The sequence below is a fragment of the Elaeis guineensis genome, chromosome 7, assembly GCF_000442705.2.
Source record: "Elaeis guineensis isolate ETL-2024a chromosome 7, EG11, whole genome shotgun sequence".
NCBI lineage: Eukaryota > Viridiplantae > Streptophyta > Magnoliopsida > Arecales > Arecaceae > Elaeis > Elaeis guineensis.
Window position 1 is genome coordinate 76,141,845 of NC_025999.2, and position 72,089 is coordinate 76,213,933.

At 37.5% G+C, this 72,089-nt stretch overlaps 2 protein-coding genes across 2 annotated transcripts; one reads left to right on the plus strand and one right to left on the minus strand.

Annotated features, from left to right (window-relative positions):
• The first annotated feature begins 9,183 nt into the window (after nucleotides 1-9,183).
• LOC105048925 (transcription and mRNA export factor ENY2) lies at nucleotides 9,184-21,455 on the plus strand. Its single transcript, XM_010928420.3, has 5 exons — nucleotides 9,184-9,339; nucleotides 9,440-9,527; nucleotides 9,752-9,846; nucleotides 17,517-17,593; nucleotides 21,026-21,455. Coding segments are annotated over exons 1-5 (336 nt in total). The 5' UTR covers nucleotides 9,184-9,337; the 3' UTR covers nucleotides 21,100-21,455.
• A 7,377-nt stretch (nucleotides 21,456-28,832) lies between these two features.
• On the minus strand, nucleotides 28,833-49,600 carry LOC105048926 (uridine/cytidine kinase UKL1, chloroplastic). The gene is made up of 14 exons (XM_010928421.4): nucleotides 49,244-49,600; nucleotides 49,060-49,151; nucleotides 44,530-44,599; nucleotides 44,247-44,365; nucleotides 42,033-42,129; nucleotides 40,886-40,965; nucleotides 37,105-37,299; nucleotides 36,887-36,970; nucleotides 36,723-36,783; nucleotides 35,638-35,698; nucleotides 30,919-31,012; nucleotides 30,731-30,803; nucleotides 29,338-29,420; nucleotides 28,833-29,247 (listed from the first exon to the last, which is right to left on the minus strand). Exons 1-14 carry the CDS (start codon nucleotides 49,422-49,424, stop codon nucleotides 29,101-29,103), a joined length of 1,437 nt encoding a protein of 478 aa, XP_010926723.1. The 5' UTR covers nucleotides 49,425-49,600; the 3' UTR covers nucleotides 28,833-29,100.
• Between the last annotated feature and the right edge of the window lie 22,489 nt (nucleotides 49,601-72,089).

Genomic DNA, 72,089 nt, shown 5'->3' on the forward strand with positions numbered 1-72,089 from the left:
GGCCCGATGGACGAATGCAGAAGTTCATTGTCGGAGAAGTTCGGACGATCGAGGAGGTTCGGAGAGGCACCGCGCACAAGGTCGGGAGCCGGAAGAGCGCAGGAAGGATCGGTCCTTTACAAGCTTCGATCGGGGGGGTATTTTATACCCAACACCAGTCCTCCTACTTTCGAGTTCGGGCTACGAATGAAGGAAGTACAGAGAAATTCTCACGATCGAAGCTGTCTCCCTCAATTTTCATGCTTGGCGGTTGCCAGATATTTGACGTTCGGCATGCTGGTACTGGAGCCTTTTCGAAAAAGATTTCTTCTTTTTGAAATTTTCGTCAGGGTGTGGCTCTAGGTACGGCATAATAATGACTTTGTTAGCTGCCTGCCGTTTCCAACAGTCTGTCAAGGTGGGTGGGACACGCGGCGAATGCAGGCCGACCAGCGGAGATCCACAATCATAATTGCATCGGATCCTGGGGTCTATTTAAACACGTTCTCCCTCTTCATGGGTTTCACTTTGCTTGAGAGAATCCCTCGGTTCCCCTCCTCTTCCCCGAGAGCTCCAGTTTCCTCTAGCGTCCTTCCCGACCTTAGGCGTTCTCCGAGTCGACCTCCGTCGTCCTCGTCGTTCTCCTATGCTCCTGGGGTTGATCTAGGTTAGTTCCGAAACTTTCTGTTATTTTTCCATCCTTTCTTCTTTGTATTCTGTTTATTTAACTTTCTCAGGGGCCTGTCTGCTATTTTTTTCTAATTTTTTGAGATTTTTGTGGCTTCCATTTGATCCAAAATATCCTCTGACATCTCCTCTTCTAGCAGTTCTAGGAGTTCATCACCCCCAGTTCCCCATAGTACTGGTACCGTAGACGAACCCATAGCTAGGACTGAACCCTGTCTGGCCTTTGCGCCGGACACCATCCCCGACTCCTTGACTCCGGATGAGCTCTCACTGATAAGGATTCAGTATGGGGTTCCTCCGGAGTACGAGCTGGAGCTTCCCGGGCCATCTGACCGGGCTAGCGCCCCTCCTCCCGACTGCTTCTGTCTGTACCAGGAGGCCTTCCGTGCCGGACTTCGGCTTCCGCTGCCGTCCTTTATCGTTGCTCTCTTTCATTTTCTGAATATTTCTCTAGTTTCCATCGTGCCGAACTCCTTTAGGTTTTTGATAGGGTTTTTTTCTCTTTGACCAAAGTTCGGCCGACTCTTTTTTTGTTTAGAAACTTCTATACCTTCAAGCGCCATCCCTCGGCAAAGGATTGATGATATTTCTCCCCCTAGTTCGGTAGAAAGAGGTTGCTGAAAGGCACCCCCTCTTCTGTCCATAACTGGAAGGAGAAGTTCTTCTATGTCCGATGCCCGACCTTGGAGCTAGGATTACCCCCTTGGGGCTCCCTGAGGAATTCCGTCCGTCGGGCTTCCGCCCTAGAAAGGGACGACCTCGAGGCCTCCAAAAAGCTCGAGGCCTATCAAGCCCCCCTCCTCCCCAAACTTCTGAGGGAACAACTTTTGTTCAACGTCGGCCTGAGCCCCCTTAACCCTGTCGGTATCTCTCCCCTTTTTATTTCTTTTTTCTCTTCTTCTTCTTCTTCTTTTTTGTACTTCCCCTTCTTCTTATTCCATCTCGAAGCCATGCTGATCTTCTTTTATCGCAGACATGGGTGCAAGCGTGGCTCGGATGTTAGCCCAGGGTCTCAAGACCCACAAGAAAAAGGATGCCTCAACTTCGGGGTCGGTGAAGAAAGCCAGGACAGAGGGGACAAGCTCGGCCGCGCCTGCTCCGATGCCCGCCGCCGTCGAAGCCCCTTCCGACGCCGAACCTGAAGTCCCCCGAACCCTTTCACAGAGCCCCCCGGTCGAGGGTCCCATTTCGAAGGTTCGTCCCGAGGGGGCACCCGGGGCCGAAGAGAGGAAGAGAAAGAAGACCCTAGCCCAGAGAAGCCGCAGTCGCAGGGCTGCCGCCGAGGGGGTTGGCGGCTCTGAGGAAGACCTGGGAGAAAATCCCTTCAACAACAGAGACTTAATAAAGAGGCTGGTCGAAGGGTGCATCCTGCCCGAGGTCGTCGAGAGGATCATCCTTGCTGATCCCGAGCTGTGGGTCTGGGACTCTCTGGGATCTTTCCTCGAAGTAGGCTAACTCACCTTTTTCCTCCCTCCTACTTCTTCAACTTATTCTCCAGCCCTCATATCGACTCCCTGACCTTTCTTGCAGATTGGACATCAGCTCGTTGCCAACGTCGAGGCGGCGAAGATCGTCAAGAGGGAGGCAGCTCGGGCAGAAGAAGGTCGCCTAGTCGGGGCCGCCCGCCTTGAGGAGAAGATCGTCGAGGTCCTGAGCCTCCAGGAGGTGCTGGAAAAGGAGGGACAAACCTCATCCGATCTGAGGACCGTCTTGGAGGAGGAGAGAGGGAAGGCTGAGGCTGAGGTCTCCACGTTGAGGGTGCAGGTTTCCGAGCTGAAGGAGCAGATTTTCAAGCTGAAGGTATGGATTCCATCTCTGGTCTCGAAGGCAAGGGCTCGAGCGGTGGAGGAGTTCAAAGCCTCCTCCGAGATGGAGGATTTAAAAGTCCAGTTCGGTCAGGATGCCTTCATCAAGGGGTTTGAGCTCTGCCAAGAGAAGGTGGCTGGGAGGTTTCCTGAATTGAATCTCGACTTCCTGAACAAGGCATCCGATGATGAAGCCGGACCATCCGGAGTCACCGCCGATCCTCTTCCAACTGGGACCTTGTCGACTGCTGTGGCCGCTGCTGACGATCTTTCGGGGACGCTGACCCCCTCTACCTCTACCCCAGAGGTCCGGAACCTCTAGTTTTGTATTTTTTCTTTGTGATGATTTTTTCCTCATTCTCTTGTACTTGAAATTTATTTGATCAATGAAGTCGGATTTGTCTTTACGGAGGGTCCCCCCCTCTCTTTTTTTTTTGTATCCTTTATTTTCTTTTTATCTTCTGGCATTAATGTGAGTCGTGGTGCTCTTGTCCTCCAACAACAGTATCCTGCCGAAGCTCTTCTCCCGCCGGAGGGTATTCCCTTGAAGTCGATGATACGAGACCTCCAAAGGAAAGTTCGTCAGTTGATAAGGAAATCCAAGAAGCTGGAAGACGAACTTCACCGGCTGAGGGAGAGCCATTTAGAGGCCACCGCGGAGGCTACTCGCTTTCGGGACCTCCACAAGAAAAGTTTCATGGAATACACCAAAAGGAAAGCCGACTTCATCACGGAGCTCGAGGAACCCCGTAAACGTGCCAGCGATCAGTCTTGGACTCAGGCCTCCAAGATCAGCTCCCTTAAAGTTGAGCTGGCGGTCGCACGGGAGAAGATCGACCGACTGGAAGGGAGCTCATCCCGACTCACAGTCCAAACTGACCGCGACCAAGACTGGTCGAAGAGGTTCTCCGACCTTCAAAAATAGCTGCAGGACGTCGAGGTGACTTACGACATCCACCGAGTCGGTTGGAGCAGACAAGTAGAGAACTACCGAAGGAGGCTCTAGACGGTGACTGACGAAGTTGCCCGCCTTCAAAGGCGGCTATCCGAGAGAGTCCAGCTTGTCCTTGCACAAGGTTCTGATGAGCTTTGCTCCTTGAGGGGGACTATGGCGGAACTGTCTGTAGCCCTTGGGTGGGAGGAAGCTGAATTACGGTGGCTGAAAGTTCAGCTGGTCCACGAGCAGCAGGCAGTCAAGGACGTCGAGGCAGAGTCCGAGGTATTGAGGAGGAGGCTTCGAGAGTCGGAGGACGAGCGCCGGCTGTTTCACCGGATGTTCTAGGATATGCTGCTAAAAAAGATGAAACTAGAAGAGAAAGTCAAAAATTTAAGACAATCCATAGCAGGGGCCAGAACCGAGAGCTCGAAGTCGGAAGAAACTGAGCTTCCTTAGAGCTTCTTTTTCTTTTCTTTATCTTTATCTTTTTATTTTTGGCCTTTAAGGCTTTGTAATGTGTACTTCACCAATGAAATGAAAATAAAATTGTCTATTACCTTATCCATTTTGGTATTAAATGGTTGTTTATCAAACTCCATTTGTCTTCTGTCTTGTTTGGCATCGATGTAGTTCGTAATCCCTCGCCGGTTCTTGCTTTGAGTCGTCGTTTGCCGAACTTCTTTTATCTTCCATCTTGTTTGATGCCGATGTAGTTTGAAGGTTTCTGGTCGTTGCCGTGTCAATTTGCCCTTAGGAACCAGAGATTTTCGACAAGAGTTTTCTCTTTCATTGAGACGAGATCCCTTGTGTCTTTGATGTAGTTCATTTTTTACCTATCGTCGGTGTAGTTCGTCGCTTTTTTTTTGCCTCCCCTTTTCTTCTATGTTTGTGAGGGTCTTCCCTCTGCTCTTGACGGGGTCGTGAGAGTGTAGAGGAGTCATTGGGAAAGCTTTCCTCCTTATCGATCAACCGAGTCTTTACTTGCGTCGGGATGAGGTGCTCCCCTTGTTTCCGACAGCCGGTTTCAGCTCGTGTTAGGACGATGTTCTCCTCCTGTTCCTAACAAGGCTGTGGGGGCACATAAGGGCCGTTGTAAGGGCCTCTCTCCCCATCCGGTCTTTAAGAAATTGAGCCTTCGACTTTGCTCATGTTAGGACGAGGTTCTCCTCCTGTTCCTAACAAGGCTATGGGGGCACATAAGGGCCGTTGTAAGGGCCTCTCCCCCCATTTGATCTTTAAGAAATCGGACCTTCGACTTTGCTCATGTTAGGACGAGGTTCTCCTCCTGTTCCTAACAAGGCTGTGGGGGCACATAAGGGCCTTTGTAAGAGCCTCTCCCCCCATCCGATCTTTAAGAAATCGGGCCTTCAACTTTGCTCATGTTAGGACGAGGTTCTCCTCCTATTCCTAACAAGGCTGTCGGGGCACATAAGGGCCGTTGTAAGGGCCTCTCCCTCCATCTGATCTTTAAGAAACTGGGCCTTCGACTTTGCTCATGTTAGAATGAGGTTCTCCTCCTGTTCCTAACAAGGCTGTGGGGGCCGTTGTAAGGACCTCTCCCCCTATCCGATCTTTAAGAAACCAGACCTTCGACTTTGCTCATGTTAGGACAAGGTTCTCCTCATGTTCCTAACGCGCTTAATTTCGTTTGTATGGGGGAGTTATTTCCTGTCGTTATGAGCTCATACCAAAAGAAAAAATGTGCAAATATGAAAAGAATTTTCATTCAGGGCAAAGTTGTTGGTAATACATTCGTAGATTTTTCGAATACTATAGCTGCGGAAGGTCTGCTCCCCACTGGGGTCCCTCCGAGACGGAGTTGATAATCCCAATTGGAGGTCGATCTCCTGGCTGCTCCTCCCTCCTTGACGGTTCTGACTGCGGCAGGGTCCTAGGCCGATCTTCTCTTCCTTCAGGCCGGCGTCGAATGAATCTATTGAGCCGACCTCGTCTGATAAGCTCCTCGATCTCATCTCGGGGATGAATACATTCCTCCGTATCGTGGCCGTGGTCACGATGATAGAGGCAGAATTTGTTCGGGTTGCACTTTTCGGGGTGCGAGCGCATCCTCTCCGGCCTTGGAAGCTGCTCCCTAACCTTCATCAGCACTTGAGTTTTTGATGCGTTGAGAGGGGTGTAGCTGTGGAATCTTCCGGGAGGAGAGCCTCGCCGAACTCGACGGTCTGGGCTTCTCTGTTTACGGGCTCGGAGTGGAGTCCGGATGTGCCTATGTCCGAGAGGAGTTCGAGAACATGGCCGAGCTTCACTCGATCCTTTTTCGACTGTGGGCTTGCTCGAGTCTCCCGCCTGCCGCTCTCTCGCGGTCTCCTCATCCTTTATCTTGAAGGCTTCTTCTGCTCGTGCATATCCTTCGGCCCGAGCTAGCAAATTGGCAAAATCTCTGGAGTACTTCTTTTTCAGGGAGAATAGAAGGTTGTTCTTTTGAAGGCCGCCTTTTAGAGCAGCCATCGCGACCGATTGGTCCAAGTTCCGGACCTCCAACGCGGTGACATTGAAACGGTTGACGTAAGCCCGGATGGACTTTCCCTCCCTCTGCTTGATGTTGATGAGGGACTCTGAACCTCTCCAGGGATGCCGGTTGCTAACAAAATGAGCCACAAACTGGTGGCTCATCTAATCAAAGGAAAAGATGGTACCCAGCTTCAATGCTGAGTACCAGCTCCTTGCTGCTCCCTTCAAGGTGGATGGAAAAGCTCTGCACAGGATGACGTCTGGCGCACCATGGAGCAGCATCATTGTCTGGAAGGCCTCCAGGTGGTCGACTGGGTCCGAGGTCCCGTCGTAGTTTTCGAATTGAGGGAGCTTGAAGTTTGGCGGGATTGATTCCTGCATGATCATTTGAGAGAAGGGAGGGTTAGTACATATGTCCTCACCATAAGCAGGGGGAGCGTGGCGGAGTTCTTCGATCCGTCGGTTCATCTCCTAGAGCCTTCGATCCAGGAAGTTCGCTCGACTGCGGGTCTCGAGGGTCTTCGGACAGAATGGAGATAGAGATCTTCCAGGAGTAGAATCGTGATCGGACTGAGGGCTTTCCACCCTCGAATTCATCTTTCCGAGAAAGATGGGGCGACTGGCCCAAGTGGCCCGCCCTACCGTCGGATTTTGAAATTCTGACGACGTTCTCTCCAACCGCACCGATGCCTGCGGCTGTTGTTGCTGTTGCATGGCCTGCACCGCTTCAGCGAGGCTTCTGACCTGCTGAACCAGCAGGTCGAATTGCTCCGCGTCGATCGCCGTCGCCGGAGGAGGAGGAGGAGCCTGGAAAACTGGAAGTGAGGTCAGAGCCTGAGATCTGGCCGTGGAGGCCGTGGATCGCCTGGTGGATGCTTTGCGGGGAGGCATCGGGTGAAGATCTAGTAGAGGAAGGAGAAGAGGATGTCGGAGAAGATGATCGGGATCAGTCCCGTTGAGCACTCCTTTAAGAACAAGGAGACTGCGAAGACACGAGTTCTCCTTCCTTTAGTGCCAATTCTGTTGGTGCAGAATTTCGTCGAGGTCGGAGAAGCTGGAGCTGGAATGACCGCGGCCGCTACCGGGACCTGCAAAGAAAGTCTAAACCGGAGTTGGGGGTGCTCCGGCAAGATCCTCCGATGCTCAAGTCAGTACTCTGCTTCAACAGAAATGGAGTGCTCGAGCAAAAATTTTGGTAGAGTTTCGAGGTAGAGTTTAGAGCTTAGAAAAGAATGTATCTGGGGGTCCTTATTTATAGACGGAGAGCGTAACTGACTGACAGTGACGTCTGTAACCGTCTGGAAGTAGGCCATTCAGAGATGTGCGGAGTTTGTTACGGAGAGTAGTGGCGTCAGAGGTCGCCCAGGGCCACGTGGAGCTTGCTGCGGAGAGTGGAGTGGTGTCCGTTGTCGTGACTTGCCAGAGAGTGGTGGAGCTGCGTGGAATCCGTTGCAGAGAGTGGAGCAGGGTGACAGCTCTTGTCATGGCTTGTCAGAGAGTTCGGATCCGTCGGTTGAAGCTCGGCTGGGACGCTTGATGGAGCAGAATGGCTCTTTACATCGTCGTTCTGGGAGAGGCTCGGATATTCCGAGGTCGCTGACGTTTTAGGCGGGAGTCACCTGCCGCAGGAGCTTGGATGGAGATTTTCTGTTGGCAGAGTCCGGGGAAGTCTGATCGCTAGGAAAGTCCGTCTGGGATTTATCTGATGTGGAGGCTCATCCGAAGATCGTCCGCTGGGGAAGCCCGATTTTACGGGGAGCCTGGTAGGAGATCGGTCGGCGATGGACTTCGGATAGCGCTGGGGAGGCTCGGCAGACATCGGGGGCGATCGGCCATCACAGGGACCCAGCTGCTGGAGCTCGTCTGTCATAGAAGCTCATCCGAAATCCATCCGCTGGAGAAGTTCGGACGGGATTCGGTTCTTGTGAGAGGTCGAAAGAGGGCCGTTTGTTGTAGGAGCTCGGGCGAGGACCAGTTGTCGTGAAAAATTGGAGTAGTGTCCCGTTGTAGAAGTTCGTCCGGAATCCCCTCGCTACGGAGTAGCTCGACTGAGGTCTACCTGTAACAGAAGTTCGAAAAAATTTTGTTCATAGTAAAGGCTCGAATGGAATTTGCTTACAGTAGACGTTTGGGGTAGACAGCCCGCTGTAGGTGTTTGGAGTAGACCGTTCGTAGTAGAAGTTCGGCTCTCGCAGGAGCCCAATTAAGATCCGGGGGGTGGCCGACCGCCATAGAAACTCGGGTGGAGTCTGGTTACCGTAGAACTCTCGTTGTCGGGGAAGCTCGGACGCTGGTGAAGTCCGAAAGAAGTACGGAGGGTAGTTGGTTGCTGTAGAAGGTCGGCTGACAGTGAGCCCCAGAGGGCCTTCGGGGCGGCCCGATGGACGAATGCAGAAGTTCATTGTCGGAGAAGTCCGGACGATCGAGGAGGTTCGGAGAGGCGCCGCGCACAAGATCGGGAGCCGGAAGAGCACAGGAAGGATCGGTCCTTTACAAGCTTCGGTCGGGGGGATATTTTATACACAACATAAATAAAAATATTAATCCTATAATAGAAATTGATATATTTATGGATTAATAATTTATAAGACTAATAAATATATTTTTATAAAATATAATAAAAATTAAGTTATTAATAAATATACTAATATTTTATTATAATATATTTTATGGATTAATAAATATATAAAATATATGAAGGATAGTTTTGATATTTTATGATCAATGAACTTGAATTTTCATAGAATGCCAAATAAATTATTCATAGATATCTAAAGATCTTTAATTACTGGATTATGGCTACCAAATATAATAATCTTCTCCCTTGGAATTTGGATTATCGGTTATCTTAGCCATTATAGTGATCCCATCATCAAATACCATAAAAGGCTTCTTCTTTATGTCATTCTCTGTTTCCATACGGCACAAAAATGTATGTGATTCTATGAGGTGAAATTTTTTTGTTAAAACTGATGCATTGTATTAAATGATGCAAGAATAAATGTATCGTCAAAAATTAAAAAATAAAATATCTAAAAAATGAATAGATAATTCAACCGTAGACTCCAATAATATTGATCCTGAATGCTCATCCACGAGCCATCCAATCAGCAACTACCAGGTAGATTTGGAGGCCAAATCATCACACATCAGACTCTCATTTGTGTTACACGAAATATCTCTTTGAGAGCCTGGAGAATATCTCTATAACCGTGATGAAATCAACGGTCAAAATTGATCAGGACTTCGAGATATTTCAATTTTCTTCCTCCTAAACTTCTCCGCGGTTCAGTATACCACAACTGAAGGGTACTTCTTTCCGAGATGGCGATTACGGTGCGAGACGGGAGTCGCGAAACTACGCGAAGTATTCCTCCTCCGAATCGGGAGAGGGATAGAGAGAGAAAGAGAGGGAGAGGGAGAGAGAGAGAGGGGGAGGATAAGGGATAGAGAAGAGATGTAAGCAGTCTCTTCTCTTCTCTCGTTTTCTTGAATTTTAGCTTAAAATTGCAATCTTTTTCTCTCTGTGTTTGATCTATTTGTCTCTCATAATAATCAGGAGGTCTTCGATCAATCGTCCCCCGACGCCGGACGCCAATGAAGAACCCGAGAAGGAACCCACCCTTCAAGAAATCATCAACATCAAGGTATTGAGAACTTCTCTTCTCTCGTTCCAATTCTCTTTAGAACTCCTCCGTATGGAATGAGAGAGGATTTTGAGATGCCAGGGGGGATGGATGATCGGAAAATTTGTTCTTATGTCGAAACTTAGGGTTTTGTACGGTAAGGGTGGGGGGACGAAGAAAGGAGCGGAATTTGGTGCACAGGGTTCTTTTTTCAGTTCTTAATGTAGTGAATTTCGGTTTTAAAGTTGATCGAGAGTGGGGAGAAGGAGAAATTGATGGAGCTTTTGAGAGAGAGGCTCATAGAGTGCGGCTGGAGGGACGAAATGAAAGCTATTTGCAGGTTTGGACCCCCTCGGTTTAATCTTTGTTGTTATATCATTTGATTTTCCTTCCCTGAAGGATTAAGTTTGTTATCTTGATAACAATTATTGGTATTTGAATTATTTAATGAATGACGGTGGCAATATTCCATATACCTGTTCATAAAATAGGGCCTGTAAACGGAACAACTGGTAATTTCGTTTGTATTAAATCAACAGAAGGATTAGTCCATTCTTAACTTCTCATAATTGAATAGGCAGTTCTTGTTTTTCCAAATTTTCTTTATCTAATTCATGTGGAAATACCTTTATATATATTTTATCCAATATGTGTAGAAACTTCTATGGTCTACAATAGTTAACTATAAGCAGCATGATCAACAGACATCCAACAATTAATTAACAAGTTCATATTATGAATTGTCTTTAGTAGATAATCAATATACAATTTTAAATTTTGCATATTTGCTGTTGTCTACATTTTCACACCATCTAATTCTATGTGAAGAGTTAACTAAAGAAACTTATAGTATTCATTCTTTTTTTTATAATTTACCTGAACTATATTTTACTTCTTGTTTCATATCTTGTTGTTCATATTGAAATAAATCAAAAATATATCATCATGATATGAATTTCACTCACTAGATTCATTTATTCTATTTGTGCAATATAGGTTTAATTTTTCATAATCTGTCACCTCTTCCATGCCCAGGCTTTCTCGGAGCATTTATGCTTCATATCCTCTTTTTCTTGTCATGAGACCTTGGGCCATTCTATTGTTATGATTATATTCGTTGCATTATTGTTTTTATTCTCCAATCACATCTTGCAAGCATTTGTCCTGTGAAAGAGAGGAGTGTAAACAAGCTAAGCTTGTGCAAACTATGGCCAGCCCGTGCTTGACTCTTAATAGCAAGAATTTTCCAATTAGATTGTCTATTAGCTTCCAAATCCCCTCAAAAGCTTGTCCCTGAACCCACATCCTTGGACTTGTGCTCTTATACCACATCTACACCTGCTTTTGGTAATTAAAGGCTTGACTTGATGCTTAACAACCTTGGCTTGTGCTAAGCTCATTTTTGTGATGATCTTAGGAAACCTAGCTTAAGCTTGACTTATGTAAGCTCAATATAACTTGTACTAGGCTTTTTTGGCTGGGCTAAGATTAAGATAAGGAGAAAGGGGATTTATGGTGATGGACTAGGGGAGCTTTGCTTCATAGTCAACTCTAAGGAGGGAGCGTGTTGACTTCTTAGGTCTCAATCACCATAGCCCAATCATAGAAGTCATTTTTCCTCTCTCTCCTTTTTCCTTGGACCAACAAGATAGGGTTTGAAGACATGTAGGAGCAGAAGTGGTAGTAGGGATCACCAAGTCTCCTTCATCATCAATGATGGAGGAGAAGGGTTGGGAGCTCTAATTGATGGAGGGAGAGAGGAATTGGGGTATTTTTTTGCTTTATCTCTTTCCCTCCATTGGACTTACAAGCTAGGGAAGATAGGAGTATTAGTGGTAGTGGAGGTGAAAGTTCAAGAGCTCCAATTGATGGAGAGAGATAGAGGAATTGAGGGCAATGCATTGGGTGATACTGGGGCTGTAGGATCTGTTATGGAATGGTTTAGGCTAAATTGGTCTTACTTCACTTCGCCATCGACGCAATGGAAGAAGGCTTCCATATTCAAGCTTAGCTTAGATGTAGCTCACTTCTTTTTGGATGTGAAGTAGTATCAAACTAAAATATCCAACAAGCATAAGCATTAGCTCTGTTTGAAAAGGAGACGATCCAACCACATCTTCACATCTACTTTGTTACAACTTTTCTCTGGTCACTAGCCTTGTCTTGGGCATCCCCCACCTTACATTTTAGGTAACGACTTGGGTGTGGCCAATTCCCATCGTGTGACACAGGTGGTGTTTACAAGGCCCATGAATGACTTCACCACCATATAGCTGATCGGCGATTGCTAGCAATTCCGGGTTGATGCAGGTTAGTGCCTAGTGAAGGCCTCTTTGTACCAAATAAAACCTTTCTAGATGCAGGATATTCAAGGGGTTGGGTTGGTCAATTCATTTTAGCTATTGGAGAGGTACTTAGCAGCCAAAGATGAGGAATATGAATAGCTTCTTCTTTTCCTTTTGAAATCTCCACTCATGAATGGCTCCCTCTCTAGACATCCTTAGTGACAATTATATGGATCTAGTTGATGAATGTTATGTTGTGAAAATAATGAAGATGGATTATTATTAGTATGCCCTTGATATCATTAGTTTGCTAAAAATATATTTGACCCTTGTTTGGGGATAATTTTATTTTGACAATAATAAGCCCACTATAGTTTTGCTATTTGGTTTGTACAAAGGACTACATGTTGCAATTCCCTAGTTCAAGTGCACATAGTTAAAAAAATTCAAAAGCTTGACTCAACTAGAAAGCTAGACAAGTCGAGTCGATTCAAATACTTAAGTACAGAAGGAGTCTTGAACACCAAGACTCGATTATATATATATATATATATATATATATATTAATTGTTATTGAATACTAATTTTTAAGAGCATAAATAGAGATGGTTTTATGCATGGATACTTAGAGCCCTTATCTATAATTTATTGTCGGAACATACAACAATATACTGATTTAATAATTAAAATAAAAAATTAAGAGACATGATGACTATTAAACATGTTATCAACCACTATTCGCATGCCAATGTCTAGTGCTAGGTGGGCATGGCTAGCAGAACCCTCTTAGTGCATGACGTGAATTAGGAACAATGGTACTAGGGGATAGGCGAGGAATTGAAGCTTTCCACAACTTGAAGGCTCATCAATCTCTATCAGCTTTCCACAACTTGAAGAGATTGGTGTAAACAATCAGATTTAAAAAATTACTTATCATAGATGGAATACTTCCATGGGCCACTTGATCTCTGACAAAAGAATGCAATATAGATCAAGAAGCATTCAAGACCTATGAAAGGCATTAAGATTGATTACAAATCTAAATAATCCTTGGTTGATGATTGATCCATCTTCACTGGTAACTTGATTATTTTATTTTATTTTATTGTTGTCTAAACCCCTTAATGTTAGGAGTTGTGGATGTTGGAGAATACATGATTTTTTAAGGGACTTTTGTGCAAATAATTTTGTTCGTAGGGGCCTTAAACAAAAATGCCACTTTCTAGTTTTTTTTTTCTTATTTACAATGGCGGTAGAATGTTGTTTTATGATGTTACATATGGGTGGAGGCTATCAAATTTCTTCAAAGGTGTTATTTTAAGTGCGAGATGAAGTTTTTTAACCCTTCTAATTACTATTTTCCTCTTCTCTTTCTCCCTTTTCTTTTCATCCCTTACAAGCTACTAATAGCATCATATGGTGCAGCAATCAATACCGATGCATACTAGGTGTACCACCATGTTATACCGGTCATTATCGGTGCATATGAGGCATACCATACGATATTGATATTGAATTGATACACAATAAGAGGGACACGCCAAGTGTTGGTACACCAAAACATACCGGGTATATGGACACTATTCCTAGATTTGTCGGTATGAGGTCCAGTATTGATATGGTGAATTTGGACTAGTAGCCTTGAAAATGTCATCTATTAAGCCAACCACTATTAGGACAATAAATAGATTCTTCCCTTGTAGCACATGTATTTCCATTATTAAAGAGGATTCATGCATTATATCAAAGAGTGGATAGTGGGTATGTAGTGCCAGGGAGTTTAATATTGGATAGCTAGCAGGTAGTGAGCGCTACATACTCAAAGTGGGCTTTTAAAATATATCATTTTTCTTTTATGTGTCAAAAACTAATTTTTTACTTCAATTTCACACAAAAATAATGAAAAAAATATCAAGGGGAAAGCTATAAAACATCAATCTTATAACATTATAATATCATTTCAACTCCATATTATATAAAGGTTCACAATCTAATGATAAAGAGAGGAGAAAGCCACAAGATGCCATTCTTCTCTCTTTTCCTCAAAAATTGTGAAGGGTATGGTGGGCTTTGTGAGGTAAACCTCATTATTCTACTACAAGATTTGGTTCATAATAAAAATTTAAAATCCTTGCGCTAATTAAAAGTCATTGAAAGGAAGATGGTCCCTATCATTATCAATTTTCAATTGTGTAGAGAATGGCAAATGTTAAGACGTGTAGATCTTATATAGATTCTCGTGAAAGAGGTTCTCTTCGGTTCATCTAGAAGAGGGACTTTCTTATACACATAACCACAATATTTAATATTTGAATAGAAATCTTGCCCATCATTAATAATCTTTTTCATAATCCATGCCATGCTCTTAAATAATTCTCCACCATCTGAGTTGTGTTGCTTAATTGAACCATCAACAAATAAAAACACTTTTTGTGAATAATGATTAGAGAAGGCAAGTTCTTATATGTTGGTATGTCGAACAAAATGCACCTTAACCATGTTTTTGTCATTTAGGAACTTAGAATCCTAGTGTTATTTAACTCTTGATGGGAACAATGGTTAAATAAAAAAAATAAAGCTTAAGAAAATCCTGACTGTTTGGTTAGAGCAATGCCTCATCTCTAGTAGATGCTGATTGTAATTTGTAAATCGAACAATGATAATTAGAAGGAGATACAAAGAGGTGCACATGTAAGCCTAAGAGCAAAGACGATAACTAGACCTTTTGATGTCACGCTCACTTATATATTGGGACAATGTAACCTTGTAAATCTGTGACATGAAAGAAAAACAGGTAGAGCTAGAAGTGGAGAATGATAAGTTAAAAGCAAGAATTGAAGAAGGTAATAGTTGAAAGAAAGGTCTAGATAATGAAAATTAGGGCATACAGTGATGCACATTTCCGTATGGGGTTATAAATCTGTGTAATTATTATAATTGCATTCGTTAAGCTTTCGGACTGATATGAAATAAAATAGTATTAAACACCCTTTAAATCATAATGTAAAGATCCATAAATTTTCAATGTCTTAAAAATTGAAAAAGCCAAAAAATAGTGAACTGTTACCAATAGGGATAGCAATGGGTTGAGTATGGGTTGGGGAGGTTATTACCCGTACCCGCCCATACTCCCTTGGGGCGGGGCAAGTAGAGTTAGATGGGTTGGGTTGGATGGATCGAATAGGGTAAAGCCAGAAAAATAATTTTTTTGCATACAAATCAAACAAATTAAAAAGAACATAAAAATAAACCATATTACTTCACATAAAATTGAACAAAATAAGAGTCGAAAGCATAGAACATAGCAAACCAAATTTTCAACAATAATAGAGATATAACAAACAAAAATATTGTTCTTTAAGAAGTTAAATGTTTCTTAAACTAAGAAAAGTAATCAACTAAAAAAATGAACAACTAAGTATTATGGTGTGTAACCTTTCACATGTTCAATCTTTCTCACAAGTGAGACGACTAGGGCAAAGAGTGGAGAGGGGATTTGTGAAGCGTTATATATATCCAGCTCTGGTTTGGGGTGGGTTTTATCATTATCCACATCTCCTCAGGTCCGTTGCAAGTCGGTTAAAACTTGCCCTATTAGGATCAGGTCTTACCGGGTATCCGATGGGGCAGAGTTAATTGCCACCACTAGGTACCAAATTAGTATGTATCTGCATACCAAATTAGTATGTATCTGCATCCTGAGTATGGGTATGGTTCAGCTCAGTATTGTACCATATCGCTATTTGACCAGTATGTCCCATTGTCTGGATTGCGGGCATTGGTCTAAAATCATAAACATAATTCACCATACAAAATATCATCAATAGTTAGACCCTACTCTAGTAAAGTCCGGTTAAAGGAGTCAAATGATAGTTTGATGACTATCTCGATAATTAATCATCTATAGCTTCCATGATGTCTGCTCCTTGAACATTAAATCTAGAGGTATCCAAACCACTATGGTATAAATCTCCCATTTTGAACCTAGAGCGTACTATAGAGGGTTTTCACCCAATATATTGTTCACTTCATACCTAAGCAGTAAGCACCATACAACACGGCTATGATACTTAGTTGTTTTGGCTGTACCGTAGCAGTTGTTATGGAAGCTATAGCAGACTATTTTTAAAACTGGTTTGTTCGTGTTGGTTGAATAGTTTAAGGCTATTGGGAGCATTGTTTAAAAATTGGCCTAGTGGCTGCTATGATGATTTTGGACCAAAACTGCTACACTATGTGTAGCAGCCTCTTATAGCATTTGGGCCTACAGCACCTGATTAGCGGGTAAAAAATTGCTATAGCAGCTGCTACACTTTTGGTTATAGTGGGCATTATGCCAAAGTGGGTTTATATGTGTAAGCCTTTGCATGATGAGAAAGAGTTCAGTTTGCTACTTTTCGGAGCTTGCAAAGTATGATGAGTAAGAGAATGGAGTTACTGATTGGGAGAATTCTAAATGGTACAACAAAGATCAAGGAAGGGAGTTCCAAGTCATAGTTTTAAGCTCCAAAATTTGGAACAATGTGGCATTTGCTATCGAATTGTGGGAGCCCTTGGTAGAAGTACTTAGGTGTGGCCAGGAGCTAAATATGGGTGATTTGATGAATGCTAAGTTGGTGATAGCCTTATATTCGAATGAGGGTGAGAAGAAGTATCTTCCAATTTGGGTAATTGTTGGTTCAAGATGAGACACAAAACCTAAAAGTCCATTGCATAGGGTGGGTGCCCTCGTGAACCCCCTACTTATTTTGTGGCAGTAAGAATAAAATTGAAAATGATGGGCAATTTATGGATGGGCTGATTGAGTGCATTTTGAAATTCTATTGTAAGAATCAAAATTTGCAAGAAGAAATTTCAAGGGAGATTCCCTTATCTACAAGAGCTACTGGATCATTTGGAAGGGAGATGTCAATTAGACAAAGGCCCAAGCTTGCTAATGTAAAAACTGTTAATGATATGTTTTTGGGTCATCTGATATGAACGGTCTATTGGGAATAATTTACGTTTTAATTATTTAATGGATACTTAGAAAAAATATTGATATGTTTAAATGACCCACTTTGGGTCCATAGTGCCTACTATCCGCTATCCATTATAAAACACCCCAGTTGCTATGTGCCTGCTATCTACTTTTTAATACATGGAGTGTTTTCTGAAATGCTTTCTTGGAGGATGAGAACCTTGTAACAATGGATGTTAAAGGATCCACCACCCAATTAGGTCAAACAGTGGTTGTTGCACATAACAGATATGATTGAGCTGTAATTTTGTTACATCATTAGCTGGTTTGAGGTTTTGGTGCCTTAATAGCATGCATTGATTTAACGACTTGGTTTCTGTGCACAAAAAATATTGCACAATAAGCAAAGGAACAAACAAATAAGCTTTTGCTAAAAAAAAAATCAGTGTACTAGCGGCATTTGTCCCCTCCTGCCTTCATTTTATGTACTGTGTCAATCATCAGGACTATTGCTTCATCAGATGGATCTCTATTATTGAGTTTGGTGAAGCCCTTTGCACCAAAGAATGGGAGCATAGCTTTCTAGTTCACATTTGTGAATGCCCTTTCAGTTGCATAAGCTAGTTTGCACTTTCTATTTTTGCTGGTTTTGTTTCTGCATTTGGATGTTCTTCTATTGGAAACAACTATATTCATCAAACTTAGTCTTTGTTCGACCACATGCCATTTACTTTTGACATAACTAAGAGTACCTTTTCCCCTTAGGGCTTATGCTAGGAAGAAGGGAAGAAATAATGTCACAGTGGATGATCTTGTCCATGTTGTCACTCCGAAAGGAAGAGGTAAGTCTTTTTAATAATAATTCTCCATGTGCATACATATCTACTTAATCTCATTATCACATCTTGTGCATGAGAAAGTTATTATCATACTAGGAATAGCAACACCATTTGTGACATGTTTGTTCTAGAATCTTTCAATTACCCATGCTAAGAGGATTTTCATTTTATACGAATCCATGGTGTTTTTTCACTAAAGAAGAAAAAACTCTTGTTGTATAGCTGGAGTGTTGTGAATTTGTAATCATCATTCTTGTTTACTTAAGTAACATGATGCTTAGTTTCTTTGCAAGGTTTATTTGCTTTGCTTATTGCATTCTAAGTTCAGTCCCCCACTTTATATCCTTGTGGAAGATGATTTTTTTTCTCAGATTGCTTTGCTAATGTAACACAGGGTGAACACATTCCTTGAAGAATAAGGACTTTCATTCTAGATATTAGGAATATTTTGAGTTGTGGTTGTCTTTTTATCTATCATATTTATACAGAAGCTAGTGGGACTAGTAATTGGGCAGCTGAGTTTGGAAGGGAGCACTAGTGCACTTGTGGACCCCTTCCTGGATATATTATATTTTGACCTTTCAGCAGCATGTATTGAAAGGAGTTTGGCAGTTTATTGTGCTGTCTAATAAAAAAGTAGGAAAAAGAAAAAAAGCTTGTGATTTCTTCACCCATGTCTAAGCTGATAATGTATATCCCTTCTTCTGACCACCACCTGCTTACCCTCTTCACCCATGTCCAAGCTGATAACATATATCCTTGTTCTCTTCTTTGCTTCGTAATTGGACTTGTTTAGTGGGCGGGCCAAGCCGGGCTCAACCAAAGGTAGATCTGAAAATAATCTGGCATGGGCCCAGCTCGGTCTGGCCTTCAAGCCTACTTTCCTGTCCCAAGCTCGGTACTTACTTGGGCTTCGAGCTTTTGGATCGGGCTGCAGACTTCCTAGACCCTTTTTTTCAGTTTAAAAAAATAAAAAATATTTGCAAAGATTAAATATTTGAAATGGATTTGTAAGGCCCATGAACTTGTGTTTATGGTTGTTCGTAAGGAATGTTGGTGGATGGAAGACTACTAATACTTTTTTTTTGGTCACCAAAACTGGATTACTAAGGCATAATTATATATTATATAATAGATTCAGGTTTGCACTCGGGCCAAGCTGAACTGAAACCGAGCCTAGCCTGTTTTAATAGGCTGTCTCATATTTCAAGCTCGGTCCAGCTCGATGGGCTTAAAATCCAAGCTTGGGCCTGTTCGAAATGCTTCGGTTGGGGTGGGCCAGGCGGGGCATCCAGCCCATGAACAATTTTATTCATATTCCACCACATTTCCTTTGAGCGCTCTCTCAATACTTCTCACAAATCCCATGTTCCCTTCTACAATGAGTTACTCTTTTCAGTCATATTAATACAATTGATATGAGGATTTGGCATTTGAAAAAAAAAGTATCCATAATGATCCGTCTTTGAGAAAGTTTTAAGGTTGCTCATATAATAAATTAACATGAATATCTTGGTGGTATTGGAGCATTTAAGCATATGGAGCTTCCAAGCGTTTAGATTAACATACCCATAACCACCATCACAAAGTTAATGCAAAAAAAGGGACCAGGACATTTTTTTTTTCTTTTTTTTTTTTTCACAACAAGGGGGATAACGAACTAGAAATGCTAATTAGTGAAAGAAGTGGAGATGTGGTTGGAAGCCGAGTAAAAAGGTAAATTTAGAAATCAAGGTTGATAGTCTGTGGAAGGGAAGTGAGAAAGGGAGTAGTTGTAAACAGTTGGAGAAAGTAGGGAGGATGGGGAATTGATGGCTGGTTGGGAGGGAATGTTCTGGGGAAACTGGACTTGGAAGAGTTGGGCTGTGGGATGTGGTTGCTGGTGGCAGGAAGGCATGCGGTGACAGCTTGGAGAAATGAAGAGGTAGGGGAGGGTGGTGGGATTTGGTGGGTGGTAGCAGGGAGGTATGTGGGTGGATGTACAAAAATGAAGAGGTGGGGAGGATGGTGTTGCAATGGGAGGTGGGGAGAAAGATGGAGAACACATGGGAGAATTTGGGGGAAGTCTTTTTTTTTTTTTTTTCTTGGTGGGGGGCAGGTGGGGGGTGTGGGTGGGCGGAGAGGGGGAGAGTGATGGTAGCCAATGTCTCATCATATTTACTCAAGCTCCATGAGACCTCATCTTCCAACTTTATTAGGGTATTCTGTCATTTTTCCTAGGCAACAACTAGGCCAGTTTTTCCGTAGGAACTAAATTGCCACTCCCTATTTATGTCTCTGTGTGTGTGTGTGTGTGTGTGTTGGGTTTAGGGTTCATAGTTCATTGAGTTGTTGGAAAATTACCCAAACTGTCCCTTACCTGCCAACATTATAAGGGTACCATGTCATTTTTCCCATACACGCATGTTTATGCATGCATGTATGTATATGCGTATGTACAGTGGAATTTATTTCCATTAGTGCATTGTCAATTTCTTGTTTCATAGGTATTGTTAATATTGTCTTTATATTTGATATAAACTACCACTGCAAACCCATGAAAGTGCCCTTTTTTTTTTACTATAGTTGGGGAAGCTGTGGTATAAATCCTCTTCAACTTCAGTTGCAACAAACTCTTGTATTTTTTTTTCCCAAATATAATTATTTCTCAGAGATATACGTTAATTAGAAAATATTTCAGTGATTGTGGAAAGTTTTCACAACCAGGTGTCAAATTGGACACTAATTCTGATGAAGCTTGTTTCTTTAATGAATTCCCAATAATTTTACTACTAACTGCTACTACTACTATCTTCACTACTGGTTGCTGTTTAATTATATTGCTGCTCTTTGCATCAGTTCAAGTGAAATCCAGTTTGTGTTACATTCTATAGTTTAGGTGGTATGTTCAAGCATTCGTGGAGATGAAAAAGTATGCCACTCTCTTATTTCAAACTGCAAACTAGTGGTAATAAATGGGAAGAACTGTGGTTAGCTCTGATCCTGAGGAACAGAACACACACACACACCCACACAAAAAAAAAAAAAAAAAAAAAAAAAAAAAGTAAAAAAATCAAACAAGGGCTTCTAAAGATAGTAAATGCATGATCACCTGGTGACTGTTATGATTTACCCTTTTTTTTCTCCCATAATAGAGAGTTGATTAGCTCTAGGCACAGAACTGTTGGGATTTGTTTCTCTTCCACATGAAAATCCTACATGCTGTAGTAATAGTGGTCTAAATTGTATTCATTGAACAAATGCTGCTGTATGTGCATATGTATTCTTTGTTATCTGTGATGCAATTTTATTTTATCGGTAAAAAGGATTACATATTTAGTGTTCTCCCAAATTAGCAGGAAGAGATGCTGCATTATTTCTTTTGGCCACTCAAGTGCATTGCCTACTGTTTTCACTGATTTGATTTTGCATCATTTTTTATCTGCTATAATGCAGCATCGGTCCCAGATTCCGTGAAAGCTGAGTTGTTGCAGCGCATTCGGTCTTTTCTCACATCAGCTGCAATTTGATACATGTTAAACAGTGAATACTGGTGGGATCAAGGTACTGCACTGTTTTTCTGAAGTTAGTCATTACGTATTTATGTAAATTCTGATCCTTAGACCAAGAGTCACAATTAGGCAAGACCAAGTACTGCCGTCCAGTGGTTGCCATATTAGGATTGCTTCCAATTGTCGTCTTTGTAGTCTCTGACTCTTTGACCTGGGGCCTATTTTAAAGTTTGAACGCTCATGTAACACTTTTCAGAAAATATTGAAAGTAGGAGAGAAACACTTATAGGTTGATGTGCTTGGATAGAATTTACAAGTGATATGTATGTGATCGTGCAATTATATGGAAATATCGTACATGCTATTAAATTCAATACGGTCTGGTGCATGTCCTCATTGATCCTTGTGTTTAAAGAAACAATGAAGTGGTGCGGCATGGTGATGTTAATTTCACCTCCAACTAAGCATTTAAGCTTTGTGCAAAGCCACGCTGCTTCAGTGAACTACCGGCCAGGTGTTGTGGTTGCTTCAGTTTCCGTTGCAATCTCTTCATATAAACTGTGATGCTGCTTTCATAAAACCTGAACCATGTTTGATGGCTGGTGATCCAATAATTTGTAGGACCCAGCTTAAGCATCCGAGCTGGATGGCGCATCCCTCGTTTTTATGATGACAGCATGCATTTAAATTTCTGACAAGAGTTTGTATGGTGAATAAGAATGTTGGAGGGGGCCATTGTATGGATTTGGGCCTTGCCCGTTGAGAATTAGAAGGTATGTACAGAACCTTCGTTTGTACTGTTTGGCAACGGGAGGGAAGAAAATGAAAACAAGGGGATATATATGATGACATCTTTCTTGCAGGTGGAAACTCTAAACTGTTTCTTAATCTACTGTAGTAACAGTATGCGGTGTTACCATTTATGATGGTCAAGCCGGGTCTGGTTGTCCAGATTGGAATTGGTTCTGGTCTTAAATTTATATCCGATCACCACTATTCAAGTCTGAGGATCTAGGATTCTCTGATTTTTCGAGCAGAATGGATCTGAACTCCACTAAGTGCCTGTTTGGATGCCAAGCAAATCCTTAGAGTAATCCAATATATGGCAGGCACTGAACCGGATACCGGTGGCAGAAGCAAGACCTTTTCATTTAAACAAAACTAACAATCATGAAGAAAGATGAATACCACAAATATGTGTTGAAAGTATTGTACAATAATCCCAATTTCGTGTGCGATCCTGTAGCTCCCACGTTTCATCTGTTAAATATCTGTTCTTCGTAGAACTTCTTATTATTTTGGAATTTGGTATTCTCGGAGCTCTCCCCTCCGGTTGCACATGCTGTTCCTAGAATTTATTCGGGGTGGCTTTGTTGCCCGTGAATGTTACCCATAAAGCCGCCTTGAACCACACAGTGAGACGCTGCAACAAAGAATGAAAATAAGGGGAGAGGGGAAAAAAAAAAAAAAACAAGCCATTGAGCATAAAAAACTTGTGCATTGGCAAGCCATCGAGCATAAAAATTCTAAGATAATAGAGATTATACAGGGGGAATGTTGCTCAGGTATGGCTATCCAAAAGAGGAGATGAGAAGTTTGTTCTTGAAAGCCACTGAAATTTATACTCAAATTATTTTATTTTTTTTTCTCTTGAATATTCAATATTTCTTATAAATTTACAGATTTTTCTTTGTAAATCCACTTCACTTTTTTTTAATTAATTTTTCATCTTTAAATACATTTGAGAATGACTGGAGAAGAGGTTCTAGCTGTTGGAGATGACAAACTAGCTGGTGGAAGATGTTTGGGGCAAAAAACTAAAGTTTCCAAAAACTAGCTGTTACAGTCTATTTAATCGATTAATTTTTCTTTTAGTCGACTAAGTTCCTCACTGGATCGACTCAAAATCCTCTTAATTGACTAAGTTATCAGTCTTAAAAAAATTCAGTCTTTTATTTTGTGTTGTTCTTTAAGACTGAGTCGACTAACTTTCTGACTTAGTCGACTAAGTTTGCGTGCCAACCGTGTCCAGGATCTTTAAAGTACTTTAGCTTGGCAACTTAAGAAGATTTTTTTCATAGATGAATTCTTCAATTTAAGCACCTGAAAACTCCTACAATCATCTTTGAAACACATGATTAGTGTCATCTATACTCAATATTTTAGAATCATCAAAATCAATCTTAGGGTCAACAATCTTCCCCTTTTTGATGATGATAAAACTTTAAATATATGCATAATAAAAATAAATAATATATTTCAACCAAATTGAATCATGAAGTGATAGAGTAAATACATATGAATTCACACTTCATATATGTTCTTAATTAATCTTTAAGTCATTGTACATTTATATATATTCATATTAAAGAATATGTTAATTCAATATAATAAGTATTAAAGTTTCAATCGACTAAGTTAATGAGCATCTTGAGCATTAATTCTTTAAGAATATACTCACCATCTCTCTCTCTCTTTTTGACATCGTCAAAAAAGTCAAGAAAAAGTTCAAAAAAAATCATCAAAATCAATTTAATCAATATTTTGAAGATTAAAATCAATATATGGTATATCAAAATCATCAAGACATATATCAAATTTAGAACTTATTATATATCTTTCTTTTTAAAGAAAACTTATTTTTTGAATTTCAAATTAAGTTTTAAATGTTTCTTCCTCTTTCAAAAATAAATCTTTCAGTTCAAAAATGAATAGCTCACTCACTTCTTGAGTGAATTTGACTCTATAACTAGATTTTCAATTATATTTTTAGATTAAAATATTTTATGCTCTAAGAACTCAAAAAGAATAAAGTTTTTCAAATGTTTGATAGCGTAATCAATCATAACATTTACTCTAATATTTATTCTTTTTTTTCTTAATAAATATCAGTCAAGTAAGTTCGAAAAAGATATGTATCGAGAATGTATCAAGCAAATCAATGATAGTATCAAAATAAATAAGTGTTGCAGTTTTAATTTCACTTTTTGAGTAAAAATTACTTTAATACAAATGATCTTACAAGAATTTTTCAAAGTATATCAAAATTCTTTATTATATTCAAATTTTTAAATAAGTTTCAAAATTGAAAGTATGTATCAAATTTATTTCTTGGACTAGGAGTATGTTTCAAATTTATTTTAACTCCAATCATTTGTAAAAAATGATTAATCAATCAAATCATGTAAATTAAATTGAATGATTAAAAACACGTGAAGATTCAAATTAAATGAAGTATAATATAATTGTTTGAGAATTTAAAATCAAAATGTATTTATCTTATCATAAATAAAATTTTCAATCAAATCAAACTAGATAAAGTACAGAAATTATTTCTCCCTGTTTCTTTTAAAATAAGTATGTTTAACATGAATTTGACCACTAAATTCAGAATCTCTAAATTTCAAATTCAAAAATATTTTCAATTAACTAAATATTTCATCTTTAGAATTTTATCCCCCTTAGTTTTACAAACAAAGCTATATTAAGCATCTTATGTGGGAAATATCAAAATATTGTTTAATTTATAAACTTTGCAATAAAAAAGATCATTATACAATCATGCTTATTTCATTTTAAGTTTTTTCAAATGATAATATGATATAAGGGATTGAACAAGCATGCTGAATTTAGGATAAGGTTAAAAACAAACAATCAAAATGATATACTAATTTTAAGCAATACATCAAAACATTAAAGTAATAGAGTATGATCAATATAAGTATATAAAAATCATCAAAATCAAGCATTTAAACTAACTAATTCCAATAAATCAAGATGGTGTGATGTGAGAATAAGTTCAGCCTTTACCAAACTTCACCAACTACCTTCTTGAGTCCAAAGCATTTATTCATAAAAATTCGCTCCTTTCTCTTCAGTGGATGCTTGGCACATTTGCAAAGCTATTTGATATATTTTGATACGTAAATCATCTTGGATCCATTGGAGTTAGTACATATAGTTCTTTTAGGAACCCAAATTTGTTTTATCTTTGACTTATTTGTATTAAAGCTCTTGTTTGCATTAATGGATTTGTATTCTATAAATTTATGTCCAATCTTATTATATCTATAGCAAATTATATTTCTATTATGATTTTGAGATTTTGTAAATGCATTCTTTAAAAATTTTTGCTTCCTTAATGGGTTATATCCTATGTCGGCTTTATCAAAAATTATTTTTTATTTTTTAATTAATATTTATAAATTTTGAGAACTTAGAGTAAATTTGTCTACTATTGATTTTAATTTATTCACTTCTTGTAAGGATTCATTCCTTTTAGTTGATTCATCTATTTTATTTTGTAATTCCTTCATGTCTTCTATTTTAGCTTTATCTTTACTTAAGAATTGATTTTCTTTCTTAAGTTCTTTATTTTTATGAGATAATTTATTAAAATTATAAAGTAAGTCATTGAAAACATCATATAATTCTTCAAATATAAAATCTGAAATTGGATCATCATCATTTACCTCATCGTTGTGAGCCATCAAGTAAGGATTGTACTTTCTTCCTCTTTTTCATTTTTTTTTCTTTACTTTGCTCTCCCTTAATTGATGCCTTCTTTTTCTTTTGCTTCTTCCTTTTTTTTCTTTTGCTTTTCATCCTCATGAGTTACGAGGCATAAGTTGGGAGAAGCTTCCATATCTTCTTTAAAGCAAGTTTCTACTTCTTGATGTGCTCCCTCATATGTTGTTTCCAATTAATTCCAAATTTATTTTATTGAAATATATAAAAAAATTATATTAAACTCATTAATATCTAAAGAACAATAGAGTATATTTATGGCCTTAGCATTAAGTTGGGCCATTTTCTTATCATGCTCAATCAATACATTGGGGGTGTGTGCACCATCTATTATAATTTTTCATAAGTTATAATCATATATTTGTATAAAAGTTTTCATTCTAACTTTCCAATAAACATAATTTGATCCATTATCTATAAAATAACCTTCATAAATAAAGATTTCATTTTGGCTGCCATAGAATCTTTAGCTCTTGGCCACTAGGTCAACGACTAATATTAGAGCACCTGCTGTGATATCAATTGTTGCCCAAGTATGGCTACCCAAGTGGAGGGGTGAATTGGATATTTTATAAAATTTTAAGATAAATTAAAGCTCTAAACAAATATGTGCTTCTAACTTAAGTGATTGTGTGGTGATTATAATATATAGCAGCGGAAATAAAGTATATAAGTTGTTATGTAAGAAATGAAAACAAGTAAAGCAAGAAATTAAGGTAAGAAAGCAAGCACAATATAAACACATAAGATTTATAGTGGTTCGGAGCAAGCCACTCCTACATCCACTTCCCAAGCTCCCTTTGAAAATTTTATTATAATCTCTTGACTACAGTGTGTTTGTTTTTTCGGACACATAAATAAATCTAATTGATTTTTTTGGGCTCACCAACCACAACCCTCCATCGATAGTTTCTCGGGTTCACTATCAACCCAGTTGGTTTTAATCTTGGCTCACCAACCACAACCACTATAATATCCAACTTTAGGCTTGGACTAACCTTCACCTCAAGTTTCTTTCTCCCAAAGAAACTTGAGAGAAAAACAAAATGTAAGGTATACAATTTCAGCACAATCATAAAGATAAAAGAAAACTCTTTAAGCTTGATGAAGATGTTGCAAGGTTGATCTTTGAAGCTTAAACTTTTTCTTTCTTGATGCTAGAGAGGATACTTGAGATGTTGGAGAAGTTAGCTCTTGAAAGCCCACTAAAATTTATACTCAAATCCCTCTCCTCTCAATTTTCTCTTGGATATTCAATATTTCTCACAAATTTGAAGATTTTTCTTTGTAAATCCACCTCCCTTATTTTCTAATTAATTCTCCATCTTTAAATACACTTGAGAATGACTGGAGAAGAGGTTCTAGCCGTTGGAGATGACAAACTAGCCGTTGGAGGGCATTTGGGGCAAAAAATTGAAGTTTCCAAAAACTAACCGTTACAGTCTACTAGTCGATTAACTTTTCTTAGTTGATTAAGTCTCTCACTGGGTCGACTCAAAATCCTCTTAGTCGACTAAGTTCTCAGCCTTCAAAAAATTCAATCTTCGGTCTTGTGCTGCTCTCTGAGACTGAGTCGACTAACTTTTTGATTTAGTCGATTAAGTTTATGTGCTAAGCGTACCTAGGATTCTTTAAAGTGCTTTGGCTTGGTAACTTAAGGAGATTTTTTCCATCGATGAATTTTTCAATTTAAGCACCTGAAAATTCCTACAATCATCCTTGAAACACATGATTAGTATCATCTATACTCAATATTTTGAAATCATCAAAATCAATTCTAGGATCTATAGAAAAAAAAATTATCCCAATGATTTTTTGTATCCTGATGAGGTCCATTTATCGAGGATCATCTACTCTCATCGTTATCTAATCTCATCCGACCATTGGTTCCAAGAACACTTCTGCGATTAAAATTTATAGAAATTCTTTGTTCACCGTAGGCAGTGTAGAAAATCCGATGTGGAGTGCATCATTTTGTTCGATTGATCCACGTAGCCACCTCTTCCCAATGTGTATTTAATGTCAGTAGGTTGGTTTTTTCATTTAAAAATTTTATACGATGAAAATATTCTTTTTAAAAATTATGACACCCTTATGACATCTCTTCATAAAAATTATGATACTCCATGTATAAAAGGCTAAACTGAGATGGGATGTTATAATTTTTATAAAGAGATGTCATAATTTTTAAGGAGTGTCATAATACTGTTTTGAATATATTTATTATTTTTTTTCTTCGTGCAGTATTATGACACCTCTTCTTAAAAATTATGACATCGGTATTATAATTTTTAAAAAGGAATATCATAAATTTTAAGAAAGATATTTTCGTCATACAAAATTTTTAAACAAAAAAGCCGATCTACTGATACTAAATACGTATTGAAAAAATAATGGCTACATAGATCAATTGGACAAGATACGCTCCATATCGAATTTTCTAAACCACCTGCAATGTACAAAATACTTATCTAAAATTTAACTGTCATGGCAGCCGATATTAGGGATTTATAACCCATTTGAGCAGCCAAACAGGCTCTAAACATCTTTCATTTCATGGAAAGCATCAACGGATGCAGAGTGTCAACTAATTGCGAAAAGATCCTGTTTCCTCCATCGACCTTCATTCTTCCAATTTCTGAACAAACTAAAACGATTGACAATGAGAAAATGTTTGATTGGAGAGTGGAGATCTGAAATCGAAATTGCAATAAGTAACTCCTATTTTAACCATTTGATCGAAAAAAATCTGATTCCGATTTCGATTCCAAGATGAAATAGAAATGGCTCAATCTATATAAAACTCAATCCCTATTCTCCTTTATGGATTCAAATTTCTATTCCAATTCCGATTTCGATTCCGATCACGAATCAAATACTTCAAAATATTTGATTATTCTGATTTCGATTTTAAATCATTTCAATTTCAATTTTTAATTATGAATCAAACATCTGCTGAGAGAGTCGTTGGTTTAGTTCATGTTATGGCATTGGCCAATAGGCTCAGATAAGGTCATCAATGGTTTATCAAAACTGATTTACCCTGAAAACGGGAAAAAAACACTAAATTAGGGTTTTAAACTGAACTCTTGGAAGTGGAATTCCGCTACAGTCAAGGGGTTGGTTTTATGAGTCAACGAGGTGATGAGATTGAACATTACATACAAAATGACATCTATCAGACAAGCTAAATTTTGTGTGGAAAAACTGTCAATCAAACAACATTATTCAATGCAAAAACTTTCTGATGAAAAGATTTAGTAGTAGTGAGGTTCCTACAGTAGCAACTGATATATTTCATTCTCCAATTCCTCCTGTGAAATCTAACGCTCTATAGTATGATATTCAAGCAATAGCAAATTAAAACTTGCTTGTAACTGCCCCTCATATAAATTAAGCCCTCAGATATGTTCTCTTTTGAGTACTAATCATGAGAATCAATCACGATATAAATCAGAAGGGATCATCTAATGATGCAACCCACAACCACTATCAAACGTCAGTTCCGAAGTAGCGGTCACCAAACTCGCCCAATCCTGGGATAACCCGGAACTCCTCATTCAATGCAACATCAATCTCTGATGTGACGATCTTCACATAAGGGAACCGTTTGCAGACACAATGAATCCCCTCAGGTGCCTGAATCAGCAAAAGATAAATAAATTGATACAAATTTCAACTAAAAATTAGGAAGCCATCAGTAGTCTTTTAATATAAGAGGGAACTCACAGAGATGAGGTTGAGGAATATTATCCGTTTCTCAGGAACTCCTTTTTGTATGAGAAGTTCTATAGCTTGGTTAGCCGAGTTACCTAGGACCATAAATGGTTTGCACTCTCGTTAATGAAAAACTTGTGCATAACTTTACCAAAAAAAAATACTTGCGCATAAAACAATATATTACTTACAAATATTAGCATGAAAACTACGAATTAAAAAAAGAAAAAAACAATAAATCAGGAATTGTAACTGAAAAATAATGGAACAGGACAAAGGGCATTGACAAAGTTCATTAATAACTTCATTTTAGTCTCAAGACAAAAAGGAAGACAGACATCAAAGAAAAGTACCTTCCTGTAATGCATCAGTTACTAGACATAACTAACAAGACAACAAATATCATGCTGCAGAAATCCTGATTCAGCCTAATAAAAACGGATGCATTGATGCAAAAGCAGGGAGGCAATAATTGATTCCCATTAATTTCAGAACACAAGCAGGTTCAGTTATGGAAATCAAGTACGAAATATACATCATTTACATGTGGCCAAGTCCTACTCCAGATCCATGTCCCTGATTCATCATCACATGAATTTTACTTGTGATAGACACAATACTGAAGGTACCAGTAAATCACAGGAATGGGCTTTACTTTTGGATAGGTACCTCTTTAATATCTAATTGACCCTTAATAACTTGTGACTCTCTGACCCCCAACAACATCAATTCACTCATGCAGAGGCAATAAACAACAGCTGATCTGAATTTCCACCAAAGGTCTCTGATACAGTGCGCAATATGATAAGCAAACCATGAAAAATGTAATTAAACAAGTAATTATCCAGATTCATTCATGGAAAAGATTTGTGTTTTATTGAATGCATAGCCATATTTTTATTATCTTATTAATCCCTTTAGGGTGATAACTCACAGAATTGGCATTCACTAAGAAGAGGTTTCTAACATGGAAAAAAAATTGTGCTTTATTGAATGCATCGCCATAGTTTTGTTACCTTATTAATCCCTTTAGGGTGAAAACTCACAGAATTGGCATTCACTAAGGAGAGGTTTCTAATTAAATTGAATGCGTGACCAAAAAGAATCATAAATTATATAAAGAACATAATGGGAATTAAAAAGTTCTGTCAATTTTTCAGGAGAAAAGGAAAAAATTTCAGGAAATATAGAAAATAACAAAAGAGATGTAGTGTAATACAGAAAAGATGAGTTGGCACGTTTGTCAGGTTGAATGGTCTTTGAAAAGTAAGGATCAATTCTATGATTTAACCAATGAGTGACAGTTGATTCAGACCAAGGGATATGGAAAAATTTTCAGTACATTTTCAACTTTATAAATATGCGACAATTTTTTTAAAAAAAGAAAAACAGCTTCAAACTGTACCTGTAGCTAGTACAGGGTCTAGAAGTAGAACATGCCGTTCAGAGATGTCATTGGGCAACTTCTCATATATGAGCTGTTTAGTACAAAACCAAATTAAATATAAGCATTTAACAAAAATAAATTAAGTACAAGAAATAACCAATATCCAATCATTAAAGAAAACAATGCAACAGATATTAAATGCTCACCTGTTTACCATTGTCTCCATCACGGTGAATAAGAATTTTACCAATTTTTATTCCTTTACAACATGCCCGCAAAGCATTCTCCATGCTTTCACCACTGCAACCAACCAAATAACAACAGTGCTAAATAGGTAGAAATAAAATGCAGCATTTGGATGCTGGATAGCCAACCAGGGGGTAGACATTTTCAACTCCTAGTATCCATCCCTCGATCAACTTTCTATAGGTTAACAGTATCTCCTATTTGGTTGAGGGTTAGTATGTTGTGAAGAAAAGTACAAAAAATTAAGCACCTTTTTCGAGTACCGGTGGAATTAAACACCCTGCCCCCATCAAAGCCCACACCTGCCCGCCCCCCCCGCCAAAAAAAAAAACAAAAGAAAAAGGAAGAAGACCATTTTTTGACAGTATTTGCCTGGTTAAGTGGATAAACGTACACTTATCACCACTTAGCTACCAATCAAATAGTAACTAAGAGTTACTTTGAACATGTTTTGGTTGAAATCGTATCCCACAATTCTTCCATTTTTAGATGCAATCAGTAGTTCAAGCAAATTCTTGAATTTTAGAAATTATAGTATGGCATAGGGTATCCACTTCTTGGGGCACCAGCATTAATTGATATAGCAGCATGAGTCATTCCATATCATGTCAATAAAATAATTAATGTGCTAATCCATGCCTGGGTAAGGAAGGGTTGCAACAAGTTGGCAGCCAGTATAAAACTATAGCCACATCCTATAAACATCAATTTTCAAAAGAGAAAACCATTAGAATGTCCCTGACTAGCGATGTGCCGCATTGGATCCTGTGTAGTGAAAAGTGGCTGAGGGTTAACCAGGGCATTCTCCAGAAGTGATGCATCACATCAGTGCCCGGATGTGGTTACAAGCAAGGGTTCTCACATTTCAATGGACAAGTATGGGCAAAGAATTTAATCCAAGAAAATAGGATATAGTTAGCAACTTGGAAAAGGAAGCTGGTAAGACAGGTTATAAGCTTTGGTGTACAGGGAAAGACAGGAATAAAAATGGAGTAAGAATTATAGTATAAGAGAGTTTGAAAGATGAGGTTGTAGACATTAAGAAAGTAGGAGATAAGAGTAATCTTGATAAAATTGGTGTTGAGAGCGAGGAGTCTATTAATATTATTAATGCTCATGCTCCTCAAGTAGAATGGAATGATGCTACAAAGAACACTTTTGGGAGGACATGGATGGACTAGTTCAAAAGATTCCTAGTGGAATAAGGATATTTATCAAAGAATGTCTGAAAGGGCATGGGGGAAATAATGTAGGTCCAAAAAGGGTCCTTGGAGGTCACGGTTTTGGATATCGAAAGAAGGAAATGCCATTGTGGAGTTTGCGATAATATATGATTATGACCTAGCATTAACTAATACTCACTTTAAAAGGGATTCTCACTTGACAACTTTAAAGAGAGCATAATACAAATCAAATAGATTTCTCCCTTTCTAAAAAGATTGATCGAGTTCTACGTAAAGATTATAAGGTTATATCGGGTGAAAGTTTAACCACCCAACATAGATTGAAGATTTTGGATGTATTAAGAGATTAAAGAGAAGGAACAAAGAAAATAGAAATCCAAGGACTAGGTGGTGAAATTTGTGCGGGTGCTGGGGCGCCCGGGGGGGTGGGGGGGTGGGGTTACAAATGACTTAAAAGATTAGAATACTAAACGAAAATGGAATAGGGTCTAGATTGGAAAATCAAAACCATGTAGGAAGCATACTATATTAAGAAAGAGGCAAAAGCAATATTAAGAGAATCAAAAGAAAAGGGGTCTAGTCTAGAAATTTGATGGTAAAATAAGAGTTTTAATTGGTAGCTATGGCAAAAAGAGAGTGTTATAGAAGACTACTTAAATGTAAGAAAAGAGAAGCATACAAAAGTTATAGGATAGCTCAGAACGAAGATAAGAAGGCAGTATAGGAGGCTACATTTAGGGCATATGAAGAGTTATATAGCAAGTTAGAAATCAAGAATAGGAGAAACATATCTATAAGATTGAAAGACTAGGAAAAAGAAAAATTAGAGGCTTAACTCAGCTTAAATGCATCAAGGATGAAGATCCAAAAGTTTTGTTGAGGATGAGATAAAACAAAAAATGACGAAGGTATTTTAATAAGATGTTTAATGGAAATCATGTAGATGAATTAGGATACGTTACTAGTTCTACTAAGGGTAGAAATGTTAAGTATACATGTGAAATTAAATTATCTGGGGTAAAGAAGGCCATAAAGAAAAAAGATAAAACTAGGAAAAGAGGTTGGATTTGATAGAATTCCCATTTAGATTTGGAAGCATCTAAATAACATGTGAGTACTTGATTGATTAATTTGTTTAATAAAATTCTACAGAATAAAAGTGATATTCCAAGTTGTCCTAACTATTGTGGTATTAACTCATAAACCATATTAGGAAACTTTGAGAGAGGATGGCCGAGCACACATAAAGGTGTGAAACAAAACTAATAGAGAACTAATTTTCATTTTACATTAAGATGATTAACCATGGATACTAGTTTCTCCCTCAAAGGCTAATGTAGTAGCATAGAGAAAAGAAATGAACTTCATATGATTTTTACTGATTTAGAGAAAACATATGTAAAATCCTAAGAGAAGTGTTATGATGGTGTTAAAAAGGAAAAGAATTTTTGTTAGATATATTAATGTGATTGAGGATATATGTACAATGGAGCGGTTGTTCGTGGGAGAACTAATAGTGATAATACCCGTGAGTTGTCAATCATAATATATTTACACTAAAAAATCTGCTATAAGCCTTTACCATCTTGTGCAAGTTATATACGAGCATACTAGGCATATTCCAGATAATATAGTCTTAGCCGAGAAACTAAAATTAAGGTTAACTATAAGTTGGAATTATAGAGGAGTGTTTTAGAATTCAATATTTTAAGTAGGACAGACAAAATATGAAATGCAATTTTTGCAAACTAGAAATTAAGATGGAGATGGAGTGAAAATTGAGGATCATAAAGCTTATAAAAGATTATTTTTGATATTTAGGATCAATTAATAATAAGGAGAGATTGAAGAGGATATTATCCATAGGATTAAGGTAGATTAGACATAATGGAGAAGTGAATCTAGGATATTATGCGATCATAAGTTACCTTTCAAATAGAATGCATTTAAGCTGTAACGGCCAACCCCAACTACTTCGGGATTAAGGGTTAGTTGAGTTCACTTGAGTGGGCTATACATAGGTCAATTCTCGATTGTAATGGCCATATACCAACGTTGGCTGCTACTGCTTTCCTTTTTACACTTGTAATGGATGATCTGATTCTCAATGTTTATATTAAGTGCATCCATATATCACCTGCATACGATAAGAACAGCATTTAATACTCTCAAATAGAAAAAATTAAAATAAACTTTGGATCAAGCATTGCCGACTCGAAACGGGACCTTGTGACGGCCGGTCAATGGTACGAGTCGGTACACCTCCATATTGAACCGTATCAGGCCCGAATAGATATAGAAATGAGGGATGAACCGAAGAAAAACATAGAGCGAAACAGAGGAGAGAGGGAGAGGGAGGGAAGGAAAGAAAGGCCGGCGGAGATGCCAGTGATGGCCATCAGAGGGTTGTGGAGACCTCCTAGGGTCTGTATTCTCTACGAGAGAAAATAAGAGGAGATAGAGAGAGAAGAGAAGAGAGAGAAGAGGAGTGAGGGGAAGGTGGCGGGAAGATCTTCGAAGGGCCGCTGTGGTCACCGAATAGTGCAAATCCTCTCCGTAGTCGTTGTGGGTTTGAAACAAGGACGACGCCCATATTTCATTATATTTTTTTTTAAAAAAAAACACACTATCTCTCTCTTTTTGTATCCTGTGGGGGACTGTGGAGGCTCGAAGGCCTCGGTAGGCCACCACCAGCCACCGCTGGCCTTTTTCTCTCCTTCCTCCCCTCTCTCTTTCTTCCTCTCTTTCCTTCTCCCTCGCTTCATTTTCGCCGGCATTCCGAATCGAATATCCGAACTACACCGATAAGCTATCAGTATAGTTCAGCATGCCCTGAACCATCAAGTTTGGGGCGGTTCGGCGAACCATTCTTTGGACGATAAAGTTCTAGAAATCTGTAGAAGAATATACACAAACAAATTTCTCGAGTGTAACATAAATAAGAATGGAGAGATAGATGGGGGGCACACTAAAAGATTAAAGAAGGTTAGATAAAGTGGGAGATGATTCAGTTCTGCATTATTGCATGTCTTTAAGACATAAGAGAGCATAATAAGTTTGCAAGGTCAACGATATTTTTTTTATGACTCCATAGTTGCAATTAAAATGATTTATACGAGTTCAGAGACGAGAATATTGAGTTGTTGTTTTGAAACATCCATATTGACTGTACAATTTTATATTGTTTCACAATGTTACCCAAATGTAACGTGCAATAGTTGTGTATTGTGCACCGTACATATCCTGTCATGTCAAACCAATAACCACAATCACTAGTGGTACAAGTAACTAACAGCCATAAGAAAAGCTGAATAAAGCTAGCCTTGGATTGGAACTAAAAGGAAACAAGGAATTATAGCCAGCCGTATAAGGCTCATTGCTTGTGATTATTTTATCATTTTAATTTGAATCATAACTAAATCAAGATACTTTTGAACTTGTATGGCAGTATTAGTTCACTAAAGAAACTGAAGTAATGCCTGGTGCAAGGCTCACCTTCGAATAATAGACACTCCACAAAGTTTCTTGCAAAAGTCAACTCCAATGTAGACAGATTCTGAACCAAAAAAAAAAAAAAACCTAAAGTTATGAACAAGAAATTTAGTTGTGTTAACCAAACACCCTAGAATCCATACTACATTTAACATGGCTATCCAGTCATGATGGATGGCCTAAGAAAGAGGGCGCAATCAAAATTTCCATTTCTTCTTGACTAAAAGAAAATAGAATATTTACATATTTATAATTTATAAAGATAATTAGAATATATATCGAATTTCATCATAAAAAAAAAATTTGAGCTTAACAAAAAATTGAGATAAAAATAATATTTTATTTAAATTATTATAAAGAGCAAAATATGGTAGCAGTAGCAAATAGTGATAGAAACAACTGGTCTACTAGCCATACTCATGATGACATACATAAGTTTCCAAGGTAACTAAAAGAGCAGGCTAAATCTCACCACATGATAATCATCTGCTACTTTGCTCTTGCAGATTTTCCCTTCCCTAGTTTATCAAACTAATACCTCTTCCACTTCTCCAAAAGAATTAAGCATGTCAATTTCCTCATGCTGAGTTATGGGTGTTCAAATTGGCAAATTACAGATTTGAGTATTTCTGCACACTTGAATTTTAGAAGTTTCAGTGTTATTAGGCAAAACTATGACCTGGTCATTCAATAAATTTTAATGACAGGAAGTTTTTTGTTGCAATTCACTAGGGTCATAAAACACAAGCAAGATCTATGATTTTTACCTGTTTCATGACAAATAAAATCTTTGCATAATGAAAAAATAAATAATCTATTTTGAACAATGTTGTGTGCCATGAGCCAAAGTAATGGGGACCATGCTTTAATTCCTGAAATAGATAATCTTGGCATATCCATGATATTTCATTCCTTCACCCCTTCCCCCTTCTATCCCAGCAAGGTTTGCATGGTGTAGTTTCTGCAACCACCTAATCGGTAGGTTGGAATTTTAAAATTAGTCTGCTTGCTGGATATCTTTTCATGGATTAATTGATGGTTTGGATATAAAAGATGGGAAAAAGAGCAAGCAGACTTATATGCTGTACCTGTTGGAGTGACCACCTGCTTCTCAGTGAATGGCAGATGACCAAGACCATGCTCCACAACCTAAATTGCAAAATAATTACTACAGTAATGATGAACATACTAGCCATTTGTATCCAACATCAACATTGTCATCGAAGAGTAGGAAGTACACGGGATAATTTACCAGACGAATTAGCCGATCTGAATAGAAGACAAAGTCAGGTGTCGTTATCTCCCTATCACGAATGAGTGTATGCATTCCTCGTATCTGTTATCATAAGACTCGAGTAACATTAATAATACAAGATCTAACCACTGAAACAACAAAATATATGAAGATTGGGATGTTCATCGAGTAGATTTGATAGATCATCACAGGGAGCAATTCAACAAAGAAATTACCTGGAATGTTGATTGAATAACATATACATTGGGATAAATTTTGCACAAGTCATGCTGACCAAGCTTTGTCCGGATGTGTTGTACAATTAAATCAATTGCAACATGGTTATCCCTTCCACGTGGTATGATAACATCAGCATATTTTTTTGATGGCAGCACAAAATCATCAAAAGCAGGCTTGACAAACCTTCCATACTGCAGACCCAATAAAATATTTAACAATTCATGAACACCAGAAATATGATTTCCACAAGTTAAAAGGTCCAGAAGAAAGGCCATATCATCGAGAGATCCCCTTATAAGCAGCTTATCATGGCATGCTTCAATAACTTTGAATATCAATGTAAAAATAAATGCTTACAATCTGCTAATTTTGGTAATGTAGTTTTCATGACTAAAACTCTTCAATTATCCTAGACCAAGGGCTCTAAGAGAATTCCAAGCGAAGGTTGAGTATCAGTTGTTTATATAAACATCATAGAGTCTTTCAGAACATTACTTGATTTATATGCCACACATCTTGCACATCATTGTTCCTACGTTAAGGAGGAAAGAAAAAAGAAAAATAAAGGTTCTGAAATCTCTGGAAATATTGTGTATGCATTAGAAATTTAAGTTTTAGCAACTATAATTGAATATCAAATAGAGGATTGTATCATGGAAAGAAATTAGGAGAGCCTTTCGGGATAAGTAATCATAAATGGCATGAAATGACTTTTCTCCTTGATAGAAATATGCAACATTTAAGCTCAAGTTGCGACAAACAGTATGCTTCATGAACAGAGAATGACAGGTAATGCAGAAGGGATGAAACGATACAGAGACACTGATGCTGGGTAACAATTAGTAAGGCTAGTCATACAAAGCAGAAGGATACCACGAATTACCTAAGATGAAGGATAAAAAACATGAAGAGATAGTTATCATATTAGGAAGAAAAGGATATCTGAAGAGTAAGTGAATAATAATCAGTAGATCACAAAAAAAGACAAAAGATAGCAAAACAGATTTTGCTAGAATATCAAACAAGTTGCTAAACAAGGACTGTGCTGAGGAAGCCCAGATTGTTAGCAAATAGATGTACGTCTCTACTATCATAATGCAGAGATACTGATATATTAAGAAGAAAAAGACATCTGAAGACCGGATGAACAACAATCATTTGATCAAAAGAACGAATGAAAATTTCAGCCCAAAAGAAAAAAAATGAAAGTAGGTAAAATAGGTATTGCTAGAATTCAAACAAGTTGCTAAACAAGGACTCTCCTAAAGAAGCATAGATTGTTAGGAAATATATGCACATCTCTACAATCATGATGCAGACTCTGGAATGTGGGATCTACATCCACTCGCTTTAACACAGTTCATCTCCAAGAGCAATCCTTGAGTCGGGTCCCTCCCTATTCTTTTATATATAAACAGTTTCATAAGACATAGGCCCCTTAATTTTCACTCCAAGGTAGAGATAGAAGTAAACGAAGATTAAAAGATGAGTATACTTATCAAACATACTCCAAACAATCTTGACTGATGGAAATCATGGCAATCTAACAAATTTTCTCGTCTTTTCTAAAGAAAACAGAAAAAGGAAAATCACAGGCATTGCATCTGCCAAATCCTAGTCACTTTCACAGGTCATAAAAGCTGAGAAAGATATGAGAAAGGCCCGCAAGGCTGGGACCACATTACTAGACTCATTTGGTCGATTGGCTTATTAAAAGAGATCCATGTGGAATGATAGTACAGAAAAGCTGAAAACTCACTTTCAGTTTCAATCAGATAAGTTTCAGTCTCAGCAATTTCAACTCCAGTTTCAGCAATTTCAATTGAAACAATGTAAACAAAAAAAGTATCAGTAAAATTAAGAGCACAATAAATAATAAATAAAATAATATGAAGTCAAGAAAATAAATTAGACATCATCATAGAGCGATTTTATTGTTTCAGGCCTTTAGATATATCCTTTCATTGGTTTCCCACAGGGACAGCCAAAAGACTATTTTTAAAAATAAAAATGTCAAAATATGTACAGTACAAGATGGCATCTAACATAATGAAATCTAATTGCCTATGACATTTGAATTTTCAACTGTCCAAGCCTATGCCAAAAACTTTATCTTCCTTTAAATTTCTTTGGAAAATAATGTTGCAATGCTTCCAAATCTTCTCAAGACAAGGGGAAAAATATTAAGGTTAATCTACAGAAAATGCTTTCAAGGTCAAAAATAATGAAAAAAAGGCAAGATTTTGCTATAAATAACTTATAAATACAATGAATTATGGCCCGCATAATAGCATTGACCAAAACTCCAAAAACAGCCAATTTCAGGTAAAAGCAAAACATTTTAGTTTCCATTGCAGAATCTCTCGTCAAACTTCAAACACTGGACCATAAGATGGCATGAGTCCATAGAAGTGATGGTAAGGTAGAGGACTGCACTGATCATTCTTCTTTTTTGTCTTTCTAAAAACAAGAAAGATGTGCAATTATGCAAATTTGTCTAATGACATTCTAGAACCACAGAAGATTCACATCGATGGCAAATGTAGTGATTTTAGCATATAAAGAATGAGGGCTACTTTAATTGCACAAGCTATTAGGAAACTAAAGCAATGGAGTGAAGATGAAAACAGATGAGAATCACATCAACGAATAAGCCAAGCTCTATACCAAGTATAATCGACAAAGAAGCAAAGTTTATAATGATAAATTGCTAGAAAATTTAGGATAAGAGGAAAAATCTAAATATGATTTTCAATGGCCCAGAAAAAGCACATGGTAAAGTCTTGCATTTTGTTTGGTGTCTTGATTGAATTTGAAGAAAAGTTTCTCATTAAGCTACGTGAAGATCAGGTCAACTGTTAGCACGAAACAAATGCGAACCACCATTAATTAGAACGACCATTAAAAGTTCAAGAGTGCTTCAACATGTGACAAAAATACAATGATAATGCCTTCCAGAAGAATTTGCATAGCACATATGGAACATGAGAATCCAAAGCACATACAATGATGAATCCTTGGAATTGCATGCCCTATAAGCCATTAATATTGATGAAATTAAGAAAATGAATCTTATGTTTACACACACACACACATATGTCATAATGCAATTATCAGTGTATTTCGCATTGACTTGTGCTTGGTCCACTGGGCTTGCCCTAGATGTCACACCCCTCTGCTCAGCAACTAGAGGTTTTGGATTCAATGCCAGGGCACATTCTTCAAAATTATGAACCTGGGAAATGATACATAGGAGGGTCACCTCCTTCCTTTCTCAGAAGGAAAAAGGACTTGTGGTTTGGAAAAGAAGCCTCTAGGTTTTGGTTAAAAAATACCAAATGTTCACACAACTTTTTCTCTGTAGCTATAAGTGAGTTTGGGTACTCACATCTTTTGGCGCTGATAGGTGATAGAAAAGTTTTCAAGGAAAAGATATTCTAGTGGTGGTAAATATCCGTAAATCTAAAACTTATAGTTAGGCCTTGATTAGTTCAAGATGTGTGGATTTGCATACGACTGTAGTTTTGAGTCTTCAGATGATACATGTCCTTTCTTTGTTTGCTTAAACATGCGTTCCTTTCTAATACAACATCTTGATGTAAGAGAACTGACAACAATTTTGCTCTATGTACATAGTCTGTTGAGGTGCTGAGTGCATGTGTTTAGTCCCATAAAAAGATTTCCAGATTACAATATAAAAGCCAACAATGTAAACAATAATAATAATAATAAATCCAAGTCAACAACATAGAAATCAACTTTAAATTAAAACTCTACCTGTTCAAGCACTGAGTTCACATCTCTACCTCTCTCGACTGTATCACGCCTTATTCTTCGGGCCAGCCTTATATCAGCATCTAAATGCAGCACATAGAAGAGAATGGAATAAGAGACATGTAGGAAAATGTGCTATAACAGAGATTAAAATGATGCATATCTGTTCAAATCCAAAATTATACAAATTAACATCATTTCATGTCCAAATGCACTAGTTTTAATCACATTAGAGAAAAAATGGGAAGATCAAAGAGTTACTTCAGCTTTAAAATGGCAAAGGCCTTTTATCTAACATGAAATATTAACCTGCACTTGATTTACATCCACCTGGCAACTTAAATTTAAAATCTCTCCAATTACTCGTTAAATTTTATCTCTCTCTCTCTCTCTGTTTTTTTTTGGCTGCAGGTTGCAATTAACCAGATACTATACTTTTTGCTAATTTATTGTCAAGCATCCCGTGTACTTCAACTAAATTATATGTTCAGTGACTAAGTATGGTTTCAGAAACTATTACTCAAAATAAGATGTTTCACATAGCAACATCCCTAATTTACCAACAACATAGCATCAAAGTACAGGTGATCTCCATTTTTGTCTACTTAACTAGATAACGGAGCAGTATGGAGTTTTCCTTGGGTATGAAGCGTGAAGTTCTAAAGAGCTTGTCATTTGCTTCTTTTACATATAATCTATCTGAAACCAAATCAACTTCTAGGAACAATGAATAGCCTGCTTGTCAAATACTTGGTTGCAGCATGCCAACTTTTCCTTGTAAATAAAAACCTACTAGAAATGTGAAGTAGTGGTTTCACATATATACAATCTGAGACTTTGCAAGCTTTTAAATATTGATATTTTAGGAAATATTTGGTTTTTCATGCAACAAACTTTGGGAAATCTTTGCTTCTTTATCCCTCCATCACAACTATTCCATGCGTGTCATATGAACTTATATAAAATTCAGAATATCATTACATGCACAAACAATGATACAATATCATTGCAGCTGGGTGATCAAAAGCCACCATTGAATGGACTGCATTAATGGATTACCCGGTTGTTATAAATAATCCGCTTCAACTTTAAAAAAGAAAGAAAGAAAGAAACATGAACAGTCATATATGCACAAAGTAAGGCAAGAGACCTGTGTCCACAAAAATCTTCATGTCCATCAAGTTACGGACTCGTGGGTCATGGAAAACTAAAATTCCCTCCAAAATAATGACATCTGATGCATTAACCTAATAAAAGATCCTTGATCAGAACATATCAAGAGCTACTCTTCCAAACCAAGATAACAAGAAATAATACATGCTTACAATTACAAAATGATGAAAGTATGTCCTGCATCATTTTTATCACAAAGATTCTTTTATAGAAAGAACTTTATCAATCATAAATAAAGAAAGGATTTCCTAATATTTCAGTTAGCATTTATTGGTAATCATGCAGTTAAGCTTTTAGAATTTAGAGGCTATTCTGAGCAAAATACAATACTGCTACTAAAAAAGGGGAGAAAAACCTTAAAAGATGCAAAAAGATAAGTCAAGACATCAGGATAAAGATGGCACAAAGTTCTCTTTCAAGAATGACTTCAATGACATTGTTCCAATCACCCCTCTACCTAAATGAAATTACACCCTAGAACTTACTGTATTATCTGACCTCTTCGAAGGTCATTAAGTTCATTAGCCTCACTATTGTTCTACCATTATTGTGCACGTTCATTAAATCCTACCTCTCTCTACCAGAAATCATTAGGAATAAGCACCCCATGCTTAGTATGGTATTATTTCCAACTGTTATACACAATGAAGCCTTTTCAGTAGTCCATAAGGCCCCCCTGGTTGCCCATATTTCCACTATCAAACATCAGGAGTATAGGACCTGCAGTAGGCCACACAGGTCAGCTGATCTGAGACCACAAAACTCTAGAACAAAGTTCATAGCTGGTTTACGAACCTAATAGTTTATTAATCATCCACCAGGAGGAGTTTCACCTCTGGATGTCTCATATAGATATATTTCTTTAAGATATATATAGCAGGTAGTTCATTAAAACAAAAAACACTGACACTTTAGTTTATCTCGTCTCACTTCAGCATGCAAAAAACAAATCGGTTCTACAGAGATGTGTTTTTTGGTAATGAAGAGGAAACTTAAAAATTTGGTATGAAGAAACAAGACCATGGTACATATTGCTCAATATCAGTATTGCAATTTGCGTCACTGTAAATGATCTATTGTTATAACATTTTAAATAATCATGGTATCTAGTTTGCAACAACTATTCCTTGGCTTTAAGATGACATTCAACATAAGAGGTCCAGAAAAGATGTATATAAATGAAGGTTAGATAAGTTAAAAATTTTTGTTGTTTATAATTGAAAATAGGGCTCATACAAAAAGCAAGAGCAGGATTGGGAACCTCCATTCAAAAAAAAAGGTTGGACACCATGATTTAATCTTTTCTAAATCTAAAGCACTTTTCATCACCTCAATCTTAATTATTGGAAAAATGCTTATTAACTCTGAAAGCTTGGCAACTTGTTAATGTCTACAAGTATCACCAGTTTATATGAAAAACTTAAAGAATATATATATTCAACTTTCAATCAAAAGTTACGAAAATCCTGATGTTTGAGATATCATTTGTGTATCATCTAGTATCTGGTGTATATTATATTAGGAACATAGAAAACCAAATGAGTCAGTCCATCAGTCAAACCTACATAGTTCTTGCATCACTATGGGGTTTTCACCAAAATCATTGACTGCACTTGCCATATCTACAATGTCATTTGATCTTATAGCACCAATAGCTTTTATTATTGGACTGCTTATTGCTTCACATATTAAAGTTAATAATATACGCACACCCGTTGCAAAATTAAGATCCTGCCACTCAAATAGGATAGTCATAAATCCCAAGATATCATAAATATAAGTTTATCTTTGTTTGTTGAAGAAAAAAAAGATGAAAGCTTTAACATCTGAGAAGCAAATTAACAATGATCAGCTTCTAGTCTATAAATGTTGATAGTGAAAAAATCCATGAGAGCAGCTGCTGTTGTTGGCAACATCATCTTTTACATTAGTCGACTAAGTACTACGATTAAGGAATAAGCTCAATGTTAGGGCAAAATGAATTCGACTTTTCCTCCTCCAAGGAAAACAATATGAACCCTAAGAAAACCCTGAATTATCCTTTCTTGGCAAGATAACATTCCTTCAAAATAAATCTCTTTTTTGTTGTTGAAGAGAAAACATGATTATAAATGAACTACCTCCTAAAAATTCAATAAGGAGAACCTTTACAAGGTATTAATATATTTGAGTTATCTGCTTGATGACATACCTTTCTGAAACTTTCGGAGCACCTCCGGTGGCTTTTAAAATCATAGATAGGAACATTGACGGATTGCCCACCTTTAAGCTTGCCCATGCACTCTACAAGTTGTTCAGTATCAAAGGAATCTGCAAAGATACAAGTATCAGACATCCAAAGCAAATTCATATAAACAATTTTCTCAATTAAAAAACACATCTGAATCCTATGCTCATCACTGCTGTGTGCCCTGTATCATTTCCATCAAATTACAAGTAACAAGAGTAAAAATAACATATCATTAAACTTTTACCTGGATGGTCAAAATTGTAGTCATTGACATGCTCTGCTTCTTCTGCTGTCAGTCCACGGTAAAATGAATCCTGCATGGTCACAACTTTTACATCAATATACGGGGCAAATTGATTCACCAAAAAAGTTCAATAGTGGGAAATCTTAGTAACGCATATTTTGTAGCTTCACAACTAGATAAATGAATTCATGAATATAGAAAACATCAACTCATAATAGTTAAATTATATCTCAATCTGCCACATGCAACATAAGTTCTGATATTTGAGCCAAAATATGATCAAAGAAAATGGATAGAAATGGAGTAGGGAGGTGGTGGAGTAATAAGGTGAAATGGTCTAATCCCTTACCTTATTTTTAAATCTTGATGCACCATCCTTCTTAGACTACAGTAATCATTCTAATATGTTGCAACTGACAACTTGGTAATGTCTAAGTCAGAGCCTCGAATGTACACTTTACTCTTTGAATTTGTCTAGCATTGCTGTTTTAAATTGAACGAGAGTTCAACAGTGGCTGTATATATTCAGGAAATTTATGAAGAACTAGCTTATAACCCCATGCTCTATTTTATTTCTTTTGAAAATTAATACATGTAAATAACTATTTTATAAACTATTAATGGGGTATATATTAAATATCAATGTAGAAGATTCATTTAGTGGATGTGGAAAGGGAGTGTCACCCTTCTCTTTCTGTTAAACTACCAAAATGCCCTCCATCAGGATGGAATTTAATGCCACGCTAAGCTCCAAAATACCCTTCCCTTTCTTTAGACATGGCGAATGGAGGCTCGGCCAACATAGAGCTTCCATTTTAATATATATATATATATATATATATATATATATATATATATATATATATATATATATATATATATATATCTTTTGAAAGTTAATGCACATAAATAAATATTTCATAAAATATTAATGGAGAAGACTCTTTTAATTAACGTGGAATGGGAGTGCTACCCTTCTCTTTCAGTTAAACTACCAAAATGCCCTCCATCATTATGGAAGTTAATGCCACGCTAAGCTCCAAAATACCCTTCCCTTTCTTTACACATGGCGAATGGAGACTTTGCCAACACAGAGCCTCCATTTTAACATATATATGTATTAGATGCTACAACTGTCAGTATGAGGTTTTAATTTCAGGCCTGAGAATCCCTATCAACAGCACATTTTGAATTTATTTCAGTCAGATGGGGTAAATAAATTGGCAGATCGAAATATGGTTCCTATATTCACGTATTTTATGTGTAAGGGAATTTCAATGCCAGTTAACTTGGTCAAGTAATGTATGGAGTAATAAATCTTGGATACAGTATAATTAGGGATGGCAATGGGTAGGGTTTGGGGCAGGTATTGTACTACCTATCCTCAAATCCAAACTTAATACCCATACCCAAATCCTACCCGATACCCGATCGGTAAGAAAAGAGATACTCATCCCCATACCCAATGGGTTCGGAGATACCCATAGATACCCATTTTTTCATACCCAACCCATATCCACCCCATGCCTATCCCATACCCAAAAAAACTAAATAACCAAAATAATTTTATGCATATTATCAATCAAAATAAAATTATCAATTCAACATAGAACATAATTTATAAGTCAAGATTTATAAAAATCAAAGATAGAAATAAAATTACAATTCAACATAGAACATATAAATAACCAAAATAATTTTATGCATATTATCAACCAAAATAAAATTACCAAAACAGAATTATAAACATATATATTCGGGTATGGGTTCGGGTATTACCCATACCTGAAGGTTCAGATCGGGTTCAGGTTCGGGTTCGGATAGAAAACAGCACTACCGATACCCTACCCATATCCGTGCTATAATTTTCGGATTTTACGCAAACCCGAACCCAAACCCGGTCAAACCCTATTTTTCGGGTTTGACCGGGTTTGGGTAGGGTGCATACCCATTGGGTCGGGTCGATTTTGCCATCCCTAAGTATAATAACCTTAAAAGGAAGCTAGAAGGCTTATATATTGTCAGGTGCAAGATAAACTAAGAGAGAGTGGTTTTACACCACAAGAAAAGAAAAAGGAAAGACAATAATAAGATGATGAAAAAGAAAAGGGATGGCCTATCTAGGTCTCGAAACAAGGCCTAGAAATATTACTACCAAGCATCTTTTTGGCCAGTCAAGAATGTTCATGGTACTATATAGGAACCGGGCATACTTGCTGGCATGCAGTTAATGGATTCTGAGTATACCTTGTAAATCAAATATATAAAAAGATAATTATCAGGAAAAGAAAATACAAAGGGTTAAAAAAACAACTAGTATAAAATCTTATATGAGGAGCCTTTTTGAGAACAATCACTTAATACCGTGCATCATATTCAAAGAAGTAAGGTACATTAGCAATACCAAGAAATACCCTGGAATGAAATTGGATGATTGTCAAGCTTTTGAAACCAAAATTAGTCATATTCCAGCTCACATGGCATAGCTGTCCCTCGTAGAGCTTACATGAATAGACAAGCTATGCCATACAACTAATACAGTATTTGATTTCAATTCAGAGCAGCTCAGGGAAATAGATAGCAGTAAACACATGTGAATATGGGGTTTGGCTGTGTCAAACTAGGACATGAAGGAAGCCTAACATGGACATCTTAAGGTATTGGCTAGCCAGCCCAATTAGCAAGCCTACCAGGCATATAAAAGTGCCGCAAGTGTGTGACCAAGTAAAACAATACTTGATTTAACTAATTTCAGCTGGCACTGACTTTCTTTTTTGCTTCGTAAGCAGGTAAAGGAGTTTATGTGGAAGTCTTCAACAAAGATAATAGCATTAATTGAACACATTTAACAACGAAAGATAGTGTCTTTACATTTTATATAGCCTCATTGATTCAGAAACATAGACTTTAGAAGGTTAGTAGCAGGTATTCATTGATACATTCAAAAGCATATAAGTCACGGATGCTTCTGCAGATTTTTGAATGAGTGGAATAACATTAGCTTTTAAGTGATTTTGGCCCATTACACTCTCAATATCCATCTTGAGAAGGCCTCCTCTATTAAGTTCTCTCTTCCCTTTAAACCAGGGCTCTGCTGAGTCTCTATGCTCAAAATATATGGAGTCTTATTATGGAACAAGTTAGCACTGATTTAAGTTTCTAACCATATAGGCCCTGTTTGGCCCTCTTGTGCTGTGCTGTGCTTATAAGTGAAATAGCTATTGTACAAGCAGTGTGCTTTGCTTTGCTGCACTTTAAATTGAAGTAGAGAAAGATATTCGGTAATAGCCGCTATACTGTAAAGTTAAGTAAATAAAAATAGTTGACTATTTGGTAATAGCTGCTATGTTGTGTTGTTCTATCTTTTGAAGAGAAATTATATGAGTTTGTTCAAACTACATAATTTGTTGATATAATGTTCAATCTAACCGCACAAACTCAATGCAATCCTATCACGAATATCATCCATACTTGATGTAGGATTTTTATCCTCATTTTGCACATTATTTTCAGACTCTTCTTGAGGTACAAAATCAAGATTAGCAACAATAATTAAAAAAGCTGTGTCATCAGATGTTGTCCTTCAAATAAAATTGTGCAATGCCATTGATATTATGACCATGTCAACTTGTGTCTCAAATGGATGGTTAGGCATTCTATGCAATAACTTCCATCTTGCCTTCCAAATACCAAAAGTCTATGCAACAAAGCAGCTTTTGCTTGAGAAAAAAGCATCTCCTAAGGTGCTTTATAGAGTGGAAGGTAATATACCTAAAATCAAAGCACCCTGATTCTTCTTAAAGTAAAGCACTTAAAAAAGTTTTTGGTTACCAAACACCTCAATCTCAGCTTTTGTCTGCTTTACTTTGAAGCAAAGCAGATAAAGTAGAAAAAAAAGTAGGGCCAAACAGGGCCACAATCAAGTACTGTACGGTGACTTAAAAGGCTTCCCAAACCCTCCAACTAGCAACTAAGATGTAGATAACACCTCCTTCCACTGCTTTAAGGTAAAAAATCAACAAAACCATCAAACTATAACCAAAAATAATTCCACGTCCACTATTGGAAAAATAAACTATAAGCAATAAGTAAAGTTCAGTGAACGATATTGCAAATATACAAAAAGCTGTGTGCTTTTCATTACTTCGAAACTGCAATACATAAAGCAAAAAAGAAACAATACATCAAGATGCCTTGATATTATCAATATATGCAAATAAAAAAAAGATCAAAAAGTCATATTTCGGAGTAAACCAACTCAGCATCCATAGCATAATGAATGTTACCCACATCCCTCCCTCACCAAATCCCCTCCACCAAACTTAAAGAATAAAAACTCAATCTCCATATTCACATTTTACGCTGCCATTATGTCTGTTCAATTCTGTCCTCATGAGAAGCTGAGATCAAAATCAAAACTTTACAGCACCCATGACATTTATAATCAAAGGAATAATAAAAAAGATCGAAAAGGAGCTTGCTCTGATAAGAGGAGATCGCAAGATCTCAAAAACTAAATCGTTCTACTACCTGATTGACGAGAACGACGCGGTGATCGTGGAGCTGCTGGATGATCATGTCGCAGACCGTCGTCTTCCCCGACGCCGTACCCCCCGAAACCCCTAAGCCAGATCACAGATCACAGAACAAGATAAAAAAACACTTCTTAATCGAGTTTCCGAGAGAGAGGTGAGGAATATGCGATGAGGGTTACCGATGACGAAGGGCTGGCGGGCGACGACGGAGGAGTCATCGACGGGGATGTGGTTGGCGTGGGCAGAGGAGGGGGAGGAAGGGGTCGAAGGGGAGGAGAGGCGGAGCGAGTCGAGGCGGAGGCCGCTGAAATGGGCGCTACCGGCCGCCTCCATCGCGTCGTCCATCGCCTTGTCCGGCATCAGATCGATCTCCCAAGGGTTTAAACTGAAGGAGGAGAAAGAGTCGTTGCGTTTTGGTTCTGGGCTCTACACGCCGTCGTGGGCTCCCTTCCCGCAAAGGTAGCGGAGACTGGAGGAGGAAAGGGACTTTGACGGATGCGCGCGGAGACGGGAACAAAGTTGACAAGGATACGTTTCGTTTCTTAGTTGGCGAAGATCATATCACTACATCAAATTAGAATAGACTGAGAATTTTTTTTTTTCTCTTTTAGTACCTGTATGGTGGATCAAGAGACTAAATTCTCTCCCGCTTCCACCCATCATGACGTTATGTTAGGATTTAGGTGTAGGTTTGAATCCTACCGAAGGATCAGATCCCCTAGCATATTCTGATAAATATCTATCGTTAGCAAATTCACACAATTAAATAGGCAGAAATATTTATACCGCATTTTGTTAGAAAATATATTGTTAGAACAATTGAATCTGTTCTCTCTGAAGGCCAACCGATGGTATGTCAGCGATTGACGATGGACCACCAAAACTACATTACAAAATGAGTTTCGGTTCAATTACAACATATCATCCGACTCTCGATGGTTTTAATGGACAGAATTGCCGACTTTCAATCGATGGACTGGTTGACTATCAGCAATTCTCAATTAACTTTCCAGGTGGATATAGATCAACTACAAGGCCCATCATCCGACTAGCAATCGATAACATGGATACAGATATCCGACTATCAGTCAGCCACACCGATATACAGTCAGAAATTCTCAATCAACTCCTTGGCAGGACCAAGTCAACTGTAACAATTCGTCTGACTGCACAATTGCTGACCATTTGGTATATCAGAGTTAACAACCGATGGTCAGTCGGCATATCTGAAGTACTGAATATGGTCGGTTTACAAAGATCACCGACATAAAGCCGGCATATTAGAAACCATTAGCATATAAAGCATGTAATGACTATATACCACAATCATCAGTGGGTATGAACTGTCCATCCCACGATCACATAGTACCAGAATAAGTGAAACCCATGTGCCTAACCGTTACAAATAGTTACCAACAATTCATCTATAAAAAAGAGGTAAATAAACTGTGTTGGCAACACACTTTTGGGCAAATACTCTATCACTTTTTATATTCAACTTACTGTTCGCCCACTCCCCATCGACTTAGATATTAAAGGGTCCCTGCCAGACATAATTTCGGCTAGTGGACTTTATTTTACAGATGCTCTTCTCCAACAATGGACGCAACAGGAGATTGGTCGCAACAAATTGATGCGCCAGGTAGAGGGATGGGAGCGAAAGAATCTGATTATGACAAAAATAAGAGCTCAAAACAACTTCACCAGCTTCATCAGGCAGTCTTCCCTCTGGGAAGACCTCCCTCCTCCACCTCCAATGGTAGAGATCAGTTCTTCATATTCCGTTATCACTACGGATGTCCAACTCGCTGCTTTAATGCAGCAGATGAAAGTGCTGATGGAGGCAGTGCATAGCCTCCAACAGCAGCAGCACCCAATAGTGGAGGAGCCGGCAATGCATATAGTGTCATCCAGACACAGTCATCGTGCTCCATGACAATCTCTTTCTCCATCTCTGGAATGACATCCATCTCGACATTCTCATCATGTCAAGCCAGCACCTTCCCGACACTCTCACTGTGCCGCCCGCCACTCACGGCGGTCTCCTTCTCATTCCCAACATCATAGCATTAAGAAAGAGAAAAGGCCACGCGCACCTTCGACTTCTTGATTCTCGAGTTCTTCAGGGGACTCTATCTCTGGATTCTCACAGCAACGACAGCTCGACGACTATGAGCACAAATTTAAAGAAATCGACCACCAATTCGTCCAACTTTGAGTGGATGACCGAGGGTCCTCCAACAATCTTGGCATCCATACTGCTCCATCTTTCTCCCAGCGCATCTTGGATGAGTCGATTCCGTCAAAATTCAAGATGCCACGATGGAGCCATATGATGGTTCCACTGATCCGATTGACCATCTGAAGAGCTACAATTTTCTCATAATGATCCAAAAAGTAACTGACACCCTCTTATGCATTGGCTTTTCGGCTACCATTCAGAAAGCTACTCGAGCCTGGTACTCTGGGCTCCAACTGAAAAGCATTCACTCTTTCCAGCAGCTGGAACAATCGTTCGTGGCCCACTTCAGTATCAGCCGAAGGATGCCGCAAACATCTGATAGTCTCTTCTCCATCAAACAGGATGAAGGAGAGACACTAAGAGACTTCATGGTATGTTTCAACACCACTATATTTGAGGTCCAGGACCTCAACAAAGATATGGCCATCTTGGCCATGAAGAGAGGTCTGAGGAGATCCAGATTCACTTACTCTCTGGATAAGATTTTTCTTCAGACTTATGTAGAACTTCTAGAGTGCGCATATAAGTACATTCGCGTGGATGAAGGTGCTACTGATCGGTGCCAAACAAAAAGAAAAGATCAAAAGAAAAAAAATAAAAGAAGAGTGGAGCTTTGGCTGAATTAAGTCAGCCAACAACTAATAAAGAAGCTTCACCCCACCGATGGAGTCCAAGGCCAAACAATTATGGCAACAGGTATGATTTTTACACTCCTCTCTCTACTCCTCTATGCAAATTTTGATGGAGATCGAGGGTGAGGAATACCTCCATCACCCCCCACCGATGAAAGCACCACCAAAGAGCTATGATAAGAAGAAATACTGTTGGTTCTATCGTGATCATGATCATGATACCAAACAGTGCATTCAACTCAGAGATGAGATAGAAGTCCTGATTCGATAAGACTAGCTCGTAAAGTTCTAACGGGACCATCCAACTCAACCTCCTACTGATCGACAACCTCAGCTTCAATTTGAGAAAATGCATGACAACAGATCGACGGCGGGAGTCATCAATAGATTTTTGGATGATCGAGAGACTGGAGGGTAACTTTCGAAGAAGAGTTAGCTAAAAAGCAATGACTCAATAACGTAATCTCTTTTTTGGATGAAGATGTTTGGAGAATATAGACTCTCCATGATGATACTGTCATCATCTTAACGATGATAGTAAATTATGATGTAAAAAGAATCTTGATAGATAATGAAAATTCAATAGATGTTATATTTTACTCGACTTTCTTTCGAATGTGACTATCGACCGGCCGATTCAGAAGAGTCTCGACGCTCTTGATCGGTTTCACTAGAGATGCAGTCAGTATAGAAGGAGAAATTACTCTTTCTCTAACTGTAGAAACTGACTCATGACAAAGCACCATTCTCTTAATATTCACAATTGTCTGAGTCCCTTCAGCTTACAATGCCATACTCGGACGATCGAGACTTAACGCATTGAGAGTGATGGCGTCGACATATCATCTACTTATCCAATTTTCGACAAAGAGCGGAGTCAGAGAAATGCATGGGGATCAACAACTAGCCTGATACTGCTTCATGATTTCTATCGAAAGCAGTAAGCCTGAAGATCCTCTATCGATTGACAAATTGGATTAGAGGGAGAATGAAGAAAGGGGTGAGCTAGCTGAGCAACTGGTTTTGATTCCACTGAGAGAAGATGACGCTACAAAGATAATTCAAATTAGATCACAATAATCTGATCCAGAGCAAAAATAGCTAGTGGACTTATTGAGGGCAAACACTGACATTTTTTGCTTGATCGATGATTGACATGACAGAAATTTCTCCAAAAGTAATAACTCACCGATTAAATATCAATCTCAAAGTTAAATCGATAAGACAGAAAAAAAGATTTTTTATCCTTGAAAGACAGAAGGTCATCGACAAAGAAGTTGACAAGATCCTCGCAGTCGGCTTCATCAAAGAAGCCAACTATCTCGATTGACTTATCAATATCGTAATGGTAAAAAAAATCAACAGAAAGTGGTGAATCTATATCAACTATACCAATCTAAATGAAGCATGTCTAAAAGATAATTTTTTCTTATCAAAGATTGACCAACTAGTCGATACAAAATCGAGGCATTGACTTTTGAGTTTCATGGATATCTTTACAGGCTACAATCAGATCCGAATGATATTCGAGGACGAGGAGCATACAGCCTTCACAACCAACAAAAGTATCTACTACTACAAATGATGCCATTCGGTTTAAAAAAATATCGGAGTGACTTACCAATGACTGGTCAATAAGATGTTCAAGACATAAATCTGATGTAACATGAAAATTTACGTCGACAACATGCTAGTAAAGGGTGCCCAGACCCATAATCATGTTCGAGACTTAAAGAAAGCCTTCGATATACTTTGACAACATCGGATGAAGCTAAATCCTACTAAGTGTGCATTCGAAGTGACTGTCAAAAATTTTTTTGGATTTCTCATATCGCAATGAAGAATCAAGGCTAACTCAGAGAAGATAGGCTAACTCAGAGAAGATAAAGGTCATCATCGATATGAAGCATCCCAACTCTAGGAGAGAGATGCAACAACTCCATGAAAGGATTGCTGTACTTAGCTGATTCATCTCGAAGTCGACTAAAAGATGTCCGCCCTTCTTTAAGACTTTACAGCAAACAAAATATTTTTCATGGTCGGATGAATACCGATAGTCTTTCGAAAATCTGAATAAATATTTGACGTCTCCTCCACTACTTACAAAATCAAAGGTGGAAGAGACACTGTATCTCTACTTGGCAACATTATCTGAAGCAGTTAGTTCGGTTCTTATCCGAAAGGATAAAAATCAAATCCAACGGCCTATCTCTTGCACTAGTAAGGTACTCCATAATGCCGAAACAAGATATTCAAAGATGAAAAAGATAATCTATACTCTGATTATATCAGCACAATAACTTCGATCATACTTTCAAACACATTCGATAGTCGTGTTGACAGACCAGCTTTTGAAGGTGATCTTGCATCAACCAGATACTTTCGATCGGATAGCAAAATGGGCGATTAAACTAACTGAGTTTGATATATAATATCGTCCACACTCATCAATGAAGGCTCAAGTCTTGGTTGACTTTGTCACCAAATGTATTATACCTGACGATAGACCTGAGCATAAATTTGATGACAAGTCAGGAGAAGTTAAAAATGCTGAGGTCGAACCTCAATCGATATGGATGCTTCATGTTGATGGAGCATCTATGCCCAGAGGAGTGGGACTGGCCTCATCCTTACCAACTTCGAAGGGACTGTAATCGAATATATCATTCGATTTAACTTTAAAGCATCAAATAATCAAGCCGAATATGAAGTATTGCTAGTTGGCTTAAAGATTGTCAAGGAGCTCAACATAGACATCTTGAAAGTCTTCACCGACTCACAACTAATTATAGGATAAGTCAAGAATGAATTTGAAGTTCGAGATCCGACTATGATGAAGTACCTTCAGAAGGTGAAAGATCTCATGCAAACCTTTAAGTATTTTTAGATCTCTCATATTTTGAGAATGAAGAATGCACGAGCCGATATACTTTCTCAACTAGCAACTACTTTGTCCAACCTACTCGATTGAACATTCATCGAATATCTGGAATAATTGAGTATCAACAAGGTCGACAAAGTATTGCAAATAAATGGTGAATCAAGTTGAATGGATCCAATCATCCAGTACTTGACAGATGGGACTTTATCTGGAGATCCCTTAAAAGCCAAACAATTAAGATGGACGACTTCACAATATGTCTTGTTGAATGGATAGCCATACAAGAGAACAATCTCACTTCCATTGTTAAAGTGTTTAAATCCTATTGATGCTGACTATGCTCTCCAAGAAGCCCATGAAGAGATTTATGAAAATCACTTAGGGGTAAGTCATTAGCTTACAAAGTTCTACGACAGGAGTATTACTGACCCACCATGAAAAAAGATGCAGCTAAGCTTGTTCGAAGGTACGAACCATGTCAGAAATCTGCCAACATACAGCATCAATCAGTCAGCCAGTTGACATCAATCATTGCACCATTGCCATTCGCATAATGGAGAATTGACATGCTCGATCCCTTCCCTCCATTGTCTGGTCAAAGAAAATTTCTGATGGTTGCAGTAGACTACTTCACCAAATGGATGGAAGCTGAACCCCTGATGCAGATGACTGAAGACAAGATGGAAAACTTTGATCAGAAGTCAATCATATACAGATTTGGATTATCATATACCATCATCACCGATAATAGTCAACAATTTGATAATCAAAACTTCAAAGAATTTTGTGCAAAGCTACATATTACATACAAATTTACTTCTGTCGGCCATCCACAGTCTAATGATGAGGTGGAGGTGACAAACCGAATAATTCTACATAATTTCAAAATCTGACTAAATGAAGCCAAGGTCTCTAAGTGAAAAAATTATATCCGATCTTATGGACAAATCAGACAACTCCTTACATCCCAATAGAAGAATTGCCGTTCGACCTGGCCTATGGAACGAAAGCAGTGGTCCCAATAAAAATTGGATTGCCATCAATGAGAGTCAAATAGTATGCAGAGCCAAGTAACTCCAAATATCGAAGAGCCAACTTGGACTTGCTTTCAGAGGTTCGATAGTAAACTCAAATTTGGATGGTTGCATACCAACAGAGTTGCCCGATATTATAATGCAAGGGTCAAGCCAAAGCTTTTCCTTTTTGGAGAATTGGTCTTGAGGAAGGTAGAAGTTTCAAAACCTTTAGACTAGGAGAAATTATCTTCAAATTGGAAAAGACCCTATCGAATGATCGAAACCCTCCATCCGGGTGCATACCGATGAGGGACTCTTGATGGAATGACTGTCCCCCGAATATGGAATGTCGACAACTTGAACATGTATTATCAATGAAGTTGTTCATTTGTACGGCACATTTGAAATAAAGTGATCAAATTTCAATTTTTCTTAGATATTCGACTATGATATCAGACGATAACCAATCGGCTAAAACGTGCCGACCCAATCTCGATCAGATGACTCTACATATCAACTTCGATCAATCGATTGGATTTACATACTGACTTCAGTCGGACAACTACATATGCCGACTCAGCTATGGCTGGACAGAACAATACATGACTGGCTCAACCATGGTTGAGTGGAACAATAAGTCGATTTGATCCCGACTAAATTAAAAAAATATACTGACTCGACTTCGATCGATTGAAGGATATTCGGCTTATCACCGTATATCGAATACTTAAAAAAATTTATGCCTAAAGTTCAGTTGGCTGATACCCGACTAATAGGTGAATTCTACGACTTCCACGACTTCAACTATCGATTCTGAGTCAGTTATTGATGATCGATTGTCCGACTCACATTCGACTGCATTGGCAATGACAACGAACAACAAATTTCAAGAGTTCAATACTTAGAAAATTTTTCATTTATTCATCAATAAAAGAGTACAAAATTGGATCCAAGGTCCAGTTACAAAAGAAAAGTCGGACTATCATCCGATAACAAAAAAGAAAATCTATGATAACTATACTGATCGACAATGGCCTCCTCCTCAACTGTGTCGGTAGCCACCGCAGCTCTGATTTCATGACCTTCGACTGTGGCCGATTCTACTTTGACCAACTTTGGTGTGGCTTCCTCTGTAGCTGGGATAGACTCTATTATAGTCGGTGCAGCTTCCTCAGTCGGGGCAGCCCCTTCAACGACTTCTTTTTTAGTCAGGGCCGTTGCTTCATCGGTTGGCTCCTCTTCTACCACCCCAATGGGATGGTGATGTGGCTCAAGTCGAGGCCCAGATAAATTTTTTGATGGTGTCTCTACCATCTTCATATCCAATCCAGTAGGTCATGTTGCCACCCTCAAGGATTTCATTCTTGAAATCCTCAGATGCTTTGTAATCATCAACGGCCTGCTCCCGTGCCTGACTGAGTGCCTCTCGGACTAACTTCACTTCCTTTTTGGTGGAAGCCGACTCTACATCGGCCAATGCCAACCTCTCCTTGGTAGCCCAATACCTTCCCCATTCCTTCTCCAGCTCCTCGATGCAACCATCATGTTTCCTCCAGAGCTGATTGATCGAGTGTTTCTTACTCTTGATTTGGGACTCTTGAGACTTAACGGTCTGCTAGACCGACTTTAATTCGGCTTTGACTGACTCCAACTCAGTCTTAACATGGGTGATTTTCTCTTGGAGCTCTTTCTCCCACTCAACCACCACCTTCTCCCATTTAGTTACCGCCTGAAGATGCTCCATGGCAGCAGCTTTTTTAGCATTGGTGGCCGCAACCTTTTCGATCCACATTCGACGAAAGTCTGTGATCTTTTGATAACCACTTTCCAGCATCGACATGTCGTGTGCTAATTGAAAAGAAAAGAGAACAAGTTAGAAAAATAAGTTAGAAAAGGCAATTGAAAAGTAAAATACTGACTTACACTGAGGATCATCGGATAGAAGGATGAGAATATTTCGGACACTGTCCCACTCTTCTTGCTCTTCCTATCAGCTGGAAGAAGTACAGCCTCAATGAGTCTCTTGGCCAACTTCGAGTTCGCCAAAGCCAACTCATCGGCTAGAATCTGAATGTCGAAGAGCTCCGTGAAGCCTGTCGATGAGCCATCATCATCGAGGTTGCCGATGCCTTCCCTCTTTCTCCAATAGGCGGTTGATCGCTTAATGCCGCCATCCATTCAGGCATTGAAGGTGCCTGAGATAATGTTGGCACCACGATGGCCAGTTCTGGTTGGGACATAAGAGTTGCCCGAGACTCCATCGATGTAGCTCTGGCCAATGGTGGTTCAGCGATGGTGACATCATCAACATCCGACTGCTCTGATGATAGGACTTTTGGTGGCGAAAGCACCATCGAGGCTGATAGTGTAATGACTGACTCAGTCTGAACCTTCATGATGACTATCGATGGAATGTCGATCTAACTCATCCTTGTCGAAGGAGTGTCGGCCAGCTTCCTCAGTCGGGGCAGCCCCTTCAATGACTTCTTCTTCAATCAGGGTCGTTGCTTCATCGGTTGGCTTCTCTTCTACCGCTCTGGCTGGGATGGTGATGTGGCTCAGGTCAAGGTCCAGATAAAATTTTCTGATGGTGTCTTTGCCATCTTCATATCCAATCTAGTAGACGGCATTGCCACCTTTAAGGATTTCATTCTTGAAATCCTCAGATGCTTTGTAATCATCGACGGCTGCTTCCGTGCCCGATTGAGTACCTCCCAAACTGACTTTGCTTCCTCTTTGGTGTAAGCCAACTCTGCATCAGCCAATGCTAATCTCTCCTTGGTGGCTCGATGCCTTCCCTAGTCCTTCTCCAACTCCTCGATGCAGCCATCACATTTCCTTCGGAGCTAATTGATCGAGTGCTTCTTGCTCTTGATTCGGGACTCCTGGGATTTAATGGTCTGCTGGGCCGACTCTAATTTGGCTCTGGCCGACTCCAACTCGGCCTTAACACAGAAGATTTTCTTTTGGAGCTCTTTCTCCCACTCAACCGCCACCTTCTTTCATTCAGTTACCACCTGAAGATGCTTGATGGCAGCGGCTTTTTCAGCATTGGCGGCCACAACCTTGTCAGTCCACATGCGGTGGAAGTCCATGATCTTTCAATAACCAGTCTTTAGCACCGACATGTCATGCATGAACTGAAAAGAGGAGAGAAGAAGTTAAAAAAATAAGTTAGAAAAGATAATTGAAAAGTAAAATACCGACTTATACTAAGAATCATTGGGTAGATGGATGAGAATATTTCGGACACTGTCTGACTCTTCATGCTCTCCCTATCAATCGAAAAAAGTGTAGCCTCAATGAGTCGCTTGACCAACTTCGAGTTTACCAAAGCTGACTCACCGACTGAAATTCGAATGTCGAAGAGCTCCATGAAGCCCGTCGATGGCCCATCATCCATCGAGGTTGGCGTGCCTTCCCTCGCTCTCCAGTAGGCAATTGATCGCTTGATGCTGCCATCCATTCAGGCATTGAAGGTGCCTGAGATAATATCGGCACCATGGTGGTCGATTCTGGTTCGGGCATAGGAGCTGCTCGAGACTCCATCGACATAGCTCTGGCTGGTGGTGGTTCAGTGATGGTGACATCGTCAACGTTCGACTGCTCTGATGATAGGACTTCTAGCGATGGAAGTACTGTCAGGACTGACAGTGTGATGATTGGCTCAGTCCGAATCTCTGTGATGACTACCAATGGAATGTCGGTCTGGCTCACCGTTGCTGAAGGAGTGTCAGCCCGACTCTTCTTCAGAGCTTGAGAAGGGCCTACACTTGCAGTAGGCCTCTTCCTATCGGCAAACTGTTAGACTTCATTTGCCAAAGGTTGAGCTGCATGCCGCATAACTGCAAACAAAAGACAAAATGACTTAGTTACAAATTTGAAGCTAGAAAAAGAAATAAAAATAAAAATAAAAGATCAACTATGTTATACCTATGACAAGTGCTGACTAAGTCTGGCATCATAGAGAGACTGCTCTATCAACAGCTCCCATTGTGAAGGGACTTTCATATCCTTCAGTTGGAGAAAGTCTTTTTGATCAATTTCATCAACCCGACTATATTCATTTGGGCTAGTCCTTGGATTCTCCCAAGTGGAAGGAAAGCTCCAAGGTGAAGAAGAGAAAACAATGAAAAATTGCCTCTTCCAATCATGGATGGAAGACGGGAGATCGGTAATGAAAGGCAGACCCTTCCTTGAGCTGAAGAACCACCAGTCTTTAGCCTTTAGATAAGGGCGAAGAATAAAAAAAGCACAAAAAGAAAAGGTCTGGGTTCGGTCGTGATCATGCGACACAACAAGACAAAAATAATGAGAAGCCAAATGAAATTCGATGCAAGTTGGGTTGGGCAAAGTCGGTAATAATAAAAAATATTCTGAGTGAACTCCAAAATTGGAAATTGGAGCCCAGCCTGAAGATTTTCAATATAAAAGACAACCTGATTTGGAGGAGAAAAAATCATCCGACCATTCGGACCATGTGCGAACAACTGAAACTACTTCGAGATGTAGTACTGCTCCCAAAGACGAATGACAACAGACTCGATTAAAGAGGAAACTTCTACCACTGGGTCCGAAAGAGAGTCACTAACTGAACCAATCGATCATCTACCCTGAGAAGGTTGAGGTTGGGTGCTCTACCTATAGGTCTATCATCCTCTGCCCTAGCCTTACCCTTCCTACTGCTACTAGCCATCAGAAATAGCAGAAAATAAAAAAAAGCAAACAAAGGAAGGAAGGAGGAAGGAGAAGTCTAACCTGAAGGCTAAAGAGGGATCTGAAAATCTTAGAAAGATGAGCTCTCAACTTCCCCTAAAACTCAACAGAAGCCTCAACACCTATAGAAAGAACCTTTGAACTCTCAGAATGCAGCAAAAAATCCAAAAGAAAGTGATATTGCATATATAGAATCTCTCAATGATCGGGATAAACTCGTTCAAAATGAGATTACCTCAGATTTTGACACGTGGCTACATCAAAATCTTTCATTGATCAGATGATTCGATGCACCTACCATCTAATCATGCCACGTCACCACTATCCGTGTGAATGATTAAGAGCTAATAACAACTGGATGCGTAACGGTAATCAACCAGTCAGAATCAAATCGACCAATTTGTTCGGCCACCTAACCATCTTTTCGAATCAACATTCCAATGATGGTTGCATGACCATCGAAATGATAAAACAACTAGAAATCTTTCGATTTTTGAAGAAATCATTAATGCCTACAGCTGAATCGACTATAGAATCGAAGCTTGAGATGACACATAATGACTCCCATCATCCAACGTGTCAAGCCATATGTCAAGTTATCTTAAACTTGAGAGTGGGGGGTAATTGTTGGAGCAATTGAATCTGCTCCCTTCGATTCACAATTGGCTAGTCGATGGTATGTCGGTGACTGACGATGGACCATCAAAACTACATTACGGAATGAGTTTCGGTTCAATTACAACATATCACCCAACTCTCAATTGTCTTAATGGATAGAATTGCTAACTTTTAATAGATGGTCTAATTGACTGTCAGCAATTCTCAATCAACTTCCTAGATGGATATAGATCGACTACAAGACCTATCATCTGACTAGCAATCGATAACACGGATACAGATATTTGACTATCAGTCGGCCACACCGACATACAATTGAAAATTCTCAATCGACTCCTTGGTAGGATCAAGTCAATTGTAATAATTTAACCGGCTGCATAACTGCTGATTATTCGGTATATCAGAGTTACCAACCGATAGTTAGTCGACATATCTAAATTATCGATATACAGTCGGTTTACAAAGATCACCGACATAAAGTCGACATATCAAAAATCGCCAGCACATAAAGCATGTAATGACTACATACAACGATTGTTAGTGGATATTAACTGTCCATCCTACAATCGCATAGTATCGAAATAAGTGGGACCCATATGCCTAATCGTTACAAATGATTATCAATAATTCATTTCTAAAAGGGAGGTAAATGAACTGAGTTGGCAAGATATTTTTGGACAAACATTTTGTCACTTTCTATATCTGACTTACTGTTCGCCCACTCTCCACTGACTTAGGCATCGAAAGGTTCTTGTCGGATATTATTCCTATCAGTGAATTTTTTTTTGTAGTTGCTCTTCTCTAACAATGGGCGCAACAGGGGATAGGCCGCAACATCTAACATTTTGTTGGATTGGCTCATTAATCTATGATGCAGAAGAAGAAGAAAATCTAGAAGCGTGTGGTCATTATCCTAAGTAAATTTTCCACTCTCATGCTGGCGTTTATCGAAAATACATTAAGAAAGAGAAAGTGATAAAAAGAGCAAGAGAGAGCCAGTAGAATGTTGGACTCTCAGAAAAAAGAGAAAAAGATCGTAGAGTTTTAGATACTCCATAGGCTAGAACTCGAGGTCTTTTATAAACTACGAATAGGTGCCGTAAGATGGCCCTTCGACCGATGGACCATGAAGAAAGATATTTGACCACGAAGGGAAGTGACTAATCAAAAAAATACATTAAGAAGTAAAATAAAATATGATAAAAATAAAGGATAAGATAAAATATGATAAAAAATATAAATATTTTGTCATCATGTGCACGCCACATCACACCGTGATTCGCACATGCAAGCCAAGTTGGGCTGGGCCGGTGTGTGTGTAATATAAAATCCACATCCCCCCAAAGCCCCCAAGAGGATGTAAAAATGCCTCAAGCCTGTGAAGCAAGTTCTAAAGAAAGTTTGAAAGTTCACTGTGGAAAGGGTTTTGACTAGCAAAGGTGGGTAAGGAAAGATGGTTTTTAAACAGAAACAGGTATTTGTCTCTTTCCAATGTGGGACTAAAAACAAGACAAAACTTTTAGGGGACTCTGGAAGGAAGAAAAATTTTGAGTTTTCCTCCAAAACTCTAATAGTCCCCCTTAAAAATTAAAATTTTTAAAATAAGTAATACTGATTATTTAATATCAATATAAATGAAACTTTATTGTTGAGTATTTATACTATGCAATGAATGAAGTATTTTAACCTCACTTAGTATAGATATTTTTCATCTGAAGGAATCAGAGTGAATCAGATCTTGAACTATATTTTTTTGATTTAGACTTTAACTACCACACATTTGTGTAGAAGGATCTGTTGCAGGGTTGCGTATTATTAGCTGTGTGTAAGTATCTTCTAGTTTGTAAGAGCACCTAGGGTTTGCCCATGTCCCCTAGCCACAACCTTATATAGAAGCTCTCATATAGGTGAGCCCTCTAGAGATGTGTGTAGAGTCACATTTCGATGAGAATTTCTCTTGAAAACTCATTCAGAGCTATGCTTTTTCTTAATATCTATATAGGAGCATTGATTATCATAGAGATGGGATAGAGTAGAGACTCTTATATATATATAAAAATATATGCTCTCTGACTAGCCAATCAGCTTGTTATTATCACATTGAATCTTCTTCAAGTGATCTTCTATCACAGAGATTGAATATCCATTATTGGAAGGTCCATTATAAGCTAAGACCCATCGCTCTCGATGACTCTAGGACTTTTTATTTTGGTCTTTAGTAAGGCAATCAATAAGATTATTAATTTTTATATAAGATAAAGAAATAATATCACAAGTTTTTTACTTTTTACAGACTTTTATTTCATCTTTATATGTTTCCTAATTTTTTAGTTTATAAATATTTTTTATAAAAATCTATTATAGCTCTAGAATCATAATAGATTGAATAGAAGGAATAAGAAATGAAATTAAAGAAATTTCAGATAAAAGATCTTTAAGCCATTCGGCTTCAGAGTAAATAGAATCAAGAGCTACTAATTCAGATTCCATTATACTTCTGGCTAGAATGATTTGTTTGGTAGATTTTCAAAGAATAGCATTACCATCAAGAAGGAATATATAGGCAGACATAGATTTTATATAGAATGAATCAAAAATTTAGTTGGTATTACTGTATCTTTCAATACAGTTGGATAGCCAACAAATCTAAGACCATATGAAGTTGTACCCTTAAGGTACCTAAAGATTTTCAAAAGCAATCCAATGAATCCTACTAGGATTACTAGTTTAATGATCAAATCTAGAAACAGCATGAGCAATATTAGATCTAGTATGATTTGAGAGATACATAACAGATCCAATGATTTGAGCATATCTTTTTTGATTGAGAGATTTATCAGAGTTCTTCATAAGTTGGATTGAAGGATCATAAGGTGTAGAAATAGGAGAAAATCTGAATAACCAAATTTGTTGATCAATAATTGGATATAATGAGATTAAGACTAAAATCAGGAGATTGAATAATCTTCATTCCAAGGATTAAATCAACTTCACCTAAATCTTTCATATCAAAATGATGGAATTTTTTTTTAACATCATTAATTAGATCAAGGTCCAAAGATAAAATCAAGATATCATTAACAGAGAGGCAAAGAAGAACATATTGATCATCAACTCTTTTATAATAAAGGTGATTGTCAGATTCATTAATTTGAAAGTCATAAGAAAGAATAATACTATCGAACTTCTGGTGCTATTATTTAGGTGTTTGCTTTAATCTATATAAGGATTTGATAAGCTTACACCCTTTATGCTCTTGATCAAGCACAATGAAGCCCTCAAGTTGAGTCATATATTCATCAAGATCTTCATGAAGAAGGTGGTCTTTACATCCATTTGATGTATAAAAAGATTATATATGGAAGTGAGAGCAAGAAGGACACGGATAGTGGTAATGCTAGCAATAGATGCATAAGTATTAAAGAAATCAATACTGATTTTTTTTCAAAATCCTAGACTATGTCACGCCTTATACTTTTTTAGTGATTTGTCAATTCTAAGTTTCTTTCTAAAGATCCATTCGTGACCTAAAGGTTTAGTTCTAGAAGGTAAGTTAGTGAGAATCCAAGTATTATTTTCAATAATGGATTCAATCTCACTATGATTGCCTTCTACAAGAATAGAGCATCAGGAGATCTCATAGCTTCTTGGTATAAGGTAAGTGTATCCTCAATTAAGAAAATAGAGAAACCTTCATCTAGATTTTTTTCGATCTCAACCCTTTTGCTCCTTTTGGGCTCAGAAGAAAGATTAGGTAGATTCGAAGCAGGATCATTTAGGATTAGAAGACTAGAGATTGATAATGAACTAGATAAGAAATAAGAGTTATAATCAAGTGTAGATCTAGGGATTCGGTTCTTGAAAGAAGATATATTTTTTAAAAAAATTGCATCTCTAGATTTGATTATGGTATTAGCAGATATATCAATAAAACCAAAATGAATAATAAGAAAATAAAATGTATTATTATCAAGAGAATAACCAACAAAGATGAAATCAATAGTTTTAGGATCAATTTTATTTCTTTTAGATTCAAGAATAACAATCTTAGCTGAGCACCCATAGACTTGGAAGTAACTCAACTTTGGTGCATGTCTCTTCCAATACTCATAGAGAGTCTTTTCTTTATCTATTGATAGAATTCTATTAAGAATAAAGGTAGAGGTGAAAAGAGCTCTCCATAAGTTTTTTGAAATATCAGAACTTATGGTCATGGTGTTAAGCATGTCCAGTAGAGTTCTGCTCTTTTATTCAGCAATACCATTAGATTGAGGAGAATAAAAAGCAGTAACTTTATGAATTATATCATATTCTTCATAGAATATAGCAAATTCATTTAAAGTGCACTGTCCTCCATAATCAGATCTTAGGATTTTGATCTTCTTTTTAGTTTAGTTTTTAATCTCACTTTGAAAATCTTAAACTTATTGAAGACTTCATCCTTGATCTTTAGAAGATAGGAATAATAATATTTAGAGAAGTCATCTATAAAGATCACAAAATAATGACTACCTTTATGGGTTGGATTTCTACAAGAGTCACAAACATCAATATGAATTAGTTCAAGGAGTTGACTATCTTGATGAGAGATGAATTTGAAAGGTTTTCTAGTTTGTTTAGATTGAACATAGATTTCACACTTAGATTTATGATCAATGTTGAGTTTTGGAATCAGATTGAGATTGAACATCTTTTGAATGAATTTAAAATTCACTATTCTATTCTACCATGCCAAACATCATAAGATTTATAATTTAATAAGATTGATTAAAAAGAAGAAGAATTTTCATTAACTAAAGGAGAAATCTCTTAGATATAAATCTTTTCTTGATAATATATCATCTTTAGAAATTACAATCTTATTAGACTCCAATATAATTTTATATCTTAATTGTACTAAAAGAATCCACTGATGAGATTTCTTCTAATGTTAGGAACATGCTGCATGTTTCGAAGGATAATACTTTTCTTTGATGTAAATCTTTGGTTGATATTTTTTCTATCCAAAATATTGACAACTGTTCTATTTTTCATGATCACACTTCCTCCACTTGAGTTCTGATAAGAGGAAAATGATGTTATGTCAGTGCAAAAATAGATATTGGTACGAGAGTCTAACAACCAATCAATAATTTTATAGATAAAGTTATCTAAAGGGGTGAAGGATACTGATCTAAAGGTGGATGGTTCATCTTCTACCATATTAACCCTAGGTTTGGATTGAGGTTGGTTCTTTTTCTTTTTGGTCACAATCTTTTTCTTCTTTTAGTAAAAGCACTAATGTGCAAGATGATTGTCTCAGCCACAAACAAAGCAAAAGCTTCCATCAATAGATTTCTTGAATCCTATGGTTTGAGAATTGGATTTTAGGCTAGTTTTGGAATCTATCCCTTTTCTCCTTATCCTTATTTTTGAAGTTTTTGGATTTAAAGGTCTGGTTCAAGCCATAATGGTTCTGACTTTTAGGATTTTGTTCTAGGTTTTGAGATTCGATTAGGTTTACTTTGGCTTTCATTTGATTTTTCTTTAGTTCTTTAATTCGGTATTGGTCTTCTATTTTAATGGTTTGAATTATTGATCGAAGGATAAGATTGCCTTAGGTTCTAATAAAATCACATCTAAAATTAGTCCATAATGGTGGGAGTTTGCTAATTAGATAAGAGACTTGATGGTTCTCATCTAATATTGAGCCCATTCTATGAATCTCTTGAATCAAATTTTGGAAATGATGGATTTGGTCATTATCTACCATCTTAAAGTTACTAAAGTCACTAATGGTAAATCTTATGGCCCCCTCATTATCTCTACTATAAGCATCTTCTAGGGCAATCCATAATTCTTTAGCAATTTTATATTTTCTATAGGTCTCATATAGGTCATTTGATAGACAACTTGGAATCCTAAACCTACAATTAAACTCAATTTCTTTAGGTGATTTAGTGGTTCTAGAGGTGTTTGAGGAATCAGATGATTAGGTAGAGGGTTCTTGATCTCGATGAGGAAGAGGACACATCATATGGTGGCCATTTTTTAGTGGTAGTTATAAGGCCTAATGTGATAAACCAGGCCTCAAGTTATTCCTGCCACATAAGGAACCCATGACCATTGAACTTCTTAGGTTTAATGGTCAAGGCTTTCTTGACACCCATGATGTAAGAGATAGAATTAGAAGAAATTTGATTAAGGAGGGTTTAAATAGAGCTGCAAATAAAATTTATAAAAAATTAGGTGTTTCAAAATTCACAAAAAATCCGTAAGCAGATACTAGTAATTAACCTTTAGAACAGATGACATTACAGTAATTCAATGTTTCAAATATACTACTAAAAATAGAATTACAAATAAAAGGTAAAGTCTTATTAGGACTCTCTAGTTTCAAATAGAAATCAGAAACTCGAAAAAATAATATTACTTGTCGGCCACTATTATACAAAGTAACAGGAGCGATAGAGTAATTCTGATAATAATAATTTATCAATATTTAAGAAATTCAGTCAAATTAAAATACTAAAATCTAGTATCTAAATTATGAAAGTTGGAATAAAATGAAAATTGGAATGTAGAGATTGCAAAAACTTACCTTAGAATGTTAGAAATAGAGTCCTTCTACTAATAATATTCTATCAAAGTGAGGACTGTTTTAAATAAAGATTTTGATAAGCTTTAAAGTTATATAAACTATATGATGAGGAGAAGAATAAAAAAAATTTAACTTATTGAGAGCTTGCTTGGATTGGCTCGTTAATCTATGATGCTGAAGAAGAAGAAAATCTGGAGGTATGTGATCACTATCCTAAGACAAATTCTCTATCCTTGTGCTAGTGTTTATCAAGAATTCTACTAGAGCATGATCATAGAGAGGTCTAACAATCCTTCTTGAATACTCAGTAATGAATGAAGAAAGAGAAAGTGATGAAAAGATAAGAGAGAGTCCATAGAATGTTGGAATCTCGAAAAAAGGAGAAAGAGATCACAGATCTTCAGATACCACATAGGCTAGAACTTGGAGTCTTTTATAGACCATGAGTAGGTACCACAAGATGGCCATTTGATCAATGGACCACAAAGGAAGACGTCGGTCAAAGCAAAAAACAACCATCTATGATAAACGGTCATTTGACCATTTAACCATGAAGGAAGGCGACAAGTCAACAAAAAAAAATGTTAAGAAATAAAATAAAATATGATAAAAATAAAGGATAGAAAAAAGACAAATATTTTGTCATCATACGTGTGCCACACCATGCTGCACCACAATTCACCCATGCGAGCCAAGCCAGTCTAGCCCAATGCATGTGTGTAATATAAAGTCCACATCCCCCCTAGACCCCCTAAGCAAAGGTGGGCGAGGAAAGATCATTTTGAAACACAAACAAATATTTGTCCCTCTCCAATGTGGGACTAAAAATAAGACAAAACCTTTGGAGGACTTTGGAGGGAAGAAAAATTTTAAGTTTTTCCTCCAAAACTTTAACACATTTTACATTTCTATCATTTTTTTAAATAAAAAATTAAAAGTTAAAATTTTATTCTTTTTTTCTAAATTTTTGATGATCAAAACTTATTTGATAATCAATGTTAAAACGTATTTGGTCTGTAATAATTAAAAATATATTCCAAAATAAATATGGTGGTTCAAATCCTATCCAAGGATCTGATCTCCCAACATATTCTGATTGACTTCTACCAATAGCAAATTCATGCAATTAAATAGATAGAAATGCTTAGGCTTTATTTGACATTTCCATCTCTTTTTTGCATAGAAAATTAATGGTTAGAATTTTATTCTTCCTTTTTCCTAAATTTTTTATGACTAAAACTTATTTGATAGTCAATGCTAAAAATTATTTGGTACATAATAATTAAAAAAATATTTTAAAATGGACATGGTGGTTTGAATCCTATCCAAGGATCAGATCCCCCAACATATTCTAATTGATATCTACCATTAGGAAATTCATGCAATTAAATAGACAGAAATGCTTAGGCTGCATTTGACGTTTCTATCACTTTTTTGAATAAAAAAATTAAAAGTTAGAATTTCATTCTTACTTTTTTCTAAATTTTGGATGACTAAAACTTATTTGATAGTCAATGCTAAAAATTATTTAGTATGTAATAATTAAAAATATATTCCAAAATGAATATGGTGGTTCGAATCCTATCCAAGGATCAGATTCCCCCAACATATTTTGATCGATATCTACCATTAGAAAATCCATGCCATTAAATAGAAAGAAATGCTTAGGCCATGTTTGACATTTCTATCATTTTTTTGAATAAAAAAAATTAAAAGTTAGAATTTTATTCTTCCTTTTTTCTAAATTTCTGACGATCAAAACTTATTTGGTTGTCAATGTTAAAAAATATTTGGTATGTAATAATTTAAAATATATTTTGAAATGAACATGGTGGCACCTACTCCTTTCCAAAAATCCTAATATGAGCTTCCAACAATAATCTCTCCTTAACCATCCAATTTACAAGCCTATTAATCGAAAAGAACTTCCTTGTCACATAATTCCTAACTGATTCAGATAGATCATCAAATTCGATGTGGATCATTTTGATCATTACAAATATTCAGGAGGATCACCAAACTTGATATGGATCATTTTCATCATTACAAAGACTTGATATGGATCATATCAGCTACTATAAATAAAGCTAGAAAGAATCAAGGAGGAGCAAGATCTGCCATGTTAAGAAACTAAATTATTTATCAAATTTCAGGAGATGATAACTTTTTCATATGATGCTCGATTGAGATAATCTTTATTTTGAAATTAGATATCTTTTCAAGATTTATAATTTTGGGATAGCCCAAAAGAGGCCAAATTAGACCAAAATTTCATCATTTAGCCCTCAAAATGGGTTGATCAAATCAATTTTTTTTTTTCGAAAAAGACTTTGATCAAAAATTATTTTTCAATCCATGAAGAATTAGGTGGAATAATAGAAAGCAAAGTTGATATAGAAATCGAGAAGTCTAATTCCACTTGTTCAATAGTGGATACTCTTCTAAAAGATAAAAAAAAAAAATCTGATTCGAATTATATAAGGATAGAACTCACTATTATAAATAGGGGCAATGTACCTCAGTTTATGATAATATGGAGAATTAATCAACGAAAGAAATAAGATTTAAGCCCTACTTTCATAATTCTTCTATCATCTTTTTTTCTTTTGTTAGATTTGAGTTGAGCGGATTGAAAAAAATATTTCTTCTCCTCAATCGGATAAAGTTGGTATTAGAGCCATGCTCATACATGATGGAATCCCTACTTGATTTGTTCGGATTAAGTTGGTATTAGAAGTTCGATCCTCTATATCTAATGGAGGTCAAAATGCATGAGCAATATAAGTAGTTAGGAGAAAGGCTATTCATGTTTGAAGTACATCAAATGATCAAAGACGAGTATGGTTGCTAGTTCTAACTCAATAGATGATGAGATAAAGAAATATCTCACATAATTAGAGGAGAAGATTGTCCAACTCACCCAGGCCATGTCTTGATTGGAGGCACGTTCCATACAAGTACTAGCAACTCCTATAATAAAGTTGTCTCCTATATCTAAAGATCAAGATTTATTATCTAGCACAAAATAGCAAGGTTAGAAACCATCTTTGAGCAAAGCCAAGCGGTTCAGCCATGAGATAGAGAAGCAAGTATTTTTTCATCTTCAATTCTGATTTAGCAGAAGCTAAATCCTCTAAACAAAGGAAGCTTTGATCTAGATAGATTATCAAACTCGATGTGAACTATTTTGACCGTTACAAATATCTAGGAGGATTATCAGATTCCATATGAATCACTTTCACGACTATGAAGACTCGATGTGGATCACGTCGGCCACTATGAGTAAAGCTAGACAGAATCGACGGATAAGATCTACCACATCAAGAAGTCGAATTATGCAGCAAACTTTAGGAGGCAATAACTTGATCATATGATGCTCGATTGAGATGATCTTTGTTTTTTAAAATTAGATATTTTTTTGAGATCTACACCTTTGGAATTGCTCCAAAAGTGACCAAATCATACTAAAATTTCATTATTACAAGCCGGTCAAACCAAATTTTTTTCTTTTCATAAAAGACTTTAACTAAGAATTATCTTTCAATCCATGAAGAATTAGATAAAATAATAATAGATAAAATTGATGTAGAAGTCGAGTTCTATCTCTCATAAATTTTTAATATTTTTTATTATTTTTATATTCATCATATTTTTTATGGATCTTCTCATATTTAAGCTAGAAAGAGGATTCCAACCTGACTTGTTTAATGATGGATGCTTTTCTAAAAAATAGGAAGAGAAATCTGATTCGGATGGTATAAGGATAGACCTAACTATTATAAATAGGAGCTATATATTTTAATTTATGATATAGAGAACTAATTAACAAAAGAAAGGGAAAGGGGATTTAAGTCTTACTTTCATAATTTTTTAGTCATCTATTTTTTCTTTTGAGAGATTTGAGTTGAGCGGATTCAAGAAAATATTTTCTTTCTGATTGGATCAAATTGGTATTAGAGCCATGTTCATACCTAGTGGAGTCCCAACTTGATCTATTTAGATCAAGTTGGTATCAAAACTTTGGTTTTCTATATTTATGGGAGGTCCAGATGCACCAGAAATGCAAATAGTTGAGAAAAAGGCTATTCATATTTGAAGTACATCAAAGAATAAAAGACGAGTATGGCTACTAGTTCTATCTTAATGGATGATGAGTAAAGAAATGTTTCATACAATTAGAGGAGAAGATTGCCCAACTTACCAGCCAAGCCATGTCTCAATTGGTGGCACCTTCAATGCAAGCACCACAACTCTTGTAGCGAAGTTGTCTTCTATATCTAGAGATCAAGATTTATCATCCAGTAAGGAAGACCAAGGTTGGAAACCATTTTTAAGCAAAG

What these genes read in the sequence shown, in the direction of transcription:
- LOC105048925 (XM_010928420.3), top strand. An exon ending in AAGAAATCATCAACATCAAG is followed by an intron (nt 9,528 to 9,751) that starts GTATTGAGAACT and finishes TCGGTTTTAAAG; the next exon opens with TTGATCGAGAGTGGGGAGAA. An exon ending in GAAATGAAAGCTATTTGCAG is followed by an intron (nt 9,847 to 17,516) that starts GTTTGGACCCCC and finishes TTTTCCCCTTAG; the next exon opens with GGCTTATGCTAGGAAGAAGG.
- LOC105048926 (XM_010928421.4), bottom strand. Translation starts at nt 49,424, where the DNA reads ATGCCGGACAAGGCGATGGACGACGCGATGGAGGCGGCCGGTAGCGCC. An exon ending in GCTCCGAAAGTTTCAGAAAG is followed by an intron (nt 42,130 to 44,246) that starts GTATGTCATCAA and finishes ATCTTTTATTAG; the next exon opens with GTTAATGCATCAGATGTCAT. An exon ending in GCAGGTGGTCACTCCAACAG is followed by an intron (nt 35,699 to 36,722) that starts GTACAGCATATA and finishes TTTTTGGTTCAG; the next exon opens with AATCTGTCTACATTGGAGTT.